Source organism: Dermacentor albipictus, chromosome 4 (assembly GCF_038994185.2).
Source record: "Dermacentor albipictus isolate Rhodes 1998 colony chromosome 4, USDA_Dalb.pri_finalv2, whole genome shotgun sequence".
NCBI lineage: Eukaryota > Metazoa > Arthropoda > Arachnida > Ixodida > Ixodidae > Dermacentor > Dermacentor albipictus.
In genome coordinates this window covers 150,426,784-150,487,053 of record NC_091824.1, presented here as the reverse complement: position 1 = coordinate 150,487,053, position 60,270 = coordinate 150,426,784, and the positions used below count along the sequence as shown (strand labels likewise).

General features: G+C 45.0%; 3 long non-coding RNA genes across 4 annotated transcripts; all 3 read right to left on the bottom strand.

Moving 5' to 3' along the window:
• Nucleotides 1-1,045: 1,045 nt before the first annotated feature.
• On the bottom strand, nucleotides 1,046-27,364 carry LOC135909790 (uncharacterized). Of its 2 annotated transcripts, none has more exons than XR_010566798.1 (5): nucleotides 27,257-27,364; nucleotides 20,941-21,067; nucleotides 16,344-16,490; nucleotides 15,750-15,790; nucleotides 1,046-1,375 (listed from the first exon to the last, which is right to left on the bottom strand). It is a non-coding gene; the product is annotated as an uncharacterized lncRNA (long non-coding RNA). The 2 variants fall into 2 exon arrangements; XR_010566799.2 differs by lacking the exon at nucleotides 27,257-27,364 and adding an exon at nucleotides 25,111-25,130.
• A 6,339-nt stretch (nucleotides 27,365-33,703) lies between these two features.
• Nucleotides 33,704-41,226, bottom strand: LOC135909791 (uncharacterized). Its single transcript, XR_010566800.1, has 4 exons — nucleotides 41,121-41,226; nucleotides 39,003-39,118; nucleotides 37,961-37,998; nucleotides 33,704-34,479 (listed from the first exon to the last, which is right to left on the bottom strand). It is a non-coding gene; the product is annotated as an uncharacterized lncRNA (long non-coding RNA).
• A 3,415-nt stretch (nucleotides 41,227-44,641) lies between these two features.
• On the bottom strand, nucleotides 44,642-55,979 carry LOC135909768 (uncharacterized). Its single transcript, XR_010566787.1, has 4 exons — nucleotides 55,917-55,979; nucleotides 48,401-48,536; nucleotides 47,344-47,381; nucleotides 44,642-44,934 (listed from the first exon to the last, which is right to left on the bottom strand). It is a non-coding gene; the product is annotated as an uncharacterized lncRNA (long non-coding RNA).
• Nucleotides 55,980-60,270: the final 4,291 nt, after the last annotated feature.

Sequence of the window (60,270 nt, the reverse complement as noted above, 5' to 3'; positions counted from 1 at the left end):
GCTGTAGTCGCAGCCCCCGTAGTTTCTTACCAGCACAGGTGAAGCTAGAGTTCGCCTGTTCTTCTACTCTCAAAGTGGTCCGCGACAGCTGAAACTTCTCAGCTCACGTCATTTTGGTCGGTTATTGCAAATGCTAAGGGTATTTGAATATAAAGACAATAAAAGCTCCAAATTATTGCCTAAAATGTTACCTTTGGCAGCCTATTGATATCATAGTGCGCTGTAGAATTTGAAGAAAGAAAAACGTTCAGGCTTCGTTCTGAAACCAGTGACAAAGAAAGACTTCCGACGATATCTGTACGGCTAAATTAAGCATCAATAGCACGGAGTGGGGAGAAAGCGCTTCTAGTATAACCCGCTATTCACTAACGTTACTGCTTGCCTCTGGCATGATAGCGATTCGGCTTCGTTTTTGAGACGGCATCTCCACTCCAGCAAATTTTCTTAAGCCTCCTTGGCCGGGATTGAACCCAAGACCTGGAGCTAAGCAGCGCACTGCCAAAGCCACTAGGCTGGTAGACCAGTAGCCATGGTGTAGCTCTGCGGAGGGTAAAAAAAAAAAACAAAAAAAAAACGAACGCTACGAGTACGCATTATTTCTTATGATGCAAATGACAAGTCCTGGAGCATTAAACGGACAACTGTAACACTCATCAAAGGCATCAAGTAATAGCTGACCAAATATTTACATCCGCAGAGGGTGAATCGCTGATGAAGATGGCCCGTGAACCTAAATGCGGCGGTTAAAAAAAACCTTCGTTTCTACCGGGGCTTAGCTGCCAGTTTTCTCTCGCACGACACGCGAACTTAGTAATCTTCACGTGGCGCAAACCATTGTGGATACTATTTTGTCTCAAATGCCAGTGAAAACGTTCACAACGGCTCTTATTCATCAGCGCTGCTGTGCTAAAATATGCCCTCTGGTTGACAGTGTTCACTTTTACACGTATGTTCACGTATACGTTCCCGGCGGTTCACTCATTCGAACCGCCTGGAAACATTCTTAATTTGCTGCACGTGCAACCAAAATACGATAAACGGTATGTTACGAAGCTTCAGTGTTCTTTATTTCAGTCAAAATTTCGGTTGTTGGAAGGGGAGAATTAGCGCAGGCGGAGTGGTGCTCGCCGTCACGAAAAAAACATAAAGACCAGGGCGAGGTAGAAGGCAATGTAGCCGATGAAAAATTTCACAAAAAAGGGAATACCCTTAACTCCCCAACTCTGGAACATGGCAAAGAGGCTCGCCCTATGAACGACGCCATTAGTCGAAGCTTGCCATTGTGCTGCCACAGTGTTGGCCTTGATTCCTTGCTCGCCGAAACCCAACTTGTGAAGCAGCCAGGTCGCGAATGACGGGGCTGCGAATGCGATCACTGCAGATAACGAGAGAAAAAGGCATGTCGTCAACGAGGTCAGCATTCTGAAATTGAAACTGTACGTTGGTAGAAATTAAGAGGGGTCACTCATACTATATTAGATCAACTCGAGTACTTGATGGCACGTCTGTAAATCTCGCAAGGTACGTTTCATGCAAATATACAGTTTAATTTGAGACAAAATTGTGAATAAAATGTGCTCACATTATTTTCTCCAATTTGAGGTCTTTCGTGTATAGCTTAATTAAAATCATAGGCTGTATTGGTGACATGGACGCCTGAGAATTTTCAGGCACTATCACGTGCATTAGTCAGAGGGCCACATTGGGAAACCATGATGCTTCTGGAAATAAATATGTACTTCCGTAGAAGCGTGTAGGCATATCAGAGTTCTAGCGATAGCGTCGATGAAGGTGCCTTTTTCTGTGTGCCTGTATTTATTCACCTAATGAAACTACGGTGCATAAGCAAGTTATAAACATTTTGTATATATATATATATATATATATATATATATATATATATATATATATATATATACAGCTGTCAGCAAGTTAAAAAATAATACTCGTGTGCCTCTTATTCAATCAACTACGACGCGATTTAAAATGCACAGCTTTTTAACAGCTGATTTGTACACATAAAAGAAAAAACAATGTGAACAGCTTGTTAACCCAAAGCCCGCAAATAACGAAAAAAACGTACAGTGCCAATGAAATGTTTGAAATTAGTTAATCATGCATAGAGCTAGTTAAGAGAAGTCGTGTGGGCAAAATTATTATAGAAGATAACAAGATAGAATTTCTCGATATTTGTTTTTCTAAGTGAAACTGGTTAGCAGACTTTTAAATTAAGAATGGCAGTAAGTAATGACATGTAGGCTATTACATTTTTGGCAGTGCTGTAATTACCAGATTACTTTCTTTTACTCAACAATGCCCACTGTAATTAAAACACTTCATTCAGCAACCAATTTTATGTAAGCAGTTACTTTATTGACTTGGCAAGCTGTAAGTGGTGAAGCAGCTTTGAGCATTAGAATTTGGCAAAAACTACAATAGAACGCCCACGGTCCCGGCACGCAGCTGCCTCAAGGATGCATATGTTCAGGCAGATGAACTCGGGCACTCAATCATCATTAGCCTATTTTTGTCTCCACTGCAGGATGAAGGCCTCTCCCCCAGTGATCTCCAATTACCTCTGTCTTGCGCTAGCTGATTACACCTTGCGCCTGCAAGTTTTCGAATTTCATCACCCTACCTAACTTTCTGCCATCTTCGACTGCGTCTCCCTTCCCTTTGCACCTGTTCTATAACTCCAATGGTCCACCGGTTATCTGCCCTACGCATAACATGTCACGCTGAGCTCCATATCTCAATATCTGTTTCCTAATCTCACCGCTGTCGCAGATGTGAGCCGCGAAATTGAAACGGCACTTTTATGGCTCCATAGCGATAGTTACTTGGGATCAACGTCCCAAGTAACTATCGCTATCACGTGCGGACAATTTTCTTTTTCAGCTTTTTATTTGTCCAACATGGAGCGCCTTGTCGGAGCAACAAACACACTGAAACCCTGCATTTCGTAGGTCCAAATGCGGCATAAGGGCATTATACAAACCCAATCTTATGCCTAAGTGTTCGTGAGTTACAACACCGCGCTTTCCTTCAGCATGCACATCCAGCTCGTTGTCGTGCTGGTGAAGACCTCTTTATAAAGAAACGAAGATAGCGGAACAACGGTAATTTGGTACAGCAAGTGCCATTTAAACTATATAACACGTTAAAAGCAACGGGATACTCAATGAAAGAGCCAGGCCTACTTGTTCTATTTATTGTATTTCTACAATGTTAACATTTGGAAGAAATGTTACGATGTAGAAGCAATGAATTGCTTTTCAGTAATTCCACAATTACTTCCGTGGGCAACAAGGGTACACTATTGATTATAGTAATTCTAATTGTAATTTGCTAAAATACATGAAATTTCATGGTGTCTACTAACTATATATTTCCAAATTCCCTGAGTTTTCGAAGTTTTCCCTGAGTGCCATTGCAAAATTCCCTGAGTGACACAGAGCTTTGTTTTATATCAAGACAGGCCGACACCATGACGCCCGATGCTGTTACTCTCTAGTAAGTATGTTAAAAATAAAAGATGGAAATAATTCACTTCGAATTATGAACAGTACTTATTTTATTCAAAAAGAAAACAGAAGAGAGGGGTTACTAAAATGCACAGCGAATACGATATATTGGAGATAAATATATTGAAATCCGTTGTAAATCAAGTCGAACATTCTCAATTATGAATAAAATAGAGATGCATACCGAAGCAAATATTTTCGAATATGAGCTATTTCTATGAACTGATGTCAAGCTCATTGGTATGAGGCCCGAACTTTGTCGCAAGTGAGGTTCTTTCTCAACAGCTGGTAAGCCAACCTCAGCTGTCCTGACATACCCGAGGTTCTCTCTCAACAGCTGGTAAGTCAACCTTAGCTGTCCTTACATACTCTCAGCACGCACGCAATGACTCAGTGTTGGGTTTCACTGGTTTGAAGGAGTGCTTTAAAGCATTTTAGTTTGGTTGAGGAACACGTGCATCTCTTCGTCAGCCAACACTTCCTTGTTTGAACTCAAGCTTCTTGAAAGAAGCGGCAGCACACTTATTTTCCGGTTCATTCATGGACGCGTAGGTCCTTTCTATTATAGTCCTCCTTGCACTGCGCGTTCACCCCACGGACCATTTCAAGCGTAGTCTTAGTCAGATGTACAGTCAACGTCTGACTTTCTGGAATCCCTAGAAGCCGCGAAAACGTCTGTGAATTCGGGCAATGCGAAAAAATTAATGCATGTCCTTTGCTCCCTTAAGAGCTAAAATCGCCACAAGCACATCCGAAAATCTCTGAAGGCCTGCCTTATTAGGCATATTGGTGCTCGTGCTGTGGCAAGATGGCGGGTGAACGCATGTATAATTAAGGAGTACATACTGTGTCCCATGACAATGTCCTCTTCCCATGCTCGTTATGCTTCACCGATATACTTTTAGGATGCTTGACCACTTTAGAAGACTGTAATGAGGCGAAACTGACTTGCAGGAACTGTAATTATGCATTTTGCCGTGCCTTACGAGCTTCTAAGGAAATCGAGAGGACTATTCCTGAGAGCGGCGAATTCTTTCAATTAAAAACACGGCACTGTAGGGCAAGAAATTCAAAAGCGAGCGTAGAAGGAGCTAGGCCTAGCGTTGCTGTGGTGGTGGCTGCGGCTGCCAGCTGATCTGTGTACGAGAACGCCGGTTCGAGGTGGTGAGGTAATCAAAATAGTGGTGATGGTGGCTTTGATTAACGGCTTTTCGGACCTGCGGTCACGGCAAAAAGTTCGGAAACTCGGACGGCAAAGGGTTCTTGCGTCGGAAATGTCAGGCATTCTTAAACATTGATTCTATGGACCGGGGTACGTGGAGGTGCCACGAAGCCGTCGAAATTATCGGGCGTCTGGAAAGTCGGTCATTGACTGTACACTGTCACTGACTGTACACTGTCACTGACTGTACACTGTGACTGTACTGTCAACTCCTCCAGCCGACGACACGGCGTCAAAGACGATTCGTTACGATTCCTCTGTTATTCGAGCCAGCATTTCCGAGACTTTCGTTCGCTTTCAATAGAATTACAGCTAATTTTCCATTGTTGAAGCACAAATTCCCTGACTTTTCCCTTAGTGCATTCTGACTATTCAGAATCCCTGAGAATTCCCGGTTTTCCCGGTTTTCCCGGTTGGTAGACACCCTGCATTTGCTACATCTTGATGGCTCCCAATTGTGGCGTCACTGGGAATGCATTTAAAAAATATAGGAGGCTATGTTTGAACAAAGTCCTGGATCACATATTTGGTCACAAAACAAGATTCGGTTGTGCGCTTTCGAGCGCGAAACCAGTGCCACGCTTCTTATTTTTGCAGTATACCGCACTCATCAAACTACTACATTCTTCCCGGATCGCTCAAATTCCCGACTGAACGAAGTTGTAGTGGCGAACAAATGCTGAAAGAAATTACTGCTTATGACGCCCCTTTATAAAAAAAAGGACCTCTGATTTTTGGAGGATGATTCTCGAGTTCCATGGTGTGCTGAGATATGCTGCTGGGACAGCTTTTCTTTATGGCTCAATTGAATTTCATCAGGACATACGTAACAGCAAGGGTGCTGTGACGTATGTACATTCCAAGTAGACTTGGCAATTAGCCTTCACCATCACCATGCGGCGAGATTACAGAAACACTGATGTATTTTTTTCAAAGCGAAGCTTTTCTTTGAAAACCACGCCACGTTTCATGACCGTGCGAGCTTCGTGGCTGTTCTCTCGTCGAATAGGTTAACCAATCACAGCGGAGCCCGCGCGCCGTGGGTTCTGTTGTGTTCTTCGCAGCACCAGCAGATGGCACTCGCATTCACGGCAGCGGTGGCGCTGGCCGTGCGGGGAACAGGCAAAAACATGAACCAAGTAGCTCGCCTGCGCGCATCCGCGGCTGCACAGTAATGAGTAAAGGCTTCCTGCAGATGGAATAGATACGATTTGCACTACGTACCAGTGAAGTAGTCAGAAATTTCATTCAGGGGGGGGGGGGGGAGCTGACGTTGCAGGCCGCACTCCTTCTTATAGAATTTGTCGAGGGATATAGAATGTCGAGGGAATAAGGACTGCATCGCAATTGCCGAAGACGCTGCGAACGTATTCTTGAACGCTGTGCACTGTCAAGACAAGTAAAATATGTATTTTTTCATAAAAGAATATACTCGTATGGCTCAAAAGTTGTGCCCGAAATAATTGATATCAATGCTTCCATATTATCTGTATATTTAGTAAGTAAAGATAATATCACACTAACTTTAGAACTATATCTATTTGAAGCCACCAAAGCAGTGCATGCCACTGATATGAAAAATGTAAAGGTGATGAAATGAACTAGTTGAGGACAAATATTCTAATGAAGCTATGGCCTTCAAGAACTTTGTTTACATTTTTGTACATAGACACGGCCAGGGAAAGATTTGAATGACCCTGTCCTTTGTCGCAATGTATTGCGCAGGAGCAGCTGTCAGCGGTCGTGTATTGTGACTAGTTGCACCGGAATTATAGTCGCGACAGAGAGCACATTTAAAGAGCAGGAGTTCTGCAAATTATACGAGGGGGAGTCAAATGAAAGTGAGCGAATGCGAACATATGGCAAACGGCCAGTACAATTTAAAAAGGTAGTCTCCATGAGCATTTAGACATTTGTCCCACTGACTAACGAGTGGCGTGATTCATGTGTCATAAAACTCCGTGGGTTGCTGCTTCATGAATTGTGTAACTGACTCTTTCACCTCATCATCCGACACGAATCTGGTTCCCTTGAGTTGCTTCTTCAAATGCCCCAAAATGTGGAAGTCCCAAGGGGACAGGTCTGGGCTGTAAGGCGGTTGTTGCAGCGTTTCGCTCTTGAATTTTGCCAGTTCATCTTAACCACATCAGCCCCATGGGGACGGGTGTTGTCGTGGAGCAAGATGACCCCACTCCTGAATTTTTCACGTCGTTTGTTCTTGATTGCGACACGAAGCCGGTCCGGTGTTTTAAAATATCAGAAACAATTGATAGCCTCTCCAGGTTTAGCAAATTCGAGCAGTAATGGCCCCTGACGATAGAAAAAAAAAAGTCGACAGCACCTTTCCGGCACAAATGACGGTCTTTGCTTTCTTCTGGGGACGGCGAATTGGAATGTTTCCTCTGTAAGGTTTGCCGTCGTGTTTCAGGGTCGTAGTAGGGGCACCATGATTCGTTCCCGGTCACAATTGCAGACAGACAGTCGTCACCCTCATTGTAACACCGGATCAAATGAGTCAAAGCAGCGGCGAACTTCTCCGTCTTCTGGTGGTGGTTCAAAATGTTGGGCATCCACTGCGCGCACAAGAGCCGACAACTGAGATGTTAATGAATTATGGTGCGAAGCCAACCGTTACTGGTGTTCACACGCTCTGCCAATTCATCGATGCTTATCCACCGTTATTGTCTAATCAGCTCATCAACCTTGGCAACTGTGTTGGGGGCGATCGCACGGTGGCTTTGGCGCAGTCTTCAATCGTCTTTGCAATTTTCAGGTCCTTCTTTGAACCGTTTGCTCCAACGCCTCACAGTGGCCAATGAAATGCAACGTTCAACGTGCACGGCAGCCATGCGGCGACTAATTTCTTTTTGGGAAACAACTTCAGTTGTCAAAAGGCTCACGACACCATGTAGTTCAACTTTCGGAGTGTCCTTTATGTCACGCTACCTTGTTCAACCCACGGAATGAGAGCAATAAAAACCTTTATTATCACACCTGCGTGTAACATTTGTAAATGAGAGGACCCTGCGCTACGCGCATGCCTCGCACATAAAAATCAAGCCATTGTTGTGTGGGTTGGTTTAGCTCATTTTCACTTGACTCGTCCTCGTACATTCGAAATTAGAAAATACAATGGAATATATAAGTGTGAAGATACAGCTTGGTAAAGGGCAAGAGAGTGTCACCGGAAACAGTGTTCACTTCACGTATACAGAAAACCTAGCAACATGATATTTAAATATACGTAAAAGTCTCCACTTAATCTATGTATCTAAGAAAAAGTCACTGTATATAATGCGTCAAACAAGGCAAGTAAACATGTTGCAAAATCAGAGATACATCCATCACAGCACCCCCTCCCTCAACTCCCCTTGATGTATCACGCGCGACAGAGGCGGTGCGCTTCCTCCCAGATTTTTTCCCTTGCGCACACAAGAGACTGAGCTACCATCGTAAACTCACCCATGGCACCCCCCCCCCCTCCCTACCCTTTCACTCGCACATACAGCATGCGGCGCGCGGTCACGACGCTATCGCCCTTGGACTTTATACAGAACATGAGGGCGATTGAGATGGCAGGAATGCGCATGGAGTGTCCATATAATTGCTAGCGCAATAATATAATAAGGGTGTGGCCCATTACTTTCCGCAAAAGAAGTAAGAAAATCGAACTTTCACCATGAGACAATTTCCGGCACCACAAGAATGTTTTTTTTTTCTTTTGTGGGGTCGGGGGCACGGAAATAAAAAGTGCAAAGGAAAGCATGTTGGTCACAATGGAATGCCTCCGCAAGGGGGCCGTGTAGTACTGACGTGCCTCACATGGACTCCTGCATCCTACGCTCATTTCTACAAGAAAGGCCACCCACCCCTCTCATTTTGCACCGATAGAATCGGCAAGATTGAAGGACCCAGCAGATACCACCTGCATTAAATGTGAGTGGATTTTGGTCTAGATTTCGAGCTGCTTCTTCGCCAACCTCCCCGCGCCTTGCTACGCCTAACGCCGCGCAAGACCACGGTGGTCCGCCGGGAAGAACACCTGTCGCACGTGCAGCAGGCACATGGCGCGTGAAAGGAGTCCGACACCGCTCGATGACGCACGAGCAACAGGCGTTGCACGTGCACTGTGAGTCGAAGCCGACGCGTCCAACGCTCCAGGGTCGTTTCGCGGAAGATATGATAGGCTGCGTGTCGCTCTGAAGTCTCGGGCCAAGATGGTTTTCGCTTCACCCGGAGAGCGCCCGCCACGCGTTCGCCACCGTCGGCATGCCAGCTTGAGCCTGGTGACACTCGGCCCTGCATCTCTCGACGAACTCTGGGCAAGGGAGGACCTGGAACTTCGTGCCACTCGTATGCTGGGCCAGTGGCTCAGTCAACGGGCCACCACCATCGATGTCCCTGTGGATCCCCCCCCTGCCTACTATCGCATCGAAGCCTCTCCAGGATGGCCCCCCAGTACGGGGCCCATGCTTCGGTCCCGCTCGCCCCTCCGACGACGAGGACATGGATATGTCCAGCTCCCGGAAACGCGCCCGCGAGATGGAGAGCGAGGACGAGGAGCCAACCGGGAAACGTAAGCAACCGTCGAGCTCTCCCCCCAGCCCGGAGCAGCACACGGCAGCCAGCTGCCACGCGCAGCAACCGGACCATGGCAGCGCCATTTCCCCACACTCGGGCGAAACAGCCGCCACCTCCTCTCCGCCTGCCGCCCAAGACGGAGGCCCTCCAAAAAAGGCGAGCGCCACTTCTCGACATCCCGCCAAGTCTACAGCCGCCTTCTCCGCGTGCCCCCGAGCAAGGGCGCGCCCGGCACAATCCTCGACGCGCCGACTGCTCCTGATGGCGGCGCGTCCCCTGCAGCGTCTGCTAGTGAACCAGCTGCAAACGGAAGCGCTGCCGACGCGATGGAGCTGACGGACGCAACACCCACTGTTTCATCACATCAGGGCCTTGATAACCCCGCGGCGCGGTTTGTGAAGGACCCACCATGCCAGCCTTCTTCGCGGCCGAAGCCAAAGGGGAAGAAAACGCAGAAGAAGAGGAAGGAGCCTGCCCATGTTTCCCGTTCGTCTCCCGGGGTAACGGACGACTCGCGGCGCCCACCCGCTACCCTGGTCACGCCCAGCGTGCCTACAACCGCAGTACAGAGAGCGACACCATCCGCCCGCGAGTCCACCACGTACGACTTCACGCTGGTGCAGTCAAAGAGGGACCGGCGGCGTGCACGAGTCCTGGAGACTGCTGCACTCCCGGTTGACCCTGTGGTCGTCGGTACGGTGCTCTTCCGTCCCTCGGCGCCCGGTGGAACTTTCCGAGGAGCACCACGCCTCTCACTCACTGCAACTCTCTCTTCGCGGCCCGGTGTTGCAGTGGTTCGCGTTAACCATAAGCGCAACATCGTGGCAGCCGATACTACCTCCCGGGAGTGCCTGGAGGAGCTGCTGGCAGTCGCTGAGCTTCACGGAATCCCAGTGACTGCCCGACTACCAGCCGAGCGCGGCAAGAGCACCGGCTTCTTGCACGGTGTAGTCGGGTTACCCGCGGACACAGACCTGCTGGGAGCCATCGAGTCGAGCGTTCCCCTGCTGTCGGCAATGAGGGAGGAGAGCACCATCACCATCCGATTCGCGGGACCGGTCCCCCTGAACACGTGCGCCTCTTCAAGCTCGGGTTCAGGGTGAGGCCTGCCAGGTCCCGTCCGGTGCAATGTCGGCAGTGTGGCCGCTTCGGGCACGTGCTGGAGTCCTGCAGATGGCCGACCGACTGCATCTCATGCGGCAAGAGCCATGCGGAGGGCACCTCCTGCCAGAAAGTCCGCTGCAGGAACTGCGGGGGTCCTCATAGGGCCGACACTCCCGCCTGCCCCAAATGGCAGGAAGAACGGGAGGTGGCTACCATCATGGCTTCCTCCACCTCGGCGTTGTCGAGGCCTGCTGTCAGGGCAGCAGTCCGGGAGGAGAAGCAGCCGCAGCAGTCCTCCTCATCTTCGGCGCGGTCCTATGCGAGCGTGCTGAAAGGCCCCAGCCCTGCACCCAGGCATCCGGTACCAGCCCCTCGTGCCTGTCAATGCCAGCAGACGCAGGATACTGCTGCTCCACCCGCCCAAACTACTATGGATCAGCTGGTAGAAAACCTGCTGCTTACCATGCAAGCAGTCAGCACCATGCTGCCAGCTGACCATCCGCTCCGAACCATCTGCCTGCAGGCAGTGGCATCTCAACAGCGACGCAATCACCATGTCTAGTCGCCCAGCCAAACGTCGGCCGCGCATCCTGCAATGGAACGTGCGCTCGCTGCGTCGACGACACGCCGAGTGGTCCGGACACCTACTCCTGCACGAGTACGACGTGCTCGCGTTGCAAGAGACATACACGCGCGACGGGGTGTGCAACCTTCCGGGATTCGTGGGATACCACAGTACGACCACCTGCGAGTTACGGGCTTGCGCCAACGTGCCGTGCTGTGATCCGCTCCATCCACCCGGTCGCTCCCGCGCGTCTATTTACGTCCGTGCGCGCCTTGCCCAAGCCGTCGTTCGTGTGGCCGACATCGTTCCCACCTCCGTAGAGTGTTTGGCTGTGACTGTGCGCGTTGGGGGGCTGACACTTGTGTCGCCAGCGTGTACGTGCAACCCGTGCAGCGATGGGATACGTCTTTCGTGGAGAGCCTCACCGCGCGCATCAACGGCGACTGTGTTGTGTGCGGCGACTTTAACTCTCACCACACGGCATGGGGCAGCAGCCGCTGTGAGCCCAATGGCAGGAACCTGCTGAACTCAATCCACTCCTCTGGTCTGCTGATCATCAACACCGGCAGTCCCACTTTCGTGCGTCGGAAGGTGCGCGGGAGTGTGGTAGACTTATCGCCGGTTAGCGAACGGTCCCACTATGAGTGGGTACGCAGCCCTGACACTCAGGAGTCGGATCATTATCCGATCTCGCTTGATCCACTCGGTCTGAGCCGCGACCACACCTGTACCTATCGCATCAGCGACTGGTGTCTGTTCGGGACACTCTGTGCCACGCCCCTCCGGCGAACACCGACTTCCTCACTCACATTTCGAGGTGCGTTGTCGCCGCGACCCAGTCGTGTACAGTGCCCGCTGGAACGCCGGCGCCTGACATAAAACTTCTGAACTTACGCGCGGAACGCCGACGCGCTGAACGCCGCGCCATCAAAAGCGAAAAGGTGGAGCACTGGACACTTTACAGCCGCCTTGATGCCGCGTGCCGTCGTGTAAGGGACGAGTAAGGGACGACAATCGGACGTGAAGGTGGCGGCAGCACATGGAAAGTGTTAGTGGCCCGGTAGGCATCAGGAGCAGGAGGAGCGTAAGGCCGGGCGACAACGTCAGCGGACGTTAGCGGTCCTGCTGCAGGCTGCGGAGGAGGGGCAGATGGCAGCGGCGCGGCAACTTGTGTCTGAATGACGTGGCGAAGCGAAGGAGCCAAGGTTGTCGACGGCTCGGGTGTGCTGTTCGCCAGAGAGAGTTGGCGTGCGACTTCCTGACGGATGAACTGATTTGTCTCCGACATTAAAGCAGAGATGTGGGCAGCGTCGAGGCCGAAATTCAACGGAGATAGATCCGCGTTGTCCTGCTGAGCAGCGCGTGTTGATGCACGCTGCTTGCGCAGCTCCTAGTACTGCTGACAAAGCTGTATGACCTCGGCAATCGTCCGCGGACTCTTTGCAACGAGCATCTGGAAGGCATGAAAGGCGTCGATGCCTTTCATGACGTGCTTGATCTTGTCAGCTTCGTCCATAGATGAGTTGACGCGCTTCCATAGTAAGTGCACGTCTTCATTATAACTGTTGAAGGTCTCCTCCTGGCGTTGAGCTCGACCACGCAAGCGCTGCTCAGCGCGAAGCCGGCGAACGACGGGATGGCCGCAGACCTCTGCCAAAGTTGTCGTGAAAGCCGACCAGGTGGTAAAATCGGCTTTATGATTACGGAACCATAGGTTTTCCACGTCAGTCAAGTAAAACATGACATTTGTGAGCTTTGTGCGGTCGTCCAATTTATTGTAGGCGCTTACGCGGTCATATTCGGCGAGCCAGTCTTCCACGTCGTGGTCGTCTGTGCCGGTAAATATAGCTGGATCGTGCTGCCGGATACCGCCAGAACAGATGATGGCGGGGGCATGGAAGCAGCAGCCTGGGATGGTCCCGGTTCATCCATCGCAACAGCTGTGGTAGCGTTCGACTGCAGAGTTCCAGGATGCCGAAGAGAAACCCAGCAGCTCCACCAAATGCAACGGGGGTGTTCACCCTAGTGGAAGGGTCCCTAGTTATAGGTTGTAGCGCTAGGCTTCAACAGGTCGGTGCTATATCGTAACGGGAAAGCAAGCACTTCTCGTCGTCTTCTTCTCTTGCCCCAGCACACCCGCACCATGCCCACTGCCCTGTGCCTTCAGTACAATATATATATATATATATATATATATATATATATATATATATATATATATATATATATATATATATATATATATATATATATATATTTATATACGCATAGGAGTTCCCGAGCTACAGCTTACTTTTAAACGTGTGTCCACGTCTACTCATATATCTGCACCCGCCGTGGTTGCTTAGTGGCTATGGTGCTGGGCTGCTAAGCACGAGGTCGCATTTCGATGGGGGCGAAATGCGAAAACACCCGTGTACTTAGATTTACGTGCATGTTAAAGAAACCAAGGTGATCTAATGTCCGGAGTCGCCCACTATGGCGTGCCGTATAATCAGATAGTGGTTTTGGCACGTAAAACGCATAATTTATTTCTTATGTAATGAAGCAGAAGAGCACAAGGGCAAGGCCAGCCAGACCGTCTGTTCCCTGCCTGCAGTGGAACCAGTGGGCCAGCCGGATCACCAGTGCTTAGCACAAGCGTGAGCCGTTCGGGCAACCCGCTGTTCCTGCTCATCCGCACCGCTGAAAACCGCTGGATAGCGTTGCGGGACAGCGCCAGAGCAGGCAACGGAGGGTGGCGGCGACGTCGGCTGGGGAGAGGCAGGCATGACGGGAGGCAGAGTCCGAGACCGGAGTTCCAGGGTTTAGATGTTCTTGAATACCCCGCACCTTCCACCAATTGTAATGGAGTGTTTGAACAGTTCAGTTGGTAGCGTCTATTTGTAATCGAGAAGGAAGGTCACGCAGAGCAGGAACAGCTGGTTGCCCGAATGGCTCACGCTCGTGCTAAGCACTGGTGATCCGGCTGGCCCACTGGTTCCACTGCAGGCACGGAACAGACGATCTGGCTGGCCTTGTCCTTGTGCTCTTCTTCTTCATTACAATTATTATATTTACGTTTCCAAAGCATAACTTTCTTTGCCTCTATTCTCACGTTTCTCGTGTAGTTCGTTGGTGTGTCGCCCGGAGGGAGTTGCGTATATAACGCGAAATTTTGATCGATAAAGCATAGCCAGTGAGCAAACTATTTTTTTAGCGCAATGAATTATGAAAGGTATATCTGACCCACATAGACCTGTAAATCTAATATTGAACAAGGTTCACGGCTTTCATTGACTTTATTAAATTTGTTATATTTGGGCCGTTTATCCTGGGACAACAAGGAATCTGCCACCGAATTCTTCCAAATGTAAAATGAAACTCGACGTTTTAAACATCAAACTAGTTTGACTGAATGCAGCTCTTTTATACGCAGTAGGATAATAAACGGTGACATAACACCTTTACATGCAGGGCTTGCTCGTAGGTGTCGCTGAAGGACAATGACGGCTTAATGGCAAAGCACGTGATATGAAACAGGTTCTTTGATTTTAATGTATACCTTATATATTTGGAATACCGTTTATCGGGGTACCTTGGATACGTGATTTTGAGTACCTGGTCATTATTCAACAGTCTGAAAGAAAGGATCTGTTCCCCTATGACAAAAGCCGTATGGAATCCCTGAATGTACTTCAATACGTATCTCTAAATGCACCACTCACCGCAATTATTCCCTCAACAAGCATGGTACATCGCTTTCACCCTCCATGGTTGCACAGTGGCTTGCGCGTTTCGTTGCAATAAATCCCGGCCGCAGGAGATTCATTTCGTTGGAGGCGAAATGCAATAACACCCATGTACCTTGCATTGGGTGCATGTGAAAGCGCCCCAGGTGGTCACAATTATTCCTGAGCCTCCCACTACGGCATGCCTCATAATCGTGTTGGGGGTTTGGCACGTAAAATCTAATAATTCAAATAACATCGCCTACATCCTCGTAAGTGACACACCCGCCGTGGTTGCTCAGTGGCTATGGTGTTGGGCTGCTGAGCACGAGGTCGCGGGATCGAATCCCGGCCACGGCGGCCGCATTTCGATGGGGGCGAAATGCGAAAACACCCGTGTACTTAGATTTAGGTGCACGTTAAAGAACCCCAGGTGGTCAAAATTTCCGGAGTCCTCCACTACGGCGTGCCTCATAATCAGAAAGTGGTTTTGGCACGTAAAACCCCAAATATTATAAATATTATATTCGTAAGTGACACCACTGCATCAACCACTACACTGTTTATTCGTGTGATTTGATGTTTTGATTTCTGCGTAGCTTGTCTGTGGTTTAGGGTACGAACATCGAAATTCTATGAAATAATTGCAGTGACATTTGTAAAAAATAAACATAAAAATTGCCTGACATTACACATTGCACCGGATAAAATTTGTACAATTGATCGGATTGCATTAAGTTGTGTAACCTTTAAATATGAGCTTCATGAAAACTTCGCTTCACATCGATTTGCAAGTCTGCATATATCTGCACATATTTGTATCTCGATTTATGTTTGTTTGTTGTATGTTTTTAATATCTATATTTGAAACATGTTATGCGCTCCCGCGATACGCGGTACGCTTGAAACACAAAAGCCTCGCTTGGTTCGAGCTATGCGTAGAACACTGGGAACATTTGGCTTGATAATTTACAGGTCAGCTTTTTCTTGCACTAACCGTTGTCAACTACAGAAGCGAATACATAAAACAAAATATATCTTACCAAGCGCCAATATCAAAATAGGTAGACGATTCGGCCGATCGCTGAAAAAAAAAGAGAAATGGTTGTGTCATGATAGAAAAGCAATACGTTTTCCTCCTTTTCAAGATATTGTTAATTGCATGCACCTAATAGGTGGCACTAAATAAAAGATCTGGTGTCGACTGTCACCCCGCCAAGACAACCGTGTGACCTTGACTGCCAGGCAAGACGCGCCAACGAGGCTTTAAGATCTCTCTTCAAAAACAAACTTCCTTTGTTTTTGAAGTTTCCAGTTTTTATTATTGTGTAACAACTAGCAGTAATCTCGTGAATCGCTCTGCCTCTGACCAACGTTTCTGAATTTGCGAAGTTCTATACTGCCGGCATTATTGCTACGGACCAGCATCAATGAGAAGAAAGGGGCGAATTGGGCGTGCGATTGACGGCGACAATTTTTTAGCTAGTGTGAGCTGTTGCTTTTTATAATTGATCATAGTTCGTTTCTTTTACGTAAAGTGTCTTTGACCTGCATCTTTCCACGTAACATCTTGGCGGAAGTAGCGGAGCTACTTCACGGAGCCACGGAGCGTCACGGAGCTACTCAGCGGACGCTACCTAGTGTCTTCCAAAATGGCTGCAGTCGCAGGATCAGTTTCCGCGCTGGCGACGACATTTTCCACCGAAACATCCATTACTCTCGGCGTTTCCTGCGGTTCTCGCGCCTTCCCAGGGGTTCAAGGTGAGATCGAGGCCTTGCTCAACCTGCACGAATGCATGAACACCAACAACAGGTAGATCACATTATGTTCGCAAATGTAATATTTACCCTTGAGGCGCCACACCTCAAGCCTGCTTCAAACCAAACGAAGATTAACTCGCTATTTCGGAAAGTGAATGAAAACTTATATAACATCTTCAGCGAGTGTAACAGCTAACGGCACGCTGTTTACGCGTGCTTTATGCAACCGCGCTCGGATGTCATTTGAGCCTAACGCCACACATAAGTCATATTGTATGACGCACATATCGCTGAGACAATGTTGCCGATATGCTGAGAGCTACCGCCGGTGATGCACTCAACCTGCTTGTCTAACAAGTATCGACAGTTGGCGCAGTTATCTAAGAATGGCCGTAATTGGCACGTCATAAAGCCGATGTATCCTTGAAGTTCATATATTTACGTAATAAACAGTGACGTCTCTTGGTGGCAACGTTCCCAGTCTTTACACCACCTGCATTTTGAAACAGAATTCATGACAACATTATGGCTTTATGACACAAGTGTTTCCACGAGAGGTGCCGCTACCCGAGCCTAGCACTTTCAGAAATACCAAGTAGCGTCGAGTGAAGCATCTTGTTCAACGTATACCCTTTACTTAACCTTCTGAGCTTTACACGGGTGCCATTGATTGTGCCGTGCCCGTTGTCTGGGGAAGCTGAATTTGTCTGCACAATTCTTCATTATGTCGCAATATTGCCGCTTGATACAACACATGATTTCCGATGTCTATTATATTTACTGTGACCCATTTATTATGCGGATTGCAGAGTTATTAAAGCAGTAATTTGATAGGATGAAAACAAAGAAGAGAAAAAAAAAACATCCTACACTTCATGGGTGCCTGTGGCACAGGGCTTACATATGTTGTGCGTCGGTTATGTGTGCCTTAACCGGCTTACGAAACGGACGTGAAAGAGACCCCTTACCTCGTATTAATTAATGCCTTGAGTGGGTTCACGATGTTCGTCGTTTATCGTCTACTGGTCTTCACTTCAGCTGCTGTCAAACTGCCGCGGACGACTTACACTCTTAAAATACCGCCTTAACAACAGCCGACAACCTCTATCAATTCGACATGATGCTGCTGGGTACATACAATTCAGCCACCAAAATCGAGCGCATTACGGGCACTTCGTCAAGGTTTCAAATGGTTCACGTGACTATGCCACTTTTACAACGTTAAAAGCCTCTCCCTAAACTTTGAAACGTGCACATTTTATTGAGCTGATTGGCAACTCAACTAACCCAGATGCAACTTTGTTCATCACTAGATGACCATGCTGGATCGTCTTGTTGACGCTAACGAAATGCAATCTTACCCAGGAAATATCCGTGCTGTCATGAACTTTTATGTTCCGCACTGCACCAAAGATGTACGAGGTTCATCAGGCTTTGCTCGTAGTTACGCTGCTTCGCCAGAAATTTGATGGCTGTGGCATCGCCGCGAAATATATTTCTTCTGGAACAATGTGTATTTTACGTGCGACGTATGAGAAGCCTTCGTGTTCTCTCTCCTAATCAGCCTTCTCAGAACGCCCACGAACTAGCCCATTTCGATCCTTGCACCGTCCGAATTTCGTACCGATACCGCCCTGCCACGGCACAGGCGCACACTAGCCTAATACCAGCTTGGCAATGATCGTGTTATCGCTTATGCAGTCTGCCTCCTCTCAAAACTCCGACCCCACATGAACCGTCAGTGAGTGCAAATTTCTGACTCTAGATATAGCCTTTTCCAACTTTTGCCTGTACGGGTACCACCATACCTTTCCGGTCGTTACTGAATATCACACGCTCTGCCCGTACCGCCCTCGCTCTGGCCGGCCATGCAAGCTACTTAGCTCGTAGTCTCCTGACTAGATATCAAGTCAGAAAACGGCGTTTCTGCGATTTCTGGCTCTGTGGCCACCGGCTTGTGCTCCTGTGGTCAAACGCCCCTCGTGTGGATCGTTTGAAAATTTTGATCCTGCAACACAGGCGTCTGCCACGTGCTGCGCAATTTGCGCCAGTGGCATCAATTTTACTTTGGCCTCCTGTCTAGGAGCCCGAGTGGTACCCAAGATTGACACCCTCAATGCCTACAATGCTGATTCGCCTTTAGCTGCTCGTCGATGCCGGTTTTCTTGGTAGGATTAGTTCTACAAAACACAAAAATTGAGGAAGAAGAGGCCAGCAGTCTCTGCGAAGACAACGACAAAATGAAGGCGACGTAGGCTATCCGTTTTAGACAGTGCTGCAGATGCGTTTCTAACTATATCTGTATTTAGCGTCTCGTCTGTGTCTTTTCAGATAACAATAATTTCCTAGCATGAGGTACGGCTGTGAAAAAAAGTCACGTTTGAGTTATTGTCCTATATCCTGGACATAAGTGGCGAAGTTTGAAAGGCAAACCTAGAGATTGTCAGGGAACATTATATTAAGCACACAGAGCTAGACGAACGACGACGCTGCAAGAAATATAGGTATTTAAGCCGAAAGCGGAAAACCTCGGTAGCCAAGGTACTGCTGCATACCGACATTTTACGGACGCATAAAAATTTTATGCAGGTTGAGCATGACAAAATGACCCATGTGCTGAAGAGAACTGGCTGCTGTCAACAGGTTTTAAAGTTACGAAGACACACTGGACCTTGTGTGAAGCGATAGCAGAGAACATGAAATGTTTAAAAGATACGACCACTGGTGACACGCTCCAGAGTCTCAGCGAACGCGAAATTTCAAATTTCGCTAGCATCTGAGTTTTTAAGAAAAAGGCTGCGATATATATGCGTGTCGTCGTGTTCCGCGAAAGATCGCTATAGATACTCAGCCGGAGTAGTAGTTGTATAACCTTAACGTTGCACACACGCGCCTTCTGTGTTGGTGCTACCACCTTGTCACGTAAGGCATCCTGACTGTTACTCCTGCCCATACGCTCATAAGTATAACAATTGGGCACTAAGTGCGTCACGCGCTGTAGTCGCCAAACTGTCAGCCTATTAACAAGAATCCTTAGCTTATTGCCTTCTGGGTACTCTAATTTAGTCTTGTCCTGATTGCAATAGGGCACGAGACAAGGAATTTCAGGCGCACAAAATCTACCGCTCAATCCATAATTTGAGATGAGTGGTTGGTTCGGTTACATTGGTGTTCTAATTCTGCAATTTATAACACAGCGTCTGTTCCTCCATTCGGGAATACTCTCCATTCGGGACTCAATAACTATTCCAATAACTATTGAAAGAGTCTGAATAATATAGTTAAGCACATTGTAGTCTCTAGTTATTGGAGGCGGTGGGTTAGCCATGGAAGTTTTATAGTTATTGGAGGTGGTGGGTTAGCCATGGCAGTTTTATGTTTCAAGGCTTAAATTCGTGTATCTGTAACAAAATGTGAAAGAATAAACAAATAACATACGTACTTCCGAATCTAACTCCAATTTAAAGTGTTTGGATAAAAAGCCGCAATTTTGCCCCAAAAGCGAAGCACCGTTTGTGATAGTAAATTAGTAGATAGCTATGCGGGAAGTAGGGATAGTAGTCTTATCGGCCGTATAAATTTGTAAAAATTCGCTTACTAACTAAATTAACAATGATATATTGTGTAAGCGCGGCTGAACGAGGACGTACAAGGAAACAGACACACAGGGACAGTGTTGTCTCTGTGTGTTTGCTTCTTTCTGCGTCCTCGTTCAGTCATGTTTATTCAATCACGGGTTTAAGCCAATTAGCCCGCCAACGTGTTCTAACTGAATTAACAAGCACGGTGTCACGCGCCCACAGGAAAATATCAACACATATCGCTCCACGAGCTCGGAAACTTGCTGTGAAGGAATCGCGGTAGCAGCAGCGAGCGAATTGACGTTCGTGCATCTCTCGCTTCAACGTGAACGAAACGTCGAAGGCAGAGCGCATACGAAACTACCGGCACTACACACACCCTGCAAATATCGCAGCTCGTGTTCAAGATACAGTGCCCGCACAGCCACGCCGTAAGCAGCAGCTGCCGGAGAAGAACGAACCTGACCCCCCGCAACCGCCCATATGGGCCTCACCCCCATGCCTCGCACGCGACAGCAGAGGGCGCGCTTCAGGCCCGCCTTCGTCGCTCGCAAACGCGAGATTGACCGCTTTTGAAGGCTCACTTCAGCGTGCGAGGCCGATTTTATCCCCCTTGAACTCTATACGGAACCTCACGGCGACGACGATAGCGACGACGCCGGCAGAAATGTGACTGCAGTGTCCATAAAATTGCTATTGCAATAAAATAACAATTTCATTTCCTATTGGTTAGATGGTGGTTTTGTTCGGACAGTTGTGGGTGTTTTTACGTGCATTCAAGGAAAGGAACCGGTCCAGCTCGGAACGGACCACTGCTTGCTCAAAGCGCTAGTAACCAGTGCGCAACGGCAGCCTATCAGATGACGAAGCATCTCACACTGGTGGTACTGACCAGGAAGGCGCAGCTCAGGTAGACGTCCCGACCGCGAGCCACTGCCTGCTTCGATGACCACGGCAAGGGCTTCGTAGACGGGGGTTGTATCTGAGGCGCTTCCTGGTTGCCTTGGTAGAGTCGATAGCTGTTTGAACGAATTGTTGACTAGAATTAAATACAATCTTCATTTGTCATAACGAAGTGTGCAAAAACGTAAGTGTACAAATACAAGACTGTTGGCGCAGCATGGTCAACAATAAAACAGCGCAGTACAAACGATGGAAACAAGACGAAATAACATGATAGCTAATTCATGACTACGCTTATCCTGGGGAAATCTTCCCTTGATTAAAAGCTAAGCGCGCGAACATCAATCTTTTTTTGCACAGATTTTATTTCTCTGCACATGCTGCTTTTTTTGCACACGCTGGAACGATTACAGAAATTTGGAAGATTCGCACTAAAGATGAAGCATTGATAGCAATAGCAAAGTTTAGCGTGTGCTCGAACTCCTAGGACTTGTTGGCGTGATGCAGCACGCAAGCCAACTCTTGTTTGGCAGAAGGAACTGCATCCTGTCAGCTACCAGGTGCTTTACAAGCCTCACCACGTTCGCATTATTAAGCGCGCCGCCAATGGCGTTGCAGGCGTCTCTTCTCAATGGCATATGGGGCAGGGCCAACAGGAAACCATCGGTGCTGTTGTGCACCTAGTGAAATTTGATGTAAAGCTAGCTTGACGTTTACTGTGCATTACACTCAGACCAGCGCGTACACATGGGAGCTCACCAGGAACGCTAGTGAGCTTATAGTACGCCTGCGCACAGCGGTCCAGCCAGCAGTGGAAGGATCCCCACCATCGAGCCGATTGAGCCTACCGTTGACGATGTGTCAATCTCGCTTAGTCATTTTTACAGCAAAAAAAAAACTATACAGATGTGGAGGCCTTCTAACCTCCCGCGAGCGAGTGGTCCATGCGCCGTCGATGGCGGAAAAGCATGGTGGCGCTCCCAACGGCAACCACGCGAATGCCCTTCCAGCCCACATAAAGTACTATTGCAGTAAAAGTACACAGGTCAAATGCAGTGCTGGAGTATGCCACGATCGAAACTTGTTTAAGTTAGTGAGGTAGCAGCAGTAGCGGTCACGAGCAGTCTGGATGTCTATAGCTGTTAGCTGTCTACATCGCCGATGACGAAGGCAATAATGATACTTGCCGAGGGCACAATGCTTATTATAGGTCTATGCAAATAGCACGACACATATGTAAATACATTTAAGGCTCATATCTTTCGTGTCGCAGTGACCATTTGGTTTCCATTTTCTGGGACTGGCCTAGAATGAGTACTTAAAGTCTGGTCCACACCCAGTCATACATACCTTTATTATCGAAGTTCTTCGCCACTCGCCGTGCAAAATCCCAAGTGATCCAAACTGCATACTATGTCAGTACGCCGGGTAGCAGCACGTTGTCTACTGAGTCACATACTTAGTGCAACAGGTTAATTGCCTACTTATATCCACAAACATCTCCGGCGAAGAAACTGAGGCGAACGCCACACCACAGTGGTCATGGCAAAGAAAGCGGCCCCTTAATACCGGGCTAAGGTCGATATATAGGCTACCCAATATGGTATCGGTGGGTGCGTGCGGCAAATGACGGTTCTCACACAAAAAATTTACTTGTGTGAAAAAAGTGGTGCCTCAAATGGTTGCTCAAAAAAGTTGCTCAGAGGCGGAAAACCGAGACAGTTTTAATGCAATTATCATTATTTGTGAACTTCACCGAGTTTGCGGTATATCTCTATCAGTGTATAACTGTGTCCGCGCCTGACCTCTTTCCCGCCACCTTTGGTCATTGATTGTGTATGGTGAAATAAGTAGATCATCGGGCAGCTATGTTCAGGGACAGGATTCAATACCAACTGGCGGACCAACTTTTGTCACCGTGCGTGCAATACTCGGTATCTGCCGCTCTGCAGTGAACCTGTATGACGCCAACTTGAGAAAGTGACTATGAGTTACTTGGCACATGCCGCATTTTGAACAACACATTTTACGCCGACTTGGGTCACATAGTATGTGCCTCTCTTCAATGAAACTGGGTGCTATAACGTAAAGCTATTCCACACTTTTCCATTCCAATTCTGCAATCAGCCCTCCGCATTCAGTCAAAAATGTTTTCGAACCACCCCCACTTCACCTGTCCGTCACGCGACGTCACAAAAACCATGGTAGCTCCCTATCTGATGTGACGTGTACGCACTGATTATACATCATTGGACCAAACAAAAAAAGTAGTTATTTCTGATTCGACGCCTTCTAGCCATTAACCCTCAGCTATTGGTGAAAAGCGTTCGGGCTGCACCCCCTTCACCTGCCCTTCATGCGACGTCAAAAGATCGCGAAGTCTAACCGCGTCAATGGGACGTGTACGCGTTAAGATGTATTAATATGCCGAACAAAACCTAATTATTTTCTGAATAGCCGGAAAGGCTGCCCCTTTCCGAAAGGAGTAAAAGATGGCTGCCGCCAATCGCTCAGGCACTGGTTACTCACACTTGCCGGAGAGCATGGGCTTATTTGCGTACAGTAAACCTTTTTACGTGGCCGTGTAACGTTTTCAAGCACTTTCGGTACGTTTTCAACCTCTCTGTACCGCCTCTTCATTGCTGAGGGTCTGTATGAGTGGCATTATTAATCTCCTGTTGCGTGCCGCAGCGATTTTGAACCAGCTACCTCAAGCCAAGTAAGGGAAAATGGACCAATCGCAGACGCCGGCACCATCCTCTTCATCTTGTTATTGATTTCTAGTGCATTGGCTCGGCCACATTGAATTCCTTTCCACTTAAGCGTGCTCCTAGCCTCTTGTCAGCAAATAAGATAAGACAAGGCACTCGCTGTAGGCAATGTTATCCGTTTTTAAAGCAAACGAAAGCGACTTCTTATAAACGAGGAGAACGTTTGATTGGCCTGTTCAGACAAACCTGCGGGTCACCGCTCGAAGCTTGGGTCGGCGGTTACGCAAATTTGACGTCAGGAAATTGGAATAAAAACATATTGGAATAGGTTTGCGGTATAGGGCCCTCTCTCTGGGTAAAATGGGTGACTGGCTGTGCGCCACTAGGTGTATGCCACTTCTTAATGACATCGAAAAAAAAAACGCATCAGAAACTTTACCGGAGTTGTCTAAGTATGCGTAAGCATGCCTCCAAATTTCGAGTTGGCCCACCCGCTAATTTCAAGTTAGCCCACTCCCAGATTTCAAGTTATCCAATTCCAAGAATTAGGTTTGGTAACTTCCGAATTGATGTTAACCTAACCCCAGATTTCAAGTTGGCCCAAGTCCAAATTTAAGTTGGCGCAAACAAGGTTAAGTTGACCCACCCCAAGATTTGAGCTTGGCCCATATACAAATTTTAAGTTGGCCCACCCGAAGTATAGTATGGTCCACATCAAAACCTAAGTTTGCCCAACTCCTAATTTAAGTTGGCCCGCCCACAAATTTCAATTCGCCCACACCAAATGTTAAGTTAGCCCTCCTGCAAAATTCAAGGTGGCCCACCCCTAATTTTAAGTTGACCCTCCCCCAAAGTTCAAATTAGTCTTCCCTCAAACCCAGGCTACACCACTCCCAAATTTCCTTTGGCCCACTCCTACTATAAGCTTCCCGATGCACATTCTAAGGAGCCCTATATGTATCTATGCGTATTCTTTTATTATTTGTTTTCTGTTTTAGTTGTTCCTTGTTGCTTATAATGCTTTACAGTACTTTACACTACTTTACATTTACATTATTACAACGATTAAATGTCTTGGCAAATCAGGCATTTTCGGGCAGATACAAGGAGTTACACTTTTCCTTTGACGGGGTTGCGGTACCCGTCAAACAATGCTTACGGATTAAAACCCCTTGACATTTTTTAAGCGAAGCTTTCTGTGCATTTTGCTTCAACTTTCCCACTGGTGCTGCTGCTGCTGCTGTCCGGCACACTGCACTGGGAGGGGGGGGGGGAGGTTCAGAGCATATATCTGCATGGAAGGAGCGTGGCAGAGAAGAAAAGAGACGCGAGGAAGTAGTTTGGACCACACCGAGTCAAATGTGCAAAGGCGTTCCGGACCTCTCTGATCGTGGCCACATTCGCTTCTTGACAGCTGTAATTATCCGTGACCCCCCGCAGGCCCTTACCTTTCCATAAACGTCCACGTCCAGAGGGAAGGATGCAACCGATGCAGTCGCTACACGAGTGAATAACAGCCTTGCCAAGCTTTGCTTGTAGTTTCCATACAAATACGGGGGAAGGGGGTGAAGGTGACGTGAGAAGGTAAGGAAACGCAGGATAAGTCGAAGTTCAAGGTATGGCATGGTGCGTTTCTTCTATTTCTGTAATGTAAAACCAAGCAAATATGTCTAGCAGACAACTTGCGCAAGGCGTGCAGTAGCAGAGCCGCAATAATTAAAGCGAACCGCAGGGTCCAGGTGACACAACGGAAGCGGTCGCACGTCAAATCAACAGTTCTGTGGCCGCCGCGATAGCTTTGCGTCTATGGCATTGGTCGAGATAGCTGGTTTGGTCCCGACCATGGCAGCCACATTTCGACGGGGACGAAAGAGAAAACGCTCGCGCACTTTGATATAGGGACATGTTAAAGAACACCACGGTGCCAAAATTAATCAGGAGTGCGCCAATACAGCCTGCCTCATAATCCTATTGTGATTTTGGTGCGTACAGCCCCATAATCCAATTCAAGTTTAATGCTTCTGCTACGATGCGCGGTGCCATGTAAGGCAGACTATGCTCAACCCTTTCAGAGGTTATGAAATATCGCGCACAACAACGCTTCAAGCAAACTCTTCTCCCTTTGTGTTTTGTGTACTACGCAGAGAAGCAGCAGTGGTGCACGCAAAGTAACGTTTAACATCAGCTCACCACTCTTGTGATGGACAAAACTTTGAAGACATTAAACATTCGCCGTCAACAGCACCGCTAATAATCGTCATTCAATGCAAACAGCACAGAAAGCTTCGCTTACATCGATTCCCACCGTTCGATCTGCATATTTTATTCATTTTTATTTATTTATTTCTTGCCGTGCGGGTTGGAATCCAAGCCGTGTCTTAGATGTTCAGACAATTTTCACTCTATATATATTCGGACACGCGCCGCACGCGGTCTTCACGGTAACACTGCTAAAGAGCGCAGCGTTTCCAAAGGAATGCGTGAGGGAGTAGCCCATTTGAGTACACGCCTCAGATATGACGCATTTTAGCAGTGACGATACTGTATGTCGCTGCATTTCTCCAATGCCAAGATCTCTGTACAGCTCTCAACAAGTTAGATCGAAAACCCTTCACCTTGAACAAGATCTTGGGACCATGGCCTCACATATCGCAGCTACAAAAGGCCACAAAAGCGCTGCTACGATACATGGAAGCTACAGGATTGAGTCAGTGTCCGCGATCCGGACTGAGTGACTGACCGATATCCCCAGTGGACTTTCTCTTCCTCTTTTAACCTCTCCGTCCCCTCTCCCCTTTCCCCAGCGTTAGGGTAGCCAACCGGGCTCAGTCCTGGTTAACCTCCCTACCTTTCATTTATCATTTGCTCTCTCTCTCCAATACCAATCGCATTAACATCAAAATTTATTGTAAGGTTCGTGGGGCCAGAATTTGTGTATACCCTGATTCTTATATTTCATGGCATTAGGGAACAGACTCTTGAGAATGTGTCGTTGTTGCTCAACAGCCCCTCGACGCATTCCTCAACGCTTTTGCTGATTTCGTACCGTAACACACCGCTATAATTGTAACGCGATCATAACTGACATCTGTTCAGTTCAAACCACCTGGTTCAAACTGGAAGTCGTTCATTTCTTCAGCGCTTGCTGCCTACGGCCATTAGGCCTGCCGGGCTAGACCTCCCGCCAGCCGCGTTTCCGTCCCGCCCTACTACATTTAGCACTTACAAATTAAATGCTGGACAACGTTCGGACCCTGTTCAGTGCTTTCACAATCCTGGCGTCAATTATGTTCAGCTTTTTTGTCGTATTCTTTAAAAAGGCATTCATCTACGTAAAACTGGCGCTTCAGTGGTACTTAGCAGCAATATGTGACATTAAACGCTGTTAATGCTTCCCTTCAGAGTCATTTTGTGTTCTTTCAAGGGCAATCGATGCTCCAGACTACAATAGGACCTACGTAAGCATTCTTCTTTACTGCAGCCATATGTGACTTTTGTTGTTTCTGTGCTTCAAGGTGGTGGCCCCGACAGAAGGCATAAATGGGGCTGCTGCATGCAAACAAGATGATCTGAAATAAGTAGCATTCCACTTACCGGCCCACCCGCCGGAGTCGTGGGGCTTGCGCGCTGGCCGCGAGATAATGTTGATGATGATGAACATCTGTACCCACGAAGGCTCGTACCCACTGACGAGGATAGTCCGCAAGATATTGTTGTTTTCCCCTTCAACATATGGCACTGTACCCACGAGGATAACTGCCGCACTTGATAATTAGTTATAATGATATGGTGACTGCAGCCAAAAATGCTATTGGACCGCTATCTTTTACGCGTAAGAAAAGCCGACTGATGGTTTCGCCTCACGCGACTGGCCTAGATGGCCTATGCCGCGATATCGGCGTATCCTAGGACAAGCGTGCACGTGATATGAAACCGAACGTCTGCTTTTCGAACGCGTATAAGATAGCGTCCCTGATCTCCTACCTGTAATAAGCCTAGAATTGTGTCGTATTACCACTGATATTCTCTAATTGTCAAAATCTGTGTGTATTACGAGAACAAAAAGATGCAAAATTTGAAGGAAGGGGACAATAAGCTAAATAAAGGGCCACCAGGTACAGGAAAATTCAATAACTAAGCGGAAATTGGAAATGTATGGTGAACGAACTCGGATTTTGAGGGCAAGTTTCCATTTTTCTTAATGGCGAACGGAAAGAGACATAATTGAAATTGCTAAATTTACGATGGAGACAGAAATTAATCAAATGATGTAGAGTGATGGAAATAGAGCAAATAGAGCAATATATATATATATATATTACGCGTACTGTGATGAGGTGTATTCGTCTCCCGTCTCCGACCAGTTGTTTCTTTCACCAACTTTCATTGAACGTTATTTATCATTTCTTTAATTTGGTTAGGAACTGCAGATAATTCATATACAGAAATCCATATATTTCACGCCGTAAAGGGGCTGTGGCGCGCGACCAGCCGCTGCACTCAGCGCATTTCGGACAGGAAGGCGCGGCCACAACCGGGATGATGTGCCCGATGTTTCTCGCCGCTGAAGCACAGCACACGTTAGACGGCGCCAGACGATGCAGTTTCATTTTTCGCATCTCGGATTGGTAGTGGATACACCGAACAACGCCTGCACTATGTATACAGTACCCATGCTTCAAATAAAGTATACCTTGTTGTCGCTGCCCGGAGTAGTCGTGGCGCATGACCACAGTAGGGGATTGGCCATGATTCGGGTAGTTAAAGGAAGCGGATAAGGACAAAGGAAAATAACAATTTGAAATCGTAATATTACAATTTAAAATTTTAGCCTCTGCTGAGGAAGCGTTGACGGTAAGTCGTGCAATATTTCTCTTTACATGTTGCAAGCACTCCATAGCTTAAAATTTACTGTGACGAGCTGACCAATAAAAGGTGTCAGAAACAGTTGCGAAAATTGAAACAGCCGTACTAACGCACAACTGAGTGGAAGAAACTTTTTTTCGCATCAGAAACAATGGAGAGCTTTAATTTTCTCCTCCTTCTCACTTGCTTTCACCTGTTTGATGCCAAATTTGCCACTGCCGTAGGAGTGCACATGCGAACAATGACAGTGAATCTCGAGAAATTTTCTTTCCAAGACATTTTCATTTTTCACTTTCTCAGGAAATACTTTTACAGTACCTTATACGAAAGTTAAGCTTCAACTTAACATTTACAATGCTCGGTTCGTTTGGAGATACTCAACTGGAGGATTATTTGTAAAGGAAACACACAATATTTTTATCGAAGACGAGAATTTCATGTTACACTAATGTACTGTAAATATTTTAAGTACTATATTGACTTATCAGTGATTACTAGTTGTTATATTGTCTAATGCCCGTTTTCTGTAATCAGCTGGTACACTGTTTCAAACTATAGTTTTCTATATTACGTTCATATTTGTTACCCCTGACACGGCCCGATCCGTTGGTCAATTTTCCACAGTGGGCACAACAATGCACGTAGAGTACACAACCAACAAACCACTGGAATCATATTTCAATTGTATAAGCACACTGACAAATAGGAAAAGCAAGTCAACACACACAAGTACGCCCATGCGTTTGTCCTCGTTGTCAATGGGCCTAAGCCATCCAGAGTGTGTCTTACCACAAGGCCGAACTTCAGCGCATCCTAGTCTAACCAGTGCGTTCTCACACTATAAGGGTAAGTAGATAGATGCATGGGTGGCTCCACAACAGCAGACAGAACATGCGTTGCACGTGATCATAAAACTACAAAATACGAATGTTGTGAAAGCAAAAAAGCCTCGTACACACGGGTCACCCTACCCACAAGAAGGTAATAAAGGGAAAACATTGTGCGAGGAGGCATCTCCATTTGAAATGTGTAAAAAACTTGTATCTGGCGCTAGTCCCTTTTTAAAGGTATTCCTATTGCGAAATACAAGAGCCGTACTCTCCCTCCAAATCGTTTCTTTTTTTCTCTCTAAGCGCTTGTGCAGTACGAACTTGTAGTATCACAGAGATCAATTCATGCTGTCGTTCTTACTCGAATACCACTAATTGCGCAGCTCCACGTGGGCAATATGAACCCAGTCGCAGGCTATAGGTTGGAATATGATTATGATGGTTACCTGACAATTTCACAAGACCACTGTGCGCTGTTGGCGACGAACTTAGTGGTAGTGTGACAACACAAGAGAATATGTGAACGAGAATATGAAAGAATTCTGACCATCAATAAACAAAATTGTGTGCAATAATGTATAGTCAGACTTGCATATTAAAATATCGAAGGGTACGTAACGCTCCACCTTGTGTTAACATTTGCGAGTCCTGATTTATTTTTCCTTCTGTTCTTTGTATTAACCAATACAACCTCCCCCAAATTTGATACCTGGACTTCATCGCCATCGCCCAGTGCTACCGTCGTGGTGGTAATATCGTCGTCATTCCAGCTTCGTCATCTGACTCGCAGCTAGGTTTCGTCACATCATTAGCATCAGACGGTCATGGTTACGCTGTTTCCGGGTTATTGCCATCTTTTCAGACAAGTTATCTTATTCTCATACCACCTTCGTCTTTCCGAAGAATTCATTTCATCCTCATTCGATCGTAATCATGCTGTCGTCATTGAATAGTGATTATACCGTCCCTTGTCACGCCATCGTCATTATTTCATTTCATTCATTTCATTTTATTGTTACTCTTGCCATACAGATTATCAAAACAATGACTGAACCCAGAGCCCGAGGCTAGTGTGGGGTTCAGAAACAAAAATACACGATGGCAATGACATAGCACTTGTGTAAAATGAAAAGCCCAAAATCACTGTGAAATGCCAAAGTACAGCGTACAATGAGGCGAAAATAAAATAAAATATATTTTACAGCAGGGTGAATAAAGATCTGTAATGAACAACACGGTGCAACAAACACAAACCACGAACAACAGTCACATAGATCAAATACGGCTTATAAAGTATGTTCTTAATGCTTTATTTGTTTCGTTGGACTGTTTTATTTCTGGGGTTAAAGCATTCTAAACCTTGGCTCCTGAAAACGGCACCAATCTTTCACTGTAGATGTTATTATTATGGTGGCAGATTAAAGTTACTATGTGTGAGGTTTTGCCGGTGTGAGACCGCAAAAAGTCAGAACGAAGGATAGTTAATAACTGGAAAATTGGTTTACTTGGTTCAGTATACTTGCTTTGTGTAATAATTCGGATAGCCCGTTTTTGTAGTCACCGGATAGGATCAAGTTAAGTGCTGTAGGTCAAGCCCCATGACTCTACAGAGTATGTTAAATGACTGTTAATAAGGGCAAAATAAAGGGTACGCATTGTATGTGTGTTAAAGCAATCGCGGGCCTGTAATAAGGCATAGCAGGCAGAAGCCAACTTCGAACAGACGGCGCTAATCTGATTTTTCCAGTGAAGATGTTCGTCTACAATGACACCAAGATACTTAAATGAGTGTGTTCGTTCGAGTAAGTGGTCGTTAATGAAAATGTTAATTTGGAAGCTGTCAACGACTTTTGCTCGTGAGCTAAATACCATATAGTATTTGGTTTTGCTTGAATTAATCGCCAGTTTGTCGCTGAAAAACCAGCTTGTAATTTTTTTCAATTCAGCGTTTGTCGTCGCTTCTAGATCCTCATGGTTGTCAGCTGTTACTATGATCGCGGTGTCATCAGCATACATTAAAATATCAGAGCAACTTAGGACCTTCGGCAGATCATTCAAGTATAACTAAAATAACATGGGCCCTAAAACGGACCCTTGAGGAACCCCGGTCTGTAAATATTGAAGTGATGATATGATGCTATTGGTAACTACAGCTTGTTGACGGTTTTCGATGTAACTGGAAAGTAAGCTGTAGACTTCACCACGAAATCCATAATGGTTTAATTTGTTGAGCATAATAACATGATCCACGGTGTCAAACGGTTTCTTTAAATCAACAAATACAACGGCGGCCAGTTTGTTTTCATGTAGTGCTGTATTAATTGATTGAATCAGGCTTAGGACTGCAGACGCCGTTGAATGATGTTATCGAAATCCATGTTGCTGTTGACAGAGTAAGTTATATTTTTCTAGGAATTTGCAAATATTCTGGGATAGAATCTTTTCGTAAATTATTAATAACACTTAGGACAGAAATGAATATGTAGTTTGACTGGTTGAATCGGTCTCCATCTTTGTATACCGGGACAACTCTGGCAATCCTTAGTGCAGAGGGGTACTTTGCACATTTTAATGAATGAATAAAAAGCTTGCATAAGATGGGTACCAAGAGATCAGTGTTTTCCTTAAGTATACGTGGGTAAATTCCGTCCAGTACGGCAGATTTATTGCCTGGTAAGCTGAGAATAATGGATGTAATTTCATCTGGTTCGATTTCAAACATTACAAAAGTATTGAGAAATTATTGCCTTGTAGTCATGGCGTAGTCATAGTCACAGTCATGCATTCGTTGTCATACCATCGTGGTGATGCCGTCGTGGCCATTGCATCATGGTCAATCCAGCTCAATCATCCGATTCACCTCATAGCGTCATCGTCACACAGACAGTTGTCGTCGCGCCATACCATCGTCATACCATCAGCATTGCGTCATAACGTCATCATATTATCAGCGTCACTGCATCGCTTTGATGCAGTAATCATCATGCCGTCATGGTAATAGCCGACCCGAATGTCAAAGCAAAGTGGGTCGATCCCTGAGTCAGTGTATGTCATATATAGACGAAGGAATGGAAATCTTAGAATGATCATTACAGACTTTAAATAAAAATTTAATAAGTGATATGATGTGTCGCTACATTGGTTCAATACTAATCTCATCGAAGTCGTCAGCCATCGTCAGTTGTGTCCTGTCGGAGTTGGCTTCGTTTCATGATTATGGCAAGAATTTTATAGCAAAGTTTATTCTCTCTTCGAAGACTTATGTTCTTAAGGGAAAATGAGACATCAGCCCAATCGTAGCAAGTGCTACGAAGGCGGTGGTCCCGGGTTCGAGTCCCGGAGACCAGCACGCATTTTTGTTCAAGTGCGAGGCTTTCCTTTCGAGGAACCCATATAGGTTTCCTTTGTAGCAGTTGCTACGATTGGGTGGATCTCTCATTTTCCCTTAATTACTTCTCTCCACTTTGCGCGTTTCTGCAGAACTATTGTGTCCTACATATTTTCTCTACACTAATGAATATTCAATTTTTATTCACTACATATCTGTATTGACGGAGGCCTATATATCCGTGTCCTCTTAGTTTTAGGCTACATCTCCCGGAACTTATTTACTGCTTGCAAGACCTGATTTTTTCAATCATCCCCCAGCGTACGTTGAGTAGTTGCACTGAGGAACAACACACAAACCAACTTTAAGTCAACTGCAACGTCTATTTTCTCCGAATTGGGTTGGCCTTCCCACCTTTCATAACCTAGGTCTGGCATGTAGCCTCTGAAAAGCCTGGGAACTTATCGTAAAGATCTGTGCCTGTAAGGTGTCCTTTGCGGCTGTATCCGGGGAGAAAATCCATGCTGGAGGAAGCGCCAAAAGTTATTGGCATACGAACAAAACAGATTTCGCAGTATAACCGGCTCTGTAAAATATACAGCCTGGAATCAATAAAATGTGTCGCATGGCTATCAACGAAAAAAAGCGTATATCTGAGGGCTATTTCATATGGCCAGCTGCGATGGGTTCAAGTTGTGTTTATTTTTGCACACGTGGTGCAGAAAGAGTACCGTCAGATTTGCCACGTCAGTAAAAGTACCTTTCAAAAAAAAGATATCAATTTTCCTCAGGCATCTTTTATACTTGCCTGTCAGGATTACATTCCAGCTCCACGATAGGGCAAGCCCTCGCGCACTTATGGTGGCCATTTTTGTCGTCGTCGAAGACATCGTTGCGCCAGCTACCATTATTTTTACTGCTAGTTTGTTTTCCTTTAGGCGACGAAATACTTCAAGAACATCAATCCAAGACTGTCGTGAGAGCCCAGTCGGCTAGGCTTAGGACATACATCGTGTGAAACCAACAGAAAGTAACTAAGCTCCCACGTTTACGGCGTACTCGTACAATGTATAGTAAAAAACTTCCACTCGCGCCAAGAGGGACAACTTCTGAAGTACAGATCACATTATTGTGGCTATGAGGAAGTTTTCTTTTGGCGTGGTATTCGCAGACCTGTTGCTAATGAAACACTACCACAACCATATTATCATCACCACAATTGCAGGTTCTCTCATACGCATCACAAGGTCAATAAATTTTGCGCGTAGGTTGCCGACTGTACTTGGACATTACTCATGCTTTGCCAAATCATCCGCTCATTGTTTAGACTACCAGCCCACTGGCTACGAGTCGTCTTCTATTTATCGGTCATCTCAAACTAAATTGCTAACAAACACCGGTTCTTACTCCGGTTATCGCGTATTTCTACAGACGTTAAATTTATATTGCCTTTCAAAACTTCGCGGTCTCTAGGCCATCCACTGCTGCGACATCTAGCATTTTTCTACGCCCCAGCTGTATGCTCAGGTGACTTAGAAAGAGTATGGCGCAGTCCTATGTTGCCATCCATAGGCTCCATTGGACTCCAATGTAACCAAGGGATATCTTCAGCCAGATAGGTAGGCCAGTCATTGCCCAGTGTTGCAGTCGAGAGAAGTAGCCGTTTTTCGGGATGCGGCCCCGCAGGAGGGACTGCCACCTGGATGCCAGACTTCTCGGCTTCACTCCGGTCGGTCCGAATCCCAAGAGGAGAAGTAGCCACTGTGGCGCACGGATGAACAGCCAGGCTCCAACTGCAAAGAATGCGGGAAGAGTAGCTGTCGACGCAAAGCTTAATGGCCGCAGACGGGATTCCTGCTCGATGGAACTGCATTGTAACAAGTTTTCTATGCAACGACGTGTCACGTATGCTGTAAGAGCGCTTCCGGCACCAGGTACATTTCTGCTGTCAGCGTCGGTGTCGTCGTGATGTTACGCATAAACTCCAGGGGTTTAACATTGTTGCCGCACGCTGTATGCTGTATATGCTGTATGTGCGAGGGAAACCGTGCTAGGGTGAGCACGGTTCTTGTTCCCAATTACTCACGAAGTTTACTAACATTGATTAACCTATGCTCTGCTTTGTCTACGCAGTAGAGAAACTTTCCTTGACCCTTTCGAGAACTTGCCCAACCTAAATATCTTTTCAAGCTGTAGCTGATTATCCTTAAAGTGATGTGTTGGGTGGTTTTAATACTTTGATTAGATTTGATTTATTGATTTTTATTGACACACACACATATGCATGGAGGAGTGCTAAATGGAGGTGGGTGAGGGAAAAATGCCGCACAGACGCGGCTTGAGGTAACCTGACCCCCTTGGGTACTATATGGCTGCATGGGGTAACACATCAAGCACGTGTCATATATATTATATTTATGTAGTGGTGATAAAACATTGCATTTATACAATATATGAAAAACAAAGAAACATTTCCACAAGTAATAACAAGCAAAGCACACTGTGACATTGAAATAATTGAATGATATGCACTTGGTAACATAGACAAAAAAGAACATAGCATACATTTTTAAATACTCACAAACGCGCTATAAAAGGTGAAAGCAATAGAGTTTTAAATTCTTACAGCGATAAATGCTGTAAATTGCGGCCTGTTCTATCATATCAATTCAGTAATCTTCGAAAGTTATTGCACAGCATTTGACAACCGTAGTTAGTTCTAGAGCGCGGAACCTTCCATACTTGAGGTGTACGAGTTGAATAACGGTATGAATTGACGCATAGTTTTGCAAGCTCTACAAGTAAGGTATTACTACGCTTGGTACTTTGCATACGCTTTGCATATCCATGGTTAGCTGGGCTAAGGCGCCGCCAATATTTCCACAAGCGCATATGTGCCATTATGTCTTACTAAACTCAAAAGCTCGGGGCGTAAGCGCTTATTGCAAAGGCCACCATTATGACATTATGACTGTAAGCTGCCTCGCCAGGAGAGTAGCTTTTGAATTATAAAAGAGATCCATCGCTGCCTCAACATACTTTCAAAAGGAGCTTGCAACACTTTTTCAGCATGGTAACCAAATAGTACTAGACACGAGGCTATGTTTTCTGGAAGAACTGAACCAAACATTACCCCCCTTTATGCGACGAGGCGCGCACGATATCACTGTAAAGATCCGCAATGCTTTCCTACGCCTCCATTTAATCCCGCCATCGAAACTGCCCACGATCACGCCATGTCGACCTCGTACGGCTATTGGATAAATGTGCGGACACGTCGCCAACGATATTAACTTAATTGCAACAAAAAAATTCAAAACAAATTGCTTTCAACGCTGTTGCATCAAAATATTGGCTCTGCATAGAATAAGCATGACGTCATAGAGTACTTACAAAATGATTTTCAATTCAAGTTTCAAGTCCTCATGATGACTGAGACTTGGTATGACCGTACAAGTTGCCGGCTAAATTTTGCTGGATATGATACCTTTTTCCTTAACCGTTCAAGTAGGCGTGGTGGTGGCGTTGCTGTTCATGTAGGTGAGCTAAGGAAGTGTAACATAGTAACATAGTATCACATTTCTGTATCACATGTAATGACTATGAGGTTTTGACGCCCAGACAGAATTAAGACATAATATATTTTGTCTAACAGCCCTCAGATGGCCCTATTTTGCGCTTTCTAACCTGTTTTGACCGATTCTTGTATAACGTATCGTCTAATAATTTTTCACTTGCTTGTGGTGGAGATATTAATTTCAATATCGTGAATAACCATGCCAGCATCACCAATTTTAGGAACATACTCAACTGTGCTGGATCCATGAATGTTATTACCAGAGCTGCACGTGTTACATCATCTTCTGTCTTCTGCCCTGACCTACTGATAACAAACCTCTAAGTCAGTGTAGTTCTAATGTGGAACAATAACATCAGATGTAAGTGGTCATTGTTCGTTATTTATGTGTTGTTCCCTTAAGACAAAGGCTAAAGATACTACTCGAGAACCGTACATAAACCAATCTATATTGACACGTGTACTTGTTTAGCTTTACCCGTCGTGGTTGCCTAGTGGCTATGGTGTTCGGCTGCTAAGCACGAGGTCGCGGCATCGAATCCCGGTCATGGAGGCCGCATTTCAATGGGAGCGAAATGCGAAAACATCCGTGTACTTAGATTTAGGTGCACGTTAAAGAAACCCAGGTGGTAGAAATTTCCGGAGTCCCCCACTACGGCGTCGTCATAATCACATCGTGGTATTGGCACGTAAAACCCCATAATTTAATATATTTTTTTCAACGTTGCTCCCCGCAGTGGTGTGTCGCCATACGGCTCGAGTCCAGGTCAGCAGTCAAGCCCTTTAGCCGCCGTCACAAAGCGGGGTACATTGTTATGTTAGCCACATGACCGAGCCTGCATGACCTCTGGCGCGGCACAGTACGCGTCAGCCATGGTGAAAATCCCACTCAGCTTTCTTAAACGCGTGCAGCGTAGCCTCCCTGGAGTCGTTAAACGCCAGAGCTAGACCTGTTACAGCACATAAACGCTGTGGCAACTTCACCTATTGAAGGCACAAAAACTGAAAGTAGTCACACTTACATGAACATCGAAAGTCGAATTTAAATTTTGGCACTGTGACGTTCTATAGCAGCAGCGTTATGCACACAACATTGTTCTGGCATACTTCCGCAGGGCGAGGTGTTAAAGAAAGAACGGCAGCGTCACGGGCGGGATGAAGGGCGATCTCTGTTTGCCCAAAACTACGCTTCTACTGAACGCATTTAAATATTTTTTGTTGCTAAACCACCCTTCGCTGTGAAATGCTTTTCACAACTTCGCTAATATTTCAGGGCCCGTTTTAACTATTTTTGCGGCTAGATTAAAAGACTGCACTATTCGGCGTACAAACCTTGCAGTTCTGGTTGAACGAGCTAACTTAGTAATCTTTAACTTGGAAATCAAAGTGTGCACACCATTATTCATGCATCGCTCTCCTCTCGGCAGCTGAGGTTCCGGCGTGTGGTCATAGCTAATAACGTGCACCTGCGTGGCCCATCTGGCCTACGCTGAAAAAAATTATCAGAATTCACAGAACGTTGAAGCTGTTGTATAAAAACACACGGTATCAGGCATATATACCGGAAGTTTTCTTGTCATCCTATTGTATTTATTGTACCGGTCATTATTAACGTTGGTTATTCCATTTGTACAGCAGTGCACCCCTAAACACTTGTATCTTGAAAGCAAAGTGCACTTAAATGGTAATATACTCACAGATCATGCCGATAACTAGCAGGAGCGACATGGCACTTCTGTAAAATAAGGAAGACGAGTCTATCACAAAACATAACACACGTATAGATCAGCCGTAAGTTGTGTTGCACAAAAAGATATGGCAAGTGCATGATGCAATTATGTATTGAGGTTGCACTGCGGAAACCTACAGCCAGCTATATACTTTTTGTTTCGTAAAGTTGCTCGATAGCGTGCTGTGGTAGCACGTGACCAAGTTTTATTGCTGTATGCCTAGCATCACGATAATGCAGACTTCCCGAGCAATACAATTCGTCAAGCTTGCAGCTTTCTGTTGCTCAGTACGTGCTATATAAAAGTGTTTTTCGGAGCGTGAACGAAGCCCGCGAATACAAGTAAAATTGCCGCGCGACTGGCCGCTCGAGGCACTTTGCGTGTATTCATGGGCTTCTTTCAAGCGCGGAGAAACACTTTCATGTAGCACGTGCTGAGCAAATGAAAGCTATATGTTGCTCCACAATTTGCTCATTGACACTTTTTATCAGATCATAATGTTTCTGAAGCTGACCAATCAATTAAGACTAATTATTGAATTAGGCGGAATGCACAAGAAGATCTCAGTATCTACAAGAGACGACAAACAACATTACCTTGGTTCTGTCCATCGGAATGGCATTTGCACATTTTTAAATCGTGGTGCATGATAGTTGGGGCACCCTATATACTTCAACATTTAACGTAATGTGCAAGAAACCGGAAACAGATGTACGTACTCCCAAAATTCATTACAACTGAACACTTTCTAAAAAGGCACCAATGTTAATTCAGATTGAGTAAATGGTTTAGCAGCACCAACAGTGCTCATTTTTATGTACATTCAAACAAGGAAGTTAGGGTTGTAGCCCATAAATGGACGTTACTATTGCCGATGGCGCCCATCCAGGTGAGGACAGGTCACCGAGTAAGTTTTGCGCAAGCTCTCTCAGCGCAAGAGACCGGCACGCAATGGCGCCTATTAAATAAAGGCAGCATATAACAATGTTATTGCAGATTACCGACGCACAGCTCAGATAGGTACGCCGATCACGAGCCACTGCACGCTCCAGTTGGCCACAGCAAGGGCTTCGTCGTCTGGGGTCGGCTTCGTACGCTGCCTGGCTAGCTTGGTGGAGTAGACAGCTGGGTGAACAGATTGGTAACTGGTATTAGGTATGTCCTTCGAGCGTCACAGTGAACTGCGCTGAAAAACGGGACTCGTGTTCGTACAACATGCACTCAATATAGTTGTTCATGACAAGCTGCAGCCGATATTTACTCCTAAAGTTTTCATCAGAGAAAGCGTCTGGCCAATCACAATTCTTAGAAAACAAATTAATGATCATACTAATTCAAAGTTGACTTAAGCTTTGGCATTGCCATTTTTTTTTATTAGACAGCCTTAATAGAACAGACTGCTCAAGATTATTTAATGTCGTTGAACAGCTATCACCTCAACGTGCGACAAAACGCGTTTCTTAAAGTTCAAAAAGTTATTGTATATATGGCACTGTGTTAACTGCAACCAGATCATAACTCAACCGGGAATTTTTTAGAGGTTGTCGTCAAAACTTCACTGAACAATCGCTGAGTGATTCCTTGGTTGATTCAAGAATTTGAACGCATCAGTGCAACGCATCAGCCGTAATCAACGCGGCATTTTGGGGCTGTTTAATAGATTGAGCCGTTTGAGTCGTCCATTCCTTACATAAGACTGTGCCGAAATCGGTAAGGCGATGCCTTTTGATTCTGCTCTGATGTGGGTACGGCCAATGCTGCCTGGTAATTTCACTCCTGAGTTGAAGCGTGACATCAGAACGCAGTATCGTCAGGAATGTATCGTCAGGGTTGTGGCTGTACCGTTCCGATTCGGCTTCGTAGATGTAGCGTTATACTGGCGTGTCAACGTGGCTGGTCTTGTCGTTGCACCCACACCATATACCGCATATATTTTGGGGCTGCAGGTACAAACGTAGGAAATCGAACTGGTATAGAAATTTACCCATATATAATAAGCTAGTGACGCGTCCTTACCGAGAGTTAGTCTCGTTCTTCTCATGACATTACAGTAGGACTAAACACGGAAAGTGAAAATTGACAAACGGGGCTGTCTCAAAAGGTATTCTGCTTTTTCAATCACACAAGCACATGGCCAAATACTTAGTTTGTCTAATTTTAAGTGGTTAGAGTGCTTAAATTTTCGCACCCTTAATTGCGTGCATAAAATCACTCGTTGAAAAAAAGTGCTGGTGAGAGCAGCAGTGAACGAATGCGCAATACTTTTCTTTCCTAAGTGCGCTTTCTCCATAGGCCGGCAGCTTTCGCCAAAGTTGTCTAAAATTAACATTGGTTGGCATCCTATCTTACTTGCAGTTTTAGCGCAAGAAGTCTTTTGGTGAATACCAGCTCCAGTATCCTAAATGCTAAACCTCACACAAGAAATCTGTGGAAGCTATGCTATAAGTTAGACGCATGCCGGCGTGACTATAGGAGTATTGAGCATGAGCCAGTTAACACTGCCATTAACACTGCATGAGCCAGTTAACATGAGCCAGTGAACACTCTACATTCGATGATTCTGAATGGAGAAACGAGGGAAATAAAGATCAAGAAAGAGTCCTGGCAATGTGTTATGAAAAGATGCCAGAAAAGAGTGCTTTAGCAGAATAAAATATTTTCCGACACAATATCCCTATCGTTTCATTCAAAATATAATGTGCGTTTATGATCATGTGACTAGTGTTTGGAAATTGCAAGTTAACGTAGGACATAGCTGGGACCCCATTCGATGCTTTCAGAACCGCGGCGCCAATTTCACGCAAATCTTTTTGGCGTTTCTTTTTCGCAGAAAATTGGTTTCTATCCCGAAATATTTTGTTTTGAGTACTTAGTTGTAATGTATGACATTAGAAACAGTCAACGGTTTCTTTCTGTACATTTCTACAATTTTTTTCAAGTGGATAACCATAAAACATATGCCACAGACCACAAGAAAACGTACATGTACGCATAGGCTATGCCTACCACACTGAAGCCTTATGCCGCTCCTTGTAGTTGCTGGGATTCAGCATGGACATGACAGAAGGTGTAAATGAGGCCGCTTCGTAGTTACAAGACATTGTGAAATAGGTTGGAGTGAACTCACTGGTCTAGGCACCGGATTCAAGTCATTCTACGTGCTGGCCGCCAGCCGACCACCACGCGGGATCTTCTTCTTCCTTCCGCTTTTGGTACGTACCCACGAGGGGGTGATTGGTCATGGTTCACAATGGAAACATAACAGAAAGGCGTGATCACCTGCCTCTTTATGAAAATAATGATTATTATATCTAAAAATAGCATGAGCCCAGTATCGATGGCAGGCATATAGGATGGAAAAAACTGAGTAGAGCCCTTCCCCCTCCTCGCGCTAGAACAAAAGTGTAGGACAGTCACGTGTATCTTCTTTCTTCCTTTTTTTTCGCTGTAACGGCCATGTTCATGGGCCACAATAGCGGCTTTGTTATGGTTGTGTACGCTCATACGTGTTGCTCTGCGGGTTTAGTAGGTTGAGAGATGTGTGGTGTGTGCTAGATTGCGATAGTCTCGGTGTTTTGTACTGCTGTGTTATCTAGGGCGCTATAACCTAAAGCTATTCCAAACTTAATTCCAATTCTGCAACAAGCCCTCCGCGATTGGTCTACAACATTTTCGGGCCACCCACACTTCGTCTGTCAGTCAAGCGACGTCACGCAAGCTGCTGTAGCTCCCCATCTGATACTACGTGTACACTCTGATTATGTATGATTGGACTAAACAAAAGAAAAGTAGTTATTTCTAATTCGACGCCTTTTCGCCATTAGCCTTCGGCTATTGGTCAAAAGCTTTCGGGCTGCACGCACTTCAGCTGCCTGTCACACGATGTCACAAAACCGCGAATACTTGCCGCGTCAAAAGAACGTGTATGCGTTAAAGATGTATTAATATGCCGAACAAAACTGAATTTTGTTATGAATAGCCGCACGCTGACCCATTCCGGAAGGAATAAAAGATGGCTGCCGCCGATTGCTCAGGCACTGGCTACTCGCATCTGCCGGAGAACATGGGTATATTTGCGTATAATAAAGCTTTTTTGCGTGGCCGTGTAACGTTTTCGAGCACTTTCGTCACGTTTACGACCTCGCTCAGGGAACTTTTCTTTGCTGAGGATCCTTTTTAGCGGCATTCTTAACCTTCCGTTGCATGCCGCTGCAATTTTCGACCAGCCGCCGCGAGCTAAGTAAGGGAAAACGGACCAATCGCAGACGCCGGTACTATACGCTCTTCATCCAGTTATCAATTTTCAGTGCACTGGCCCTGCGCCATCGAATTCCTCTCCACTTGAGCGGGCTCCTCGCCACTTATCAGTGAATTAAATAGGACAAGCCGCTCAGTGTAGGAAATGTTATTTGTTTTTAAAACAAACAAAATTGACCTCCCAGAAACGAGGAGAGCGTTTGATTTGTCTGTTTACAAAACCCTGCGGGTCACTGCCCGATGCTTGAGTCGGCGGTTACGCAAATTTGACGTCAGAATATTGGAATAAAAAACATATTAGAATATGTTTGCGTTATAGGGCCCCTAGATTGTGCTCTCTCAGCTGTTGCTGCGGCCAGGTGGGACTCAAAGAAGTAAAACCATGAAACGAGCCTGCATGCAACGCCGTAGGCCACGTCACGGACGAAGGACGACGTGGGGATATTTTGCCTGTCTTTGGTGGATGCATGTTAACGAGTCATAACAGACTGAAACCGTTGTGCTTCAGCTTATGTACGATAAACACATTGCACGTCAGTCACAACTGTGCTGTCCCTGCTTTTGACAACGTCGATGCATTTGTGGCACGTAAAACATACATGTGGAAGGCTGGTAATGAAGAGGCTACAGTGATTCATCGAGGGACGAACCCCTTTACTGCAGTAATCTTATCTGTGTGCTCGAGATGCGCAGGGAAATGAAGGTTGGCGAATGTGGTGCAAGAGTGAACAAGGCTCGACAGAAGAACGTATGCCTGCACGTACGTGGGCCCGGTCAGCGCGCTAGCCGTGCACATACTCACTTACTGTTCGGCACCGCAGGACTTTCTTTCCGTGAAGCTTCATTTACCACGAGAACAGCATACCTCAGGCCACAGTCAGTGTATTTAAATGCCTAACGATGTTCTTCTCTGCCAGATCGTTCGTCGGTGCGCTGTGGCTTGTCACACCTCCGTTGTGAGTGGCCGCCCGAAACGTGTTCATAAAGCAAAACGATTCCGATGAAGCCTCGACGAGCAAATGTGTGATATCTCATAAACTGCAGATGGGCTTGCCATAGGTTGTATCGCGATGAAATACACCTAGATTGGACCGTTGGTCAGGTCGCTACGGCACGTAGCCTGGCGTGGTTGTGCCCATGGTAGCGCGCCGAAGGCGAGAAATGTAAACGAGAGGGAAGAATCTGGTCCAACACTATGGCGGAGTAATGACGACTACGGCGCCACTTTGCTTCACGAAGAGTGACGTCAAGGCCCCTGAGATTTCCCGTCCTCCATGGTGGCAGGCCGAAAATATGGTGGTATTACCGCTGAAAGCTCCTTATAGTAATGCTTAGTGTGTATTAAGAGAACAAGAAGACTTTAAAAATAAATGAAACCATATTTATGAAAAAGCTACTTGTACTATTGTCGTCAAACTTTAAAAAATAAGAATAAGAAGTAAACACACAAAAATAGATAACACACATAGGATCATCAGACGGAATCTTTCAGATCCTTAGCGCAAGTTTCCGATTTTAATGGTAATAAAGCACTTTTAAAATACTAATCCTACTTGCTTTCTGACCACGACCGCACAAGAAATTGGGCCACTGGGCATGTATGTGCCCATTCTTGTGCAATGCCCTAAAAGGGTACGTACTCGGATAGACAAGCAGGGCAATAGTTAAGAAGTGAAGAAGTTGGGAGGAAAAGGGGTGAACGTGTGGAAAAATAATAAAAGATAGAAAATTGGGCTTAAGCGTGCATTCAGAATCTAAAAAAGTCGGCGGCATAAAAATTCAAGAATTTGACTACAGATAAATTCATAAAGCTGTGTTCCATTTGAGTCATTTTTGAGCCGAGATTTTCATCAATAACGTTTACATTTGCACGCTATTTACATTTCACATTTGCTCAAACGTAAAAGAAAGCTTCACCTAAACCTGATTTCCTTATAGGCGTGGAATCACCATGTAAATAGTATTGAACCTGAATAGTGAACATATCAGAAGGATCATTGGAAATTGTAATGAACCATCTGTTCACCAATATGGTCTGTCGCTAGTTTGCTTGAAGGACAAGCGTATTAACGTCAGCAGCCATCGGGAGATGGTAATAACAGAATTTTGAAGTTCAGGCGCTCTCCTGAGACCTGCACTTATTTGTGTTTGAAATCTGAATATTGCGAAGGAGAAATAGGTAAACAGCAAGACGGTGAATCAACGGCGATGAAAATGGTGTAAAACAGTGCGGTAAGCTTTCTTTTGAAAGAGGTAATCGTAGATGGCTCGCAAACGTTACTGAGTATAATTTTCACAACTGCTTTGATTACAATTTCGATTGACCTTTTTATCACGTAATTTTTAAGCCGTGGAGTGCTTCGCAACCTGTAAACAAGATAGACACTGCCCTTTTCCTGCACGGCTCTCAACACACGGTAAATTTGGAAGAGGTCTGTCCGAATCCTATAGGAGAAGAATGGAGCGGACGATGATTCCAGCGAAACCAAGGAACATCTTGACCGTGAAAGGTAGACCCAGCATTCCCCATTGTTGCAGTGTAGCGAAGAGGTCATCTTTTCTGATGCGGCCGCGATGCAGAGACTGCCACTTGGCTGCAACACTGTGCGATCTTACTCCCACCGGTCCGAATCCTATGACGCCAAGAAACCATCCTGGCACCTCCATGAACAGCAACATTATAACTGCAAATCATGCAGGAAATGCAGTTGTGGACGCTGTATACAAAAGCCGCTGACCAGATTCCTATTCATTAGACCTACGTTTCATTGAGTTTCATGTGCAATTATGTTTCCCGTAGTGAAAAAGCATTTGTGCCAAAAATGATTCCTTTGTGCGTTTCCCTTTTTCTTTATTGAACGTTAAGTTAGCATTCTTTCATGTGAACTCTCCCAATTCGTGCCATCACGGGGAGAAACAGCATCCGCCTAACCCCACATTCCGATTGGCTCTCCAATTGAAAGTAGGCGCGTCAATTTTGCTATATGGTGGGATAATATGCCCCTTCTTCAACACACACACACACACACACACACACACACACACACACACACACACACACACACACACACACACACACACACGCACACGCACACGCACACGCACACGCACACGCACACACACACACACACACACGCATGCACGCACACACACACATTCTTTAGGTCAGCAGTTAATCTTACGATTATTATAAAATTGTATTCGTAAAATTAATTGCGTATAGCGCGCCAACATATACTTTAAGTGTATGAATACATTCACGAGTGGACAGTTAAGGGTTTACCGTTACAGTTTATGAAAACGCTAATGTGTGTCCCTCCTCCGGTAATTTCAAAAAGTGCTATTACTCTTGACCCGGTAGTATTGTAACATATTTTTCCTGGAAATGAATTAAGGGCTTCTTTAGTATCTGTTATATACCATCGCCTTTTAATTATGCTGTCCATGCAAAAGAGAACAAATTAAATGACACAAAGGAAGCGTAACAGACTGGACGAGTGCTGGCTAACAGCTATATATAAGTATAATCAAAAAATGGAATTATAACGGGTAGAATCAGTTCGACTTACTCTGGCTTTAGTTGGTTCTGTTTTGTACCATATGTAACATATACTAATCACCCAGTTTTCACTTTCCCTCGCACTAGTTGACCTAGTATAGCCTTGCGATAGCTTACGTGATGATTTCACAGTCTTGCCTGCACAAAAACAAATAACTTGAAATTCCTGCCCTGAACACTTTGCTTTGAAATACCTGAGCCTACGTAGCTGCGTGTTTTCGTCAAGCTCAGCAAATTATTTTTCTTTCTGCCTCTGTCTAACGTAAACTGCATTTATTTTCTTGCGTAGCTTTTTTTGCATCCTCCTCAAGCAAAGCTTATTAACAAAGAATTAAACGGGACACGTCTAAAGCGACAATAAGAAAAATCAAGTTAGAATGACAGAATGGTGCTTCGAAGTGTCGGATGCACCTTATTTACTGAAAACAAAGTTTTCGGGAAAAATGCTTACACAGTAATAGTTTCGCTATAGTTACGCGGCATCATTTCACGTTAGTTGTATAATTTCTCGCTAACAAACATACAAAGTGGGAGAAACCTCTGATTACAAAAACTTCCGTTCGTTGCATACCGAAATGAACAAAAACGAAGTTTTTTTTTTCTATTTTTACTCGCACTCTCGAAGAGATATCAGTGACTATTGACACATATGTTGCAAAAAGTAGTAGTATATGTAGTACCAAAGCTGCAGCACTCTCTCTCTCTCAGTTTAATTTGCTCGAGGCGTGCTCCCACGTGCTGCACTTCTCATTGTATTTATGCAAGCTGCCGCTGCAAACGCGGCCTCCGAGGTCGCTCGTACAGTTTAGGACTGCTACCTAGGACCCCTACCCGGGACAAATGCTAGGACTGCAGCTTTTATAATTGGCAAATCTGCCTGTTTGCAATGTATATCATCACCAAGTACAGGCTGCTTTAGTCATCGTTCAAACGAGGTACACGTGCAATTGTCCTGACAGCAGTGCGTGCACTTTAATGTAATAAAACGAAAAAGCTGTCCCTGCAAGCACCTGCAAAGGCGACCATGCTGCCCTTATTTATTGCAAACTGAATTCTAAGAAGGCTAGCTTTACAGTTGTCAAAAAAAGAAAGACGTACGAAAAAAGAAAGCCATTTTCTGGGACTAGAATAGCAAGCTGACAGTGCCCGGCCCTACAAACCATGCACTTCTGGTTTAAGTGAGAGCCTTTGTAAGCCTTAACTTGAAAATCAAAGTGTGCGCCCCACTAGTCATATACCGCTCTCGTCTCAACGGCTTTCGCTGCAGCGTTTGGTTGCAGGAAAAAATGTGTACGTGTGTGGCCCGTCTGGCCTATACACACACACACACACTAGAAAAATCTGATTTCACAAAATGTGGAAAGTTCTGCACAACAATCTGTGGAATGATGTAAAACATATCAAAGCAATAGTTTTGTTGTAATACTACGGGTATGGTTCCACGGAGCGTTATTAAGTCCCGTTGTGGAGGGGTGCATCACTGAACAGCTCAAGCGCTTTAAAGCAAACTTTCTTTAAATGCTAATATACTTACTGAGAGTTAAGATAGTCGAGAGGAAAACCATGGCGTTTCTGGAAAACAAGAAGGATAGAGAGAGAGAACAACATAATAAAAATAGCACACATATGGAGAAGGCGAAATTTGTGTTGCAGAAAAACATGCCACCTGTACATGAAAGGCTTAAACACAAAGTGAGATGACCTTGAGCACCGACTCGCTTGATAAGGCGTTCTAACTTGTGTCTCGGCGAGCTAGCTACCTTGTGGTTCAAATCACAGATGGTGTGGAAGCTTGCTACCAATATACAGAGCTGCGTTCCCTGTAGCAGCTTAAGTGCGATGATGTAGCGACGAATAGAGATATTTCTGTTTGTTGACCGGTTCGTTTTTTTAGAGATATGCGTGAAATTCTGATTCTGCCCGCGTGGCCTTGTGTGTGTGTGCGCGCGATAGCAAGTACCACTTGTCGCCTTCTGAAGTTCGCGAGAGATTTTGTTGCTTTTAAATGCATAAAGTTTCGCAACTGTAAGTGCCAGTGTCATCTTATTTTCTGTTGACCAATTCAATTTTGTTCGCTGGCATTAGTTTGCTAAAGCTAGATTTGTTAATGAGAAACTGGAATGAAAGCCTGTAAACTGCCTCACATTGTATGCATTCAGAGCATCACTGAGAGAAAATGTGATATATAGTTTTGCTTACTAGGCCCTGTTTTCGTTTCTTTAGACTCTGTTCGTGAACTTCCATTTACCTAATGTTTTGGCCTGTGTCAGGAAAAGCTTGAGCTGGCGCGATACCATACGAGTCCTGCGACCAGTCTAACATGCCCAGCTACATATAAAGCTTTCAGGTGTGTTTACCCCATATTACACTGCATAATTCAGTGACTGGGGGTTGCAGTGCCATAAAGTTAGTAAGGGCACACTGCAGGCCCTCAGGAACGTAAGGGCACACTGCAGGCCCTCAGGTATATGCTGAAACGCTGCTTCAAACAACTCTAGGGCATATTCTGCGCCTGATTTCCCAGCAGAAGCGCCCAGCGCACAAACGGCAGCTTATCAAACAACGCAGCATCGCGCGATGTTAATACTAACCACCAACACAGCTCAGGTAGACGCGCTGACCACGAACCACTGCGCGCTCCAGGTGGCCACGGCAAGGGCTGCAGTCGTCTACGAGCGCTCCCTGGCTGGCTTGGTGGAATGGATAGCTGGGTGTACAAATTGTTCTCTAGAATGATGTATGGCCATCGTGACACCAGTTTAAAAGGTAATAAAATTTTATGGTGTCTCCTCACAAACCGTTCGTACGCTAGAGATAACGGGCTACAGACGAAATTTTATGCCGAAAATATTGTCAGTGAAAGTCTCCGGATAATCATTGTTTTTAAGAATGAAATGTTTTGTGAATTGGGACGCACGGTTGTTCAATAACGTACGACTGATGAAACAATGCCCGAAATGATTGGCGAAAAAGGGTTGGAAACTTCTGCAGCCATGAGCGTTAACTTCTGTATAACGTCTAATTAGGTTTGTCAAACAAAGTAACAGTAACAACGAGCAATTATTCAACGGCCTGCGTTTCCTAAAGTGGCATAATTGTTAACGGACCAAAAATATTATCGAACAGAGCTCCTCCGGAACCTCGCGGGAAGCCTGTTCAAGTTAAGATGATTCATTAGCTACCATCCTGTCGTTGTTATGTCGACGCGTCTCGAAAAGCTATGAATTGGGCTCGTTGGTGTGTTCAGCTTTCTAGCACTAAGTGCTGTAAGACGCAGCGGGGATTAAGCGAACACTGGATATAGTGCACTCCCCAGTGTCACCTCGTGTGCGCTTCATATCCAGTGTTTGTTTCGTACCCGTTGCGTCTTACAGTACTTTCCGCAAGAAAAATGATGGACGCGTCTCCTCAGGCTTACGGACGTTATGATCGCCAAACAATTTCGCAAACCGGACGCTCTAGCCGCTCATAGCTAACGTTTCCAGTGACTTCAAAGGAAGCGAAAGCTTTCTTGACCATTTGTTGGCGCCATCTAGACACTTTGCACCGACGCAAAAGTCATGGATGCTGTCCTATATGAAAAGGCTATTAATTCGCTAGTGTTAAGGGCCCATTATCGCAAAATATCCGATGTCGGCGCCGAATGTCGCTCGGCGAAAAATCGTTCTGAACCACAACTACGCAGGCCCCGCAGTGGCGCTGAGGCGCTAGTGAACTAATTGAATTCCTCAAAGTGAAATGTGTAGAAAAATTGTAAAGCACGACCTGACCACAACCTGCATATATGATAGCGTCGGAGCTTAATTTGAATATACCAGAAAACATAATTCTGCTACGCGGAAACTCAAACACAAACCACTTTTGCTAGCGGCGCGGCAAGTTCATTTCCTTGCAATGCCACCATCACGCTTGCCTCCGTGCATCTGCAAAAAAGCTGCGGTTGCCGGGAAGCGCGACAAGCAGTCAGGGACCCTTGAAATCTATGGCGTTCCACTCTTAAAGGCGAAACTTAAGCGTTTTCCGAGTTATTTTTTAGAAAACATGAACATTGTACGTGTTAAACCGTTGGACAAGTCTATATCTAATGTAGAAATCTTTCTGCCTGGCTTTACTGTCTATCGGAAACATAGGCATGGACATGGCGGGGGAGTATCTATTTTGATATCAAATGCATTGTCAAGTACACAAATTTAATTTGAATGCAATTCTGAGTCTGTCTGGTGCCTTGTGAAATTACCTAAAGGAAGCAATGTAGTGTACGGGACATTCTACCACCCACCCGGCAGCAGCGACTCATTCGGACTGCTTTCTGAGATGCCATCTCTTGTGCATAATAGCGCATTTCTAGGGGTGATTTCAATTTGGCAGACTTCCACTGGAATGCCGGATCTGTGGCTGGTAATAGGTCCCGTATTTACACAGAGTTCGAAGAACTGCATGCATTAAATGGATTGCAGCAGTGCGTACTGAAACCTACGCAAGAAAATGGAATTTTAGACTTAGTACTTCGCAATGAGCCGAACATAATATCAAACGTTACTGTTTGCCCAGGTATTAGTGACCACAGGGTAGGTGTCATAGAACATAACATACATCGAGTACGGATGGCGCAAATTCCGCAAAGAAACGTGTACAGCTACGACACAGGAGACTGCGCCGCTATCAGGACCTAACTTGAAAATTTATTTCCTACTTTCCAGTATCTGTCAAACGAACGCTGTCCGTTAACATTGTGGTCAGTATTTCGAAACAAAATCCTTCAATACTTCAAATAGTCGAAATTCATGTTCCGTACAGGCACCTGCGGCACCGAAAAAAAAAAAACCTTGGTTTAACGTAGAAATACGCAAACCTATAAGGAACCCAAGACGACCGTATAAAACGTTTCTAGCCGAAACCAGTCTGGCAACTCAGAAACGCAAGCAAGAGATAAATAATTTAATGAAAGCGACAATTAAATCTGCCAAACAAACCTTCTTTGTTAAATTAACCAAGGACTTGAGAGAAAACCCAAAATCGTTTTGGAAATGCGTACTGTCATATATGGACCGCACTGTCAAATGCGGCCCCATATACGATGGGGCCGCATTTCGGCCCCATCGAAATGCGGCCGTCGTGGCCGGTATTCGATCCCGCGACCTCGTGCTCAGCAGCCCAACACCATAGCCACTGAGCAACCACGGCGGGTCAGGAAAACGAAAATGACGACTACAATGACTATAGTTGATATGACGACTAGAATAGTCATATTAACTGAAAGGTCGCACAGTTGTAGAAAAAAAAACGCAAAGATCTGCGTGCACATGCTCAAAGAATTCAGCGTCCCGTCAATATTGCGTCTACAGTTTAAGGGTAGCTGCTTAGGAAAGACAATTCCTCCTTGTGCAAAAGTAATTGCGGGCTTAGATACAGAGATGCTACCACAATATTGACGATATATACAAATGCTTGGCCATAAGGCAGACTTCTTCGTTGTTATGTGTGAAGAAGACTATACAGTCCGCGAATTTCGAAGTGTTCTTGCTATAGCGACAGCGTAACGAAAGGTTATACGATGTAACACCGATATATCAGCGTTTACGCTTAAGTGATTCCCGACTAAGGCAACTACGTGTTACGATTCGCCGACGACTTGTGACGACCTGCGACAATCTTTCTCCCTGTTATGTGCACATTCTGAAAACTATAGCTTTCTTCCTTGCTATTTACATGTGCCATGAGAGCACTACACCCCTATTGGCCCTGAACCGTGACTGCCTTCATGAAGCTTAGTCCTTGTGCGGCCTTCTGCAACAACGGTGTGGTCATGCTAGTTGTATATGTGTTATTCTGTCGTCATTGCGGCAAGTTGGGTTCCACACGGGCTGCTTGAGGTTTTCTTGCCACACTAATGGGGATTTTCAGCGCCAGAACCGTTTGCGCGGCGAATGAATAGTACCAGACAGTAAACGACCACTTCTGCTTTCTGTGAACCATGAACTTTCAAGAGGTCCTAACCAGCAAGAGGAACCTTTTTTCTACTTCTTCACTATGCAAAAACTTGCCGATTCTCGAAGAAGCTGTTATTGTCGATAAGCGCACCAGAACCTTAGCTCTAGGTCGTACACACTGTGTTGATTCACGCATGAAACTTCTATATTTGTTAAGACTATACCGCGCCGCTTTACTGTATTTCTTCCCTAAGAAGAACGCTTTCACTGTGTTCCATTACCAGCCTCAGTGCTTTCGGGGCTCAGTTGACTGGTTCAGAACGTCTGTGGTACCGCTGACAGCTTATTTTGTCGACAGAGAACTTAGAGCTCAGTAACTTTGGAGAAGGAAGACTGTTTGGTCACTATGCCAGAGACCATGTTTTCAGAAAGCACTGAGAATTTTAAGACTGAAGACAAAGCTTTCAGTTGTTATTGAACCTGCTGTCGATCTCTTGATAAGACATAAGCTAGATAATTTTCATTTATACTATCAGAAAGGCAAAACATTTGTAATTGTTAGTATCAATAATTTCGACTGAGACGCAGAATTTTTTCTAAGAAATTTACATGACGGTATGGTGCAGCTGGTTGCCCGGAGATTCACTATAACTGTTAGCTTCAATAAACATGTAGACTGACGCCACATTCTTAATTCGTAGTTACTTGTTGTATTTTTGGTAAATACGTAGCATATAGCAACTTTTTGGTAAATACTTAGCACTCATTATGAAAACTGAATACCTTTTTTTACTGTCTACCACATGACGCATTGTTGTAGTGTGTTAAAGACTGATAATCATCAAAACTAGCAATCAGGTTTCACGGACAACTATGGTGTGGCTATGGGAGTTTTCTTGATATTCTTCATCATGTACATATTTAAAGTGGACGCGAGGGGGATGGAAAAACGGGTGGTTCCTGCACACGTCAGGGATTCACATTGGTTCTAAGGTTGTCAATCTTAGTGATATACAGGGTGTTCCAACTATCATGCACCAATATTTCTGTTTAAATTCATCAGGCCTTCCACTTTGTCAAGAAGGACGAGCAGCGAAGCTGTGGTGCTTCAACTCAATCGGCGCATCCATGTATATATGGTTATTATTATTAATTTTATTATTATTATTATTATTATTATTATTAGTAGTAGTAGTAGTAGTAGTAGTAGTAGTAGTAGTAGTAGTAGTAGTAGTAGTAGTAGTAGTAGTAGTAGTAGTAGTAGTAGTTGTAGTAGTAGTAGTAAAATGAAGCTACTGCTTTACAATTCTGTATTCGCATCTCATGCCAACTATACTGCTACCTTGTGAGAGGAACGACGACCAAAAAACAAATTATGTAGGCTATCTGTCTTAAAAAAAAAAGGTTTGCGCCACATTGCTCAGTTTGCGCATGACGCTCATACGGGACATTTATTTTCATCACATAACGTTCTTGCCTTTTATCAGCTATGATTTTAATCTTGCAATAAAATACGTAACTAGCGTGAGACGAAATGATACTAAGCTTCTTAATCTTTGCGAGTTAGAAAAACCTGGTGATGTTCAATAGGACATTCGAAATCGCGAAATATGGGCGGTTCCTTTTTCACGGACCAAACAAGGCCGTAAAAGAATAAAATACTAAACAACTTTTCAGAAAGGAATATCGACATAAGCTCAATTACCCGGCAGAAATTAAAAAGGCATTATACTAACTATGAATAAACAGGCGCACATACCATAAACGCATGTTATCTGCAGAACACTGTTTTATTCTCTGCGAAATTATCAAAATAAAACATATAAATTGTATTAAAATTGCGTCGCTGATTTGAATGCATTTAAATGCGTACCAGTAAAGTGTTCGTATAGCCACATGTATGTATGCCCTTGATACGTTCTTTTCTTCTTTTTTTATTGTTGTTGGACACACGTTAAAGACGTTTATATGCGATTGTGACGTCTGCATCTAAAGTAATAGTATTGATATGAATGTATTGCACTAAGTAATCATTACGAGTAGAAATCATGATTACAATGTAAATCTATGTTCACATGTTATTTTATAGTTAGTTATTGCAATGTCAGATATCGTGCATACGTTTGATTTATATCATATGTGTTTTTCCCTGCCAAATACAATAAGGGCCGGAGCCTTTGTCAAGCCGCTGGAAAGCGCCTTTTTACTCCAGTCCTGGCATCTTTTCTTCTTTATAAGAATTGAATGCTAAATAAACTGCCTGTCTATTATTATTATTATTATTATTATTATTATTATTATTATTATTATTATTATTATTATTATTATTATTATTATTATTATTACAAACATGGGGCTGTCCGTATACCTCCCATAGAAGCCCATGTATTGACACAAACGGGAATTCCATAATGTTTACAACTTCACTGTGAACTACTTAGGTAAGAAAAGTAAATGAAACTCGGCGTAATGGTAAAGTTTTATAGCTGCTAATTGCCCCAAAATTTTTTTTGATAGTTTTGCTAAAACGATTTACAGCCGTTTTCTGTAACCATGCTCCCTCTGTAGACGGCCATGTATTGGCAGCACACGGGAATTCTCTAACGTCTACACCTTCACTGTGATCTAACTAACTATGAAAATTAAATGAAACTCGGCGTCATGATAGAGTCGTCTGATCGGCCAATTTCCGCATAGTTTTTTTTCCAGGATACCTACATTACATTCAGAGCCACAAAGCATTCGCGAGAAACTGGAGACAAAAATTTTTTCGTGTCGACGCGACGCGTATAGACGGACGGACGGACATCGACCACTGCCGGACGGAAGCTATATGTAGCTTCGCTGTAAAATTTGCATATGCCATGTCGCTGGGCAGGCTAAATTGCCGCGCGACTGGCTGCTCGAGGTACTTTGCGTGTATTCGTGAGCTTCTTTCATGCTCCGAAAAACGCTTTTATGTTGCCCCTATTGAGCAACAGAAGACTGTATCGGGTGTTTTTCATGCTCTACAATTTTCTCATTGACTCTTTTCTTCGAATTATAATATTTCAGAAGGTGATTATTTCGCTAAGATTCATTATGCAATTAAGCGGAATGCAAAAAGTTATCTCAGTATCTCCAAGCGACGGCAAACATAAAAGTTCTGTCCAGCTACTTGGTATATGCACATTTTTAAATCTTGGTGCATGATAGTTGAGACACCCTGTATACTTGAGCAAGGCTTTTCGTGCCTTAGATCGCTGCTTATTTATCAATATTTATCAATACTGCAATCCCCATTGGGGATTTTAGCAGGGTGTTTCACCACAGCACACCATAAATAATTCCTGAGAAACCACTGCAAGAGTCATAAAGCTTAGTGGACCGAATGACGAAGCATCGTCAGAGAAAGTGCTGGCGAGGTAACTTGTAAGCCAGAAACATTCTGACCGCGTCTGTCACGCAGACTGGGACTATCAGTAGCAGCGGGGTACCGGTCCCTTCTTAGTTAATACTTTCATTTTACTGCGGCACTCCTTAGCATCGGCTTTGCGGTCACCTTGTTTGGTTCAGAAACAGAACAGTGTGAATAGAATTAATTGTTATCAGCGTTCAAAGCTGCTGTGATTCATTCATTCATTCATTCATTCATTCATTATTTAATTCATTCTAACGTGTCAATGCAACAAGCTCACCATGGTAAACACGGCAGTTGTGGGTTGGGAATAATTTTGCCTGCCCATGGATTGGAGTCGGGCGCCCAAATCAGTACAAAGGCCTCTTATAGTAAGGCTCCGCCAGCAGCCCGACTGGGGTGCCACTGCTCCTATTCGATAACCAAACTTATGGTTTTGTTTTCTTCAGGAGAACCGCGTATTATGACGTCTAATGCGGCAGGCTTGTAGGCGATGTATTGTGGCAAATGCACTTCGTATACCTCTCGTTGTGGCAGCCCTTCGATGAGGTAAGTACTCATGACCAAGCTACACCATTTGGTTTCTGCGGCCATCGTGACAAAAGTATAGAAGCAAAGTGAAGCAATTTGTTCGCTACGCGCTTTGTGGCACGCTCCGACTGGCTGTTTGTCTCGTTCTGCCAATGGCTACAGCAGTGAATACGGAAAGTGCGAATCGACAAAGGAAATTTGTTGAAAAGCTATTCGGATCGACGCCCGAAAGCTACGAACAACGCTCACCGGTAATGGCACGGTAGCGGCCACCGCTCAGACTGTTGTTGTTGTCCTGACTGGCTGTGCCCCATGCCCACAGTGGGCCATTGGCCATGAATAAAAGAATAAATGAATTGGCCATGAAGGTGTATAAATAACAAGGGGGTTAACAATTTGAACATTAGAGCTTAAAAAGTAAACTTTTTATGTGTGGGAAGAAAGCAATTGGAAGAAAACCACGTATAAAAAAATAGGCCTTAGCCTTGATGACGATGACGAAGCTGTAAACTCAAAACATGGCTCGTACCTACGAGAGGAATTGGCCACACTGGATGTATCGAAACGTACACCGAACAACACACCAAAAGAATTAAAGACGAACATTCAGAACAAAGCATTTGGCAACTAACTGGTAACACAGATCTTGAGAGGAGGTATGCATGACGCAAATTAATAAATAAAGAAAATGAGATACGAAATAAAAGATAAAAATATAAAGCGTTCCATTGTTTGGTAGCCAAGCAGCGTAACCTTCCGGATACCTCCCACTCCGAGCTGATAATGATGATGATGATCAGTCTCGGACATGGCTCTCACCCTCAACCTGAGGGGGCTGGGAGTGTTAATCCAAGAATAAGACGGTTTGACTAAGCGTACTAAGTTAAATACGTATGTGAAAGGAAAATGGAGACAGAAAAAGATTGGTAACGAAATTTTAGTGCGCAATCGAATAATCAGACCAAACGATTATACAAGTAGACTTTCACGAAGAGGAGCTTCATTCAAATTTTTCAACCTTAAAGAGATTGTGAGAAATAAGGAAAGGTTGAGAGGCGGTCTAGACGGACATCCGCTTTAGACCCCTGTACGGCGAAAAAGGGATGAGAGATAAAAAGGTACTATAAAGAATTTGGAAGAATGATAATTGTCACAATAGCAAGCACTTCCTTACTTATCTACGAAATAATGGTAGTTACTGAGGATTAGTCAAGATATCGGTGATAAGGTGGTGAGTAAAACGTAAAATGTATAAAGAAAGCTGAAGTAGAGCAACAAATAAAACGCAATAATTGACAGAAAACTGAACATACCAATGCGAAAGTTTTGGCTTATATTACGACCAATATTTTTGCCGTGTTTTTTTTTTTGAGCGTGCATGAATAGGTTAATTCACTATAATATAAAACATTATGCGGCGAGGTAGAGTCCCTTTCATGCTTTTACAACAAACAGTTTTTAATACAGAGGTAGGCAGCAGCGATACATGGGAGATTCAGAGACAACGTTGGCGTTGACCTTTGGCGAATACTCACGTAAATTCGGATTGTCGGGTCATTGCTTGCGCACAATTTGATATTGAAAGAAAGTCTGTCATTTGGCTTGTTTTAACGGAAATCTCAAAATCCACAATGAAAGATAAGTAAAGAGCTGGGAACCACACATTTTGTCCTGAATGCCTTCTTCTTTCACTTTGGTAACGCGGAAAACAAATACAGCCGTTATGTAGTCAAGGCTCTTATCTAAAAGAAATAGCTTACTGTTCTTCAGAACAAATAAAGAAAACAGGAATCTACTTGAGCCTAACATTATATCATGGTAACTTTGCTATTCAACTCCGTTATTGCAAAACACGCAAAGCTGTATCTAAGTAAACGGATCTTAAAGGACCGCCCGACCAGGGCACCTCCAAGCGGACAATCTCTAATGCTATTGGATTATGCAATGCTGGCTCTGTAGTGAAGCATGGCCTCATGAAAAGATAACAGAATGACGCACAGTAGTTGTTTTTTCTATTAAGCATGTGACTGCTACCCACTATGGCGGATTGGCCAAGAAAAGAATGGATTTCAGTTATCTTATTCTCTATTGTTTTCATAATTCCCGTCTTCGTTTATAATGTTGAATCTCGGAACGTTGAAGGGAGCCACCGTAGGCGCTAAGGCGATGAACTGCTTCCGGTAGGATATTTTTCGATCTAGCTCCTGCGAAGTAGCGACAGCTGCAATCGTACTGCGTGCATTAAGGCTCGCCGTGTTACGTGGAGCATCAATTTCGGCTACTACTGGAATACTTGCCGTGCACGAACAACCTGCATATCAATTGTTGTGCTTCGGCATAATCTTTGCCACGATATTCACCGCCGTTCGGTGTAGCCGTCCTCCTACAGCGAGCTTTCTCCAACGGCTATGCACCGATGAAGCGCTTCTCCTTTCTGCAATTCATGTTCCTGTTCTTGTTCCCAAGCAATGGCGATTACTGCCTAGAGGATATTTGCGGAAAATCGAGAAAGTTAGTGATTGAATGAACTTTATTTCGGAGACCAAGTTGGTTATGCCCCAAGGTTGGCGGCTACCCTATTCGAAGAAGGATAAAATTATTACCGCGAAAGCGTTAAGAGCCCCGTGCCACAATTAAATACGATGTCGGAGTAGGACGTCGCTCGGCGGAAACTCTCTCCGAACCACAACCACACAGGCCCACCGCGTGGCGCAGAGGCGTTACTAAACTAATTGAATTCCTCAAAGTAAAATACGTAGAAAAATCGTAAAGTACGACCTAAACCCAAACTGCAGACACGATAGCATCGGAATTTATTTCAAATATATTAGAAAATATAATTATCTTGCGCGAGAACTCAGAAAAGAACCACTTTTCCGAGCGGCGCGGCCCGCTCGCTTCCGCGCAATCCGCAAGAAAGCTGCGGTTGCCGGGAAGCATGGCAACAAGTCAGGGATCTTTGAAATCTATCGTGTTCCACTCTTAAAGGCGAAGCTTAAGCGTCCTCCAATTTTTTTTAATCGAGTGTCTATAAACTAAAACTTAAAACGTCAAAGTACAAAGTACTAGACATTAGGACTATCATAAGAAGCCAACAAACACTTAGTCATATCTTATGATATGACTAATAAAGATCAGGCCCCTCGGTTAACCCCCTTTCATTTCGTTTACACATTAGGAAGATTGTTACAGAATATGAAGTTTTAAGTAATAACTTATATTTGAAAAAGGCAACAGTATACATACTTTCAAAAAATAATGCGATGGACGTTTGGTGTCGCGGATAAAATTGCAGATAGAAATATAAGCTCTCTTGTGGTTCAAACATAGCAACTAATGCAATCGTAGGCTTGCTGCTCACGCTTCTTTATTAATTTATTCAACCTCCCTGCGTTATTGCAGAAACACATTCGTTCAAGCAATATGCGTCTCGTATGGCCTTTCGGATATGTTTGTCGGTACCCACACGTTTGGTTTAAGCTTCAGGAGTGTTATACTAATATCTGTAAGCCAAAACGCTTATATTCTCTTTAAACATTGCAGCATTGTTTTTCGTTTTACCTGACGCATTTTCCCTGTAGTTCACCCTCCATCAGATGTTTTTTTTTTTTTATTCTCCTACAGCAATTATATGGACATTACAGGCGCCTTTCCGCCGTCGGTGTCGCCGTGATTTAACGCATAAAATCCAAGTGTGATCATGTCGCCGCCGTTCGCTGTATGCCGTACGTGTGAGTGAAGTGCGCTAGGGTGAGCCGACGATGGTGGCTCAAGCCCGCGCGCAAGGGAGGAAAGCGGGGAGGAAGCGCGAGGCAAGGGGGAGTGCGGGGGGGGGGGGGAGGGGGGGTCTATTTTGGTGGCGGCTGCGTATTGTGCGGGTACCATCTTGAACGTGATCTGCGATGCGGACAGAATGCACTGGGCGCTGATAACTTCGCGTGTTTTCGCCGCATACTTCGCGTTGAAGCAAGAGACAGCACGAAGGTCAATTCGCTCTCTGCAGCAGCGCTTCCTCACTCGAACGTTCTGACAGGCTGAGGGCGTGGTCATCGAGTGAGATGTGCTCATTTTTGCCTGTGTGCGTGTGACACCATGTTAATCAGTTTTGTTAGTAAGCGAATGTTAACATATTTATACGGCCGATAATACTACTATCCTTACTCCATATAGTTAGCTGTTTACTAATTTGCTATCGCAGTCGATGCTTCGCCTTTCAGGCGAAACTGCGACTTTATTTGATGGTGTACTCCGTTAGGCTGTGTTATGCAATATTGCTTTAGGATTAGCTATCATAGGTTAGGTTAAGAGACCTTAGGTCAGACGCAAACCCACGCTGAAACGCGCAATATTTTACGAGCACAGTTATATTCGTTATCACTCTGCCATGAACCCCAGTCACCTCGTGGCCCTTTAAGCAACACCTATTTTTCGCTTGTTCTGCTTTGACACGACAGCATTATTTCGCCCCAAAAAAGCTATGTGTTAAAAAATGTCGAGGCTAAAGATGAGGTTTGGAATGACACTCGTACGATTGACCGTCAGAGCTCATACCTTCGCAGGCTATTCATTCGTGGAACCACTTGCTGTTAGCTACTACAAGCAC